Here is a 72,089-nt window from a genome sequence, read left to right on the forward strand (position 1 = left end):
TCACTGTCTTTTAGCTTCGCCATTCGTTCTTCAAGCGAAATTGTCTGAAATTCCGGTAGAATTGACGTTAGAGCACGGAGCCTAACAAACTCACGAGCGAGTGGAAATAAGACTAACATCCATCACAACGGAATAGAGGAAAGTTTGTTCATAGCATTCATGGTCCATGTTTGCGTGGTACAAGCCACCCACTATTCCCAAAAAATAAAAACACACAATAACCAATTAAATATACAATACACTATGTAGGTTAGAATTTCACCTTCAAGCTCTGCAAATAGTCTAAACAAAAAAGATTTGGGTCAAGAAAGTCTCTTGTGTTACCCTGATAAGCACTCAGGGGGCAGTGTTCCACTATATGACGAACTGTTTGCTTCAGGGCACCACAGCTACATTCCGAGGAGGGAAGTTTGCCCCATTTATAGAGGAAGTCAGCGCACTTTCCATGGCCTGTCCTGACACGATTAATATGTGTCACAATGTTAAAAATAGACTGGTTGAAAAGCAAACAAATGGTTATAAGCATGTTTGCTAGATTGGGTTTTCACATAAGCTCTAACGGTGAGCTTTAACATTTGTAAAACTGTTTCAATAACCATTGTGAAACACCTGGCTTAATGCCTTCGTACACATTATGAAGTAAACTATCGGTGTCCTTCATGTGGATACTGTAACTTCACATAATCATAGTGGAAAGAGGGTAATTTAAGTTCTGCTAACAGCCATACCTACAGATATAGGTTTAACGCATTGAAACTTGAGCCTTCCTACTTCAGTTGCAGCGCAATGTTCATTGAAAATAACCCTTTCTTCGAAATTGGGTTGTGCAATAAGGTGTGCTGATCGATACCTACCAGTCGACCGTGAACCGAATGTTACAACACGAAACTTTAGTACATTCACTAAAGTGCGTCCAGAAACAGAGTTGTTCAGTAACATGTAAACATCTGTTTCAAACCTAGATGTACTTTGCTTTCGTTTTTTAGTGTTGAGTTCAATATAAGGACGCATCGAAGCAGTTTGCCTAATTTGTAGTATTCTGTAGATATGAGTACATTGCAATCCATTTTGAAGACATCGCTTTAACGTTCGGTCATGAAGCACATACCGCTCCTTATTGCACAGCGTACTTGAAAACGTTGGAGAAGACCGTGTAATTAACGTCATTTGAGAGGACATCGAGAATGTTTTCGTGGTTCACCTCCAGCATGATCATCAACTTTCAGTACATCAAAAGTGTTTACCCATGTAAAGTTGCTCATGATGCCCAGCCATACAAGTTATTGACATCAAGATACAGAAGTTGCGAATCTGGTTGTCCCTTACCGTAAGTGGTCATGTATTTGTTGTTTGCTTGAGCAGAAAACATCATCACCCATACTTTGTTCAATAAAGTGAACCATATCTACAGTATATTAGCAAATACAGTAGAGACAATAGGACACTACGCGACACTTCCGGATTTAGCCTTGTTAAAATGGGAGATAAGTCGCAAGTGGCGCTCCTTGTGGCTTGTCCTGAAAATTCACGCTAAACTCAAATATCAATGAAAATGTATATACGGAAATGAATAAATAAATGACGTCTAGAAGGGAAGTGTTACAAAGATATTAACTTCAAAGTTGCTAAAGCAATTCTGGATAAATGAATGAAGAATTATTTAACAGGTTATTATATAACGACTGAAATTAGACATATAATCTAGATGTAAAGTGGAATGCTGTGAAAGGGCTTGATCTTTCATTTATGCATTACCTTTTTGGCTTTAGAATTCTTGCCTGAACGTTCATGGATAGATTTTTCTTTTTTCTCATTTAAAAGCATTGAAAAACTTGTCAACCAAAGTATCGGCACATTCCTTACACACATGATTCAATGAATTTACATTTAAGAGCTGGCCAATTATCCTTTTAACTTGAAGCCTACTGTCAGAAAGAAAATCTATAAATAGCCTCAAAAATATTCAAACTTTCCCTATAAGCAATACTTGCCGTATTGCCATTACATTAGGTTAAAGGAAATTTGCATCATCATATTGTTTCAACAAAATATGTAATTTCTTAAATCACCCATATTTTCTTCAGTGCTTGACAACCGATTACGGCATTCCAAATGGGGTAACTTGGGACACAACCAGCCACACTCATATGCATATGTATTTTCTTGAATTAAATCAAACCCACAGATCACACCTACAACAACACATCGGTATTGAAGGTTAACTGCTGCACTATACAATACAATATGCGTATTATATTTTATGCCAGTTAAAATATGGATCGAGCAGGTCTGAAGATTATGAAGTACTATAAAAATCTCTATGTCACTGGAAGAATATATATGCAAACACAGTATTACTTACATGTTCTTGTCACGAGGGAAATGGAAGAAAGACCGCGCATTCTTCACTACTTCATAGTTACTGCAGCCAAACACAGCTCATACCTTTCCCCTCATGTTGAGAGGAGATATCAACTAATGGCACACGCTACTTTTTAATTATGTCAACTCACTGAAAACGTATAAATAACACCAAAAACTTCACACTCAAATACACGTGCTCTTATGACAGAATCAGTAGTTCTCAGGTCAATCCGCTAGAGAGAGAGCTATAATAGCTGTCCCTCGATATCTCGCTGAGTGTCGCGTATTGTCTCTACTGTATATGATATTGGCAAGAGGCTCCTACTGCACATTGGGTTTTGAAGCAATGCATCCCAAGAAAAACTGGGCCCTGAAATGTAATGAGCTAAATCTAAACCACAAGTTTGTTTGCATAAAATACGAGAACTTTCAAACACTTCTGTAAGAAGTAATACATCTGTTTTAAGTAGAGATGTGAATAATCACCAAGAGAGCGACAGTGGGATGCTTCCCACACATATTTTGCTCTGTCATATTGCTCAACATCAATGGCTTTGTTTTTTAGCGAGCTGTAAAAAGCTTCCTGTGGTGGTAGTTGTGTTTCGTTGAGAACTCTTATGCTAGTTACATACTGATATGGAAACACACCCTTCTGATGTACGAGACTAAATTCAGATGGGTTAGGGAAGAAGGAATGCGTAATACGCATGTCTTTTCGTTTAAATACGAAACATACTCTTCAAGAGAGCAATGTAAAAATTGAGTGAATCAACAAATTGCTGTTGTAAAGAGCATGTTAAGGGTTTTACGAATAACTTGTAGCGCTCTGTGTTAGAAGGTATAAGGGTTACATTACCAGAGTTTTGTCTGGTTCTGAGTCATTTAACAGACACTTGTTTTTTTTTGCAAAAGATCCCATATTGGAAAATGACTATCATAACCAGAAAGGTTGTGAAAGGTGGCTGGTACATGGGTTGGACGCTTGTACAGAAGGTTGTATGAAATATGTGCTGGCTCCCTAAACATTCTAGTTAGATGGCAACGATCCCGTACTTTATACTAATTATTCTGAATGAAAGGGTGTTCACAAATTGTAGTAGCGCTGCTGCTCAGCCTAGGAGAATGTCAAGAGTAGCTGTCACCAATAGTTTTGATATCACAGAGTTGATCGACACACCATTCACAACAATCAGCACCGCGGTAAAGACTCTTGTTCAAAAGAATGGTGAAGATAGTATGCAATGCTGTGTGCAATATGTCGATTTTCGTATGTTGTTCTGCAACATCTATACGTTTAAGGTAAATCAGCATAGGTAAGGAATGGTACTGATCCTTTCCTTTTAAATGCTTTGAACGGTGTGATATTATCTGCTTTTGTTGGCAAAATCATACTAGCAGGAAGCAACTGAGTGTTGCTCTGATTTAGATTGAGAATGAAATAATACAAACACCGTTCACACACATGTATGCGCCCATGACTCTTAGACAATTCTGTACGAGACATGTGGTAGCTAGAACTAGTTTCACTTGTTTGAAGCAAGAGAAGTTAATGTTTCGTGTAGAGTGATGATGTTGTGTAATATAGATAGGTATTAGTGTAAAAGGGTTCTTCTCTCTGCAGACTCGCATGTTACCAATCACCAGTGTCGTACTGTGCTCCATGAACATTCAGACACAGATTATTCTGTTGCTAAAACCGAGCTAAATGTTCAAGTTCTACAGGCATTGGAATTTTATGTAAATTGAATACCGTGCTCTAGTGTGGGTAAGAACTTACTCTGTTTGCATGTGTTTCTGCCGGATATACAACACTCGTTACAGCCCAGGCAAAGTAACATTTATTATTGCTTAGAATGTTTACTACAGCATTTCGGTTGCAAATCAGCTTTGGCAATGTTACAGCACTGTCTGCATGAAGTCCTGAATACATAATTTTAACAACTCACACAAAGCCCATCCCGAGTCCCATTCTTGAAATTCACTTAGCTTTGCATAAAGTTGTTTCACTGCATAATTAGTATACCACTCACAGAGATTAGTACTCATTGTATTGGTTTGATTCTTAGTATTGACCTTAAACTGTCTAACTTTTTCGTCCTCACTTGTATGTGTGTTAAATTCAACTTGGAGTGATGTGTTTACTGAAGAACACATGGTTTTAAAGGTTGTAGCACATACTTTTCAAAACGTGTAAAACAAGCTGCAAGGTCAAATGTAGGATCTTTAAACACACAATTTGTGCTACGGTATAAAGAACAAATATATACATGCGTAGTTTAACGCTTTTACTCCGGTAGACTGCTGTAGCAGTCGGGAAGGAGCTGTGCCATGTACCCTTGGGACTGCTGTATTTCGCCTGTAGTCCGTTTCGCTACGATAGACTGCTGGAGGTCTCTTTTGGCCGTCTTGGGAGTCTATAGTTACGGCTATGATCACCATATGACAGGAGTAACCAGCAATGTGTCCGGTGTGCTACTCACTTCGCGCCTAGTTGCTCGCCTGTGCTGACGTACTTATGCTCTCGTTTTAGCTTTCAATCGCTTTGAAATTGTGAAAGGCCTTTTGAGGGTGGAAATATGTACTGCGAAGGAAGCTCTTGGCCGCATACTGGTTAGTGGTTTTGAAGAAGATGGTAGTGATTTGTCGTCTAATTCTGGTGATGGAACGATTTTAATCGCACCTTCCACTTCAGGCATGTTCATTACTCCAGTTACCGCTTCGTCGTCTAAATGGTAAGCCTACTTGTGTGCTTCAACTGAAGATAGTGAGGATTAAGATCAGGTGCCTGAACCATCGAGCAGCAAACTAAATTGGAAAAAAGTAGAACCTGAATCCGAAGAAACATAAGTTCGACGCAGCTAATTCCCGATTGAAAAGTTTACTGCACAATGCATGCATGTAAAGTTCCTTTCAGCTGTTTTTAATACGAGTATCGTAACTCTTTCTGTGCTAGGAGGATGAAAAGTGCTAAAAATATAATCATAAGCATTTCACCGAATATGTATTGCTAATAAAATAAAATACTTTTACACTTTGCCTGTCACGAGCCGACTGCGGAGTGGAGAGTGGAGCGAGGCAAGTATCCCATACAGTGGGCTCGGTGAACCACCCGTTGCAGAGGGTCATGCCACCATACTCGCTACGCCGGAGTGAAAGGGTTAAAACATGAATTACATAACTCACCTATTAAGTTGCATGGCTCAGTATGCATGTCGATGTTAAATGCTGAAGTACTGTTCAATGCTTCGACTAACATAATGCAGTAAGCAATTATGTCCTGCATATTTTCAATAAGCGTTGGCATTAATAAAGTTGTTAAACCATCTACCCACACGTTTATTCTGAATCCATTGCTACATTGGTTGAGTAGGCTAATTAGATGTTGTTTAGAATTAGTTAGGAACATTTGCTTCAAACTTTCGTTTAAGGTACTATCATCTTAACAATTAGACTATTTGTGGAATACTTACTGGTAATTCGGTTGGCTTTCGAACTGCAGTAGCACTGTCGAACGAGGGCAGCCAACTTAGTTGTAATGTACATTTCCAAGAAATCTAGAAAGGAGGAATGCATTTGTTAACAAATTGCTTTGTTGTATTAAACATAATTTATATAAAATATTCAAACCTACTCTCTCTCTAGTTACAATTATATGTACTCTTTGTGCAGTATAGTGCTACTAATGCTGAAGAATAATGTATATAATTACTAGCTAATTTTCTAGCCACAAATGGATATATTGGTATTGGAAACTCTATAAAGAACATGGTAGCTGTAAAGTTGATTTAGGATTTCATTCATAGTCAACTGTTCATTTTCAACTAGCAGTGTTAGTTGTCCGGCTCTAAAGGATGCAACATCATGTATGCGATCAAAACCATTTTACAGTGGAGTTGTAGAGTTACAGGTTTAGAAAAATACTCAACAATTAAGTTTAAAGTTGTTTACTAAATTCTTTTGGATATGAGATTATGTAGTTCGACTACTAATACATGTAATATATTCACCATAATTAGTATCTTAAGTAACAATAAAGTCTTTCACATTACCTACTTGAAAAATACATTACTGTCAACAGTAGTACTAACGAGTCTCAACAAATTACGAGCGTGTGAAGCATTGTATTCTGAGCTTTCTTTATATATTTACTTCAATACTTAAAATACAAAGATTAATTGTTGTAGATGTTTGCTATGTATATCCACACATGTGAACTATAACATCAGCATATTTTATAGTGAAATTCACGAAACATGCTGACTTATAGAAATATTGTAACATACTGTGTGTGTGTGTGTGTGTGTGCGCGTGTGTGCGCAAGTAGAATATTTCCTAACTTAAGCATTTATACATATATACATACTTACATGTATGTATGTATTAAGCATTTATTGTATAGCTTTATAATGTCGGGAGAGTTTTAGAACATATTTGACATGCATTGTTAAAGGCTTTCTACTTATCATCCATAGTCAACGTATGCGTCTGGATGTAGGATAGTAATAAGGTGAAACTCGGTGTTAGCATGTAGCCTACTCCTGTCAATAACACTAAAGTGTCTGCTTAATGCTTTATGTCCCTATCCGAGAGATGAATAATAATGAATTTAATCCAGGCTTTTAGTATACACAATTCAGTAATAAGACATTTTAAATATGCAGCTACCCTACCCAGCAAGACCCGAATCTACCCCCCCAGATGAGCCCATATTCTAATAGTATTTTTTCCAAACAACTCGACTCAAATCAGCTACTTGTAGTGTCAGACCATAGCTACCAGGCTAGCTATAACATAAGCTATTTGGGTTAGCACAGAAATATGATAGCTGAAGAGTTTTACCGCGATAACTATGGGCTATTTTGTATGTAAGTAGCACCCTATTGGTAGGCCAAGTCTTGAAGTCGAAACTTGTGTGTGTGTTTTGCTGCAATGTAAAGCAAATTGTAACAAAAATATTACTATATGTCTTTGCTAGTGAGACCTAGTTTTTACAATGCACTGCATCTTTTAGTACGCACAGAAACAATTTTGTTACTTTCATTAGTCTGTCTGTCCAGTCATATACATAATTTTAATAATATGAAAGTGAGAGAAGCACGAGTAATAATATTCCTTATGCAACCAGTCCTTGCTATGAATAGTATGAAAATGCTGTTCATACGGTCGTTTGGTTCATGCAGTAGCAAACTTACATGTAACAGCAAAAACTAATTTTGTGAGGAAAGCAACAGGAAACTACCTTACTATTCATATTCCTAGTATGCTTCTTCACTGATGCCTAGGCTATCCATAGCAGCTGACAATAGAACATTTGATGATCCAACCAACCTTCAGCCTAAGTATTGACCATACATGAATTTTTCATAATTTTTTCCCAACTTATGTCCAAAAATACCATGTGTGTCCAAACCCTTTCTCTGTTTCTACATTTTGGTTGGACACGTTAAGTAAGATAAATACATTTGATGTGTTTTAAAATGGGATACTATTCCCAACATCACCTTTGTCAAAACAGTTAATGAATTATATGATAGCTAAGAATATTATTTTTAAATTTGCTTTACATTGCGCTGACACAGGTAGGTCTTATAGTGACAATAGGAAAGGGCTAGGAGAGGGAAGGAAGCAGCTGTAGTATTAGTTAGCTTACAGCCTCAGCGATTGCCTGGTGTGAAAACAGGAAACTATAGAAAACCATCTTCAGCATTGCTGGCAGTAGTGTCTGAACCTACAATACCTGGAAGCAAGCTCACAGCTGCATGCTCCCCTAACTACACGGATAACTCATTCATCCCCTAACTACACGGATAAATCATTCATAACAATTCAAAGCAAACCAAATCATTCACTTCCATTCGGAGTGAGCGGTGCATGTCGTAACTACATAAGCTCTTTTAGTAGTCATTCTTACAAACATGTGGTAACCTACACCTAATTTCCATTACTGTATACTATTCTTAACAAGTTAACAGGATAAATATCTTTGTGCAGCATGTGAATAACTTATAACACTGCTTCACAAGATTTATAAACACTGTGCATTTTAATTTTACATGTTGTATCTAATTTGTTTTAGCATGTATTGCAGATTTTGTGTTGGCAAATTGCCTGCTGCATTTCATTTGCCACTTCCATTATTATTGGTCAGACTGAACATGGCGACTGGCAGCAGTACACGCATCTTGGTGTATCTCTGTATGGTTTCGAGAAATTTATGAATATGTGGCATTTATTCATGTGTAATGTGTTATGTCTGCTGGTTTAGGGCAGTCTGGTACTCCATCTGACAGAAGCAGCAACAATAAGAGGTAGCACATCACGCACTACTACAGCCATCACTCTTGTGTTTAAAATGTGTTTGTTGAAGACAAAAAGCTGAAAGCAAGTACACAGTGCAGTAACATCAACAAGCAGCACTTACATATATTTGGTTATGCACACTTTCATATAATTTTTTTACAACATTTTCTCTCATTCAAGGTTGTTGCTAGTGTAGAAAGCAACTGTCACATCTAATAGTATGTGCACATGTGTTCAACATAACAATCTTCATGTATCCAACAATTTCAAGCAATATATGATATTTTATGCTTGTAAACTTAACTACTTTTTAAGACAGTAACAATTTGTGTACAATTTAAGAGTTGTTGCATGATATTTTGCTTATTAAAACGACTTTTAAAGATTTTGCTAACATTATATAAAAGAAAGAGCATTATGTAACACGTCATCACACGCCCCCTTATTTTTACATGACAGCACGCCCCACGGCAATTTGCTCACGCACGTTATATATTGTTGCTCTGATTTTAAAATGAAGAGAACAATTCTAAAACGTCAACAACATTGTAAGAAAGAGAATTTACTTAGCAAAACATCATATTTAGAATTGTAAATCATTATTAGTAATTTAAAATATTGTACAACACGAGAACACGCTATGTTAGCAAACTGCCGCAATTCCAAGGCTGTGACCTGACATCATAGCACGCCCCGTTAGCAAATTGCCGCATACTATATTTTAGGCATTTTCAAGTAAGTTGTATTAACAGTGGCCAACAGTGCTTGTAGGTACCAATTTCGGGTGTACAAAGAATGACTTTGGAGTGGCTCTTCACGGGATTTCGTTTGGCGTCATCGGCCATGATACTACGGTGTAGAAGGCAATGAAAAACCACCACATTACCTTACTAAGAGAATCCTCGATGGATATGGCTGCTACAGAAAGCAACTTTACTGAACTTGATAACTGCAGTCGCTTAAGTGGCCAATATCCAATATTCGGGAGATATTGGGTTCGAACCCCACTGTCGGCAGCCCTGAAAATGGTTTCCCTGAGCGCCTACTGAAAGGTTCAGTCCGCTTCGTTGGACGGTGGGGTGTGTTGTTCGTTACCAACCTCACACGGTTGCATTGTTTCTTCTGCAACACTTTCTTCTAAATCACTATTAACATGCTCTAAAATACCTGTTTCATCAACGTCACTATAATCAGAAGTATCTTCACCTAATTCACTTGAATGACATTCTGGAATACTGTCCACTGAATCTCTCACTGTAGCTTGTTGTACGTTGTACGGATCCGTTTCCAGATAATGGCGCAAACAATAAAACAGAAATATTACAACTGTATCATATTAAATATACGCGAGAACTCGCCCGTTAGCAATATGCTCACTTACGTTTGTACGCGATAGCACGCACGTTAGCAATCTGCTCACATAACGTGACACCACCAACACAAATGTGAACTGACGTAGAGGAGAGACAGCGACGAACTGGATTAGGCTACGGTCGTTATACATAGATGTGGGGAGAGGAATACCTGACAGCCCGCTCATTCTTGGAGACAACAAAGGAAGATATTAGCATTATTGTCCAAATGCGGCAAATTGCCGCGGGAGCGTGTGATGACGTGGTAATTTCACACAATAATAAAAGTTTAATGTTGTATTTAGATGTCTAGTAAATATTATGCATAAAACTTAGACAATATTTTACATAAGCTGACGCTCATAGTTTATCATGAATACTTAGCAACTTATAAAATTTTAAAATTATAACGTAACAGTGTGTACTGCTCATTGCCACAAAATTGTAATAGCATTCTTCTACACAAATCTGTTTTCAGGAAGGGCATCCAGCAGTAGAACATTCTTGCATCCTTCATGTGAAAGCATATAACCTTAAACACTAAAACTTTTAAATGCATTCTTCCACATAAAGTTATTATTTTAGTAATAAATTATAGTTGCTGCTTAATGGCAAAGTATATGGCTCTGTGTATGCAAACTAAGCCATGTGTTCTAAGTGTAATGACCGGTTTTCCCCACTCCGAATGCACACAAAATATTAGACATCATAACGGAATTTATTTCTCCATGTCCAAAGAATTACATTTTTTCCACTGAGATAATATATTTTTTTGCCAAATCTATGTCAATAATTATAATAATACAAAGATTTTGATCATCTATGTTTAATTTTCTGAAAAATCAGTTTTGTTCTCTGATACAAAATGGTAGTAATTCTTAAAACTCCGCCTTACTAAAAACACGATGCTGTAGTCATAACATGCATCACCCTAGCTTTGCCACATTGACAGGCAATGTTTTCAATAATGGATGCTTACACACCCCATTCTCTTTTTAAGCCTATCATAATGCTGCATGATATTAATCAGGTGGGGCTAAGACTGTCTTAATCTACACCTTACTGTTAACAAGTTGCTATGATAATAGCACATAGCATTCACTCCCCATTCACTGCTGCATACCTCAGAAAGACAGTTCCCTGTATTAGGTAAGTAATTTTATTTAAACAAACTAAAACGTTTATGTTGTCTTACATTAAATACATAAAGAGGTTTACAAAACCTGTGATCATAATTATGCAACAGAAAAAGTTTTTTAACAAAGTAATCTTATACACATCAAATTTTATTAATACTACATGCCAGTTAAGCACTTCTGCTATCACAGTACACAAATCCCTATGTAGAAATCATTTACCCATTTTTTCCACCTGAATGCACTTCAAACATCTTCCCAGATTTGACACAGAGAATGATTCAAACCTATGCTGTATATATTGTTTTTCAAATTCAAAAACAGCCTCATCACTGCCACAATCATACTGGTCATACCATTCTTCAAATCGATTCAGCATTTCTGAAGTATCTATTAAAATATGTCTTCGGAGATTTCGTCGTTCGGTAAAGGTACCATTGCATTACATCATTTTACACGGGCTTTTTTCCAGTATGGATAGACATGTGTCTACGCAGGTGGCTTCTCTGTTTAAAAGTACTTCGGCACACTTCACAAGGGTACGGCCTGTCTCTGGTATGGGATACCATGTGCTTTCGGAGAATACCTTTCCTGTTGAACGTCTTACCACATTCATTACAACAGTATGGCCTCTCTCCGGTATGGGTTATTATGTGCGTGCGGAGCCCATTTTTTCCTCTATAAGTTTTGCCGCATTCCTTACAATGATACGACCTGTCTCCCGTATGAGTTACCATGTGATTTCGAAGATCATCCTTCCTACTGTACGTTTTGCTACATTCTTTACAACGGAATGGCCTGTCTCCGGTGTGGATTACCATATGCGTTCGAATACTACTTCTACGGGTAAACGTCCTGCCGCATTCCTCACAACCGTATAGCCTGCTTTCAGTGTGAGTTAAAGTATGAGTTTGCAGATTATGTTCATTACTAAAGGTCTTTTTACAATGTATACATTGGTACGGTCTCTCTCCAGTATGAGTAGAATTGTGCTTACGGAGAGCACTCACTCCAGTGAACGTCATGCTGCAATGCTTGCAGTGGTATGCCCTGTCTCTAGTATGAGTTATCATGTCAGTTCGGTGGTGATGTTTTCTCTTAAACACTTTACCACATTCTTCACACCGGTACGGCCTCTCTCCAGAGGGCAATGGTTTTTCTGCAACACTCTCCACGCTGAAATATACATAAGAATAATTACAAAGTCAGATAAACAGAACGCAATTACATTATTAGTACATAAATCAATATTTATCAAATCTTCAAGGAATCCCTCTTTAATGCTAAGGAATTTAAATCAAGTATTGTTGTTTCAATCATGAGTCCATAGACTGGTTTGAAGCAGTCACCCTATCCTGAGCAAACCTTTCCATTTCATCTATTATATCATACATCTGCTCTAATCTGTTTGTCATATTCATACCATGGTCTACCCCTACTGTGCTTACGCCTACACTTCCTTCAAAAACCAACTAAACAGTCCTTGGTGTCAAAAGATGTGTCCTATCATTCTATCCTTTCTTCTCGTAAATTCAGCCAAATCTATCTCCTATCACCAATTCGATTCAGTAACTCCTCATTCGTGGTTCAATCTATCCATCTCACCTGCAGCATTCTTCTGTAACACCACATTTTAAAAGCTTCTATTCTCTTTCTTACCGAGCCAGTTATTGGCCATGTTTCACTTCCATACAATGCCTATCTCCACACGAATGTCTTCAGAAATATCTTTCTAATTCCTATATAAGCGAACAGAACCTATAATATTTTGAGCCCAATAATTTCCCTCCACTGTTGGATGATAAGGAAATGTTGCTCGTTAAGGAAATAGTTGCATTAGGGAAACAAAACGAATTCAATCACTACTGATCTGCACTTAGGGCAGTCGCCCAGGTGGCAGATTCCCTATCTCTTGTCTTCCTAGCCTTTTCTTAAATGATTGCAAAGAAATTGGACATTTATTGAACATCTCCCTTGGTAAGTTATACCAATCCCTAACTCCCCTTCCTATAAACGAATATTTGCCTTAATTTGTCCTCTTGAATTCCAACTTTATCTTCATATTGTGATCTTTCCTACTTTTAAAGGCACCATCCAAACTTATCCGTCTACTGATGTCCTCCCATGCCATCTCTCCACTGACAGCTGAGAACATACCACTTAAATGGAATAATATCAATAAGTTAATTTATTGAATTTACCACCTAATCAATACAAAATGTCATACTTTAGTTTGTTTACGTTGGCATATTAACTAAAATGGTACATGTTTCGCCTTGAATTTAGGCATCATCAGCCATTATCTTAACTTAAAAATAGAAACAGGCATCTGATTTATATATACATGAAATAAAATTAAAAAACCTTGGAGTGACTAAAATTACAATTAACATATAGTAAAAGAATTAAAGTTAAGTTGGTTATAAAGATATTACAATGAGTCAGTAAAATTAAAATTGGTGGAAGTAATGGTGATATGACATTAGAAGGTTTCTATTATAATTAAAAAGAAAGAACAAAGCAACAGTTTGTCATAAACGAGTGATAGGATTGCTAAAAATTATGTTGGCCGACCAGCGGTTACAGCGAAAATGACTGATGGTCGTATTTAATAAAAATGTAGCTTAAAATAATAGTGAAATATGGTCATGTGTCCGTCAATACTTGTTGACTAGAGATAAATCAAAAGTCAATGGCATATGGTGATATGGTTCAGTTGAATAAAAATAAAAATACGAAGTTGAATAACGATGTTTAAATAGGGCCTTTATAGACCATCTCAATTTGTTGCAAATACTGCAATGTTCTTAGGAATGTGTGGATGATGGACATTCGAGTCGATACAGAAGTGTTACAGTTGAATCATTACACTATGAAGGGCAGTTTGTTACGTTATTACGTTATTAACTGAACGTTATTGTTGACAGTCTGCTTCTTACTGTGAGTGTTGTAACAGTATGTTTGAGTTGGACGTGGAACTGTTTGCGAAACAGTTATTTTAAGCTACATTTTTATTAAATACGACCATCATTGTCATTTTCGTTGTAACCGCTGGTCGGCCAACATAATTTTTAGCAATCCTATCACTCGTTTATGACAAACTGTTGCTTTGTTCTTTCTTTTTAATTATAACAGAAACCTTCTAATGTCATATCACCATTACTTCCACAAATTTTAATTTTACTGACTCATTGTAATATCTTTATAACCAACTTAACTTTAATTCTTTTACTATATGTTAACTGTAATTTTAGTCTCTCCAAGGTTTTTAAATTTTATTTCATGTATATATAAATCAGATGCCTGTTTCTATTTTTAAGTTAAGATACTGGCTGATGATGCCTGAATTCAAGGCGAAACATGTACCATTTTAGTTAATATGCCAACGTAAACCAACTAAAGTATGACATTCTGTATTGATTAGGTGGTAAATTCAATAAATTAACTTATTGATATTATTCCATTCAAGTATCATCAATACGGATCAAGACTGATATTTATCACATGTAACATACCACTTAGACGAGCAGCTCGTCTCATTTCTCCCAAGTCTTCCCAGCCCAAACTTTGCAACATTTTTGTAACACTACTCTTTTGTCGGAAATTGCCCAGAACAAATCGAGCTGCTTATCTTTGAATTTTTTCCAGTTCCTGAATCACGTAATCCTGGTATGGGTCCCATACACTGGAAGCATACTCAAGTTGAGGTCTCACCAGAGACAAATATGCTCTCTCCTTTACATCCTCACTACAACCCCTAAATATTCTCATAACCATGTGCAGAGATCTGTGCCCTTTATTTACAATCATATTTATGTGATTTCTCCAATGAAGATCTTTCCTTATATTTATACCTAGGTATTTTCAAAGATCCCCAAAGGGAACTTTCACCCTATCACCGTAACAATTAAAACTGAGAGGACTTTTCCTATTTGTGAAACTCACAACCTGACTTTTCCCCATTTATCATCATACCTTTGCATACTGTCCATCTCACAACATTATCAAGGTCATTTTGCAGTTGCTCACAATCTTGTAACTTATTTATTACTCTGTACAGAATATCATCATCTGCGAAAAGCCTTATCTCTGATTCCACTTCTTTACACATATCATTGATATATATAAGAAAACATAAATGTCCAATAATACTGCCTTGAAGAATTCCCCTCTTAATTTTTACAGGGACAGATAAAGCTTCACCTACTCGAATTTTCTGAGTCCTATTTTCTAGAAACAGAGCCACCCATTCAGTCACTCTTTTGTCAAGTCCTACTGCACTCATTTTTGCCAGTAGTCTCCCATGATGTACCCTATCAAATGCCTTAGATAAGTCAATCGCAATACAGTCCAAGTGACCTCCTGATTCCAGGATATCTGGTACATCTTGCTGGAATCCTACAAGTTGGGCTTCAGTGGAATAACCTTTCCTAAACCCAAACTGCCTTCTGTCAAACCATTTATTAATTTTGCAAACATGTCTTATATGATCAGAAAGAATGCTTTCCCAAAGCTTACATACAATGCATGTCAAACTGATTGGCCTGTAATTTTCAGCTTTATGACTATCACCCTTTCCTTTATACAGAGGGGCTACTATAGGAACTCTCCGTTAATTTGGCAAAGTTCCTTCATGCAAACAAAAATCAAACAAGTACTCCAGATATGGTACTATATCCCAACCCATTGTCTTTAGTATATCCCCCAAAACCTTATCAATTCCAGCTGCTTTTCTAGTTTTCAACTTTTGTATCATACTGTAAATGTCATTGCTGTCATAGGTAAATTTTAATACTTCTTTAGTATTAGTCACCTCCTCTATCTGGACATTATCCTTGTAACCAACAATCTTATATTCTGCTGACTGAATACTTCTGCCTTTTGAAGATCCTCTCATACACATTATTCCTGGAATGTCCTTCTTGGAACCTGTTTCTGCCTTAATGTACCTATACATGCACTTCCGTTTTTCACTAAAATTATTGTGGCCACCAATTATGCTTGCCATCATGTTATCCTTAGCTGACTTCTTTGCTAGATTCAATTTCCTAGTAATTTCCTTAAATTTCTCTTTACTTCCACAGCCATTTCTAACTCTAATAGTTTCCAACCTGCACCTCCTTCTTAGTCTCTTTACTTCCCTGTTATAATATAGTGGATCTTTACCATTTCCTACTACCTTTCACGGTACAAACCTATTTTCACATTCCTCAACAATTGCTTTAAACCCATCCCAGAGTCTGTTTACATTTTTATTTACCGTTTTCCACCGATCATAGTTGCTTCTTAAAAACTCCCTCATGCCTGTTTTATCAGCCATATGGTACTGCCTAACAGTCCTAAATTTAATCTCTTCCTTTCTTTCACATTTATTTTTAATTACCACAAAAACAGCTTTGTGATCACTAATACCATCTATTACTTCAGTTTCTCTATAGATCTCATCTGGTTTTACCAGCACCACATCCAGAATATTCTTCCCTCTAGATGGTTCCATCACTTTCTGAATCAGGTGCCCTTCCCTTATTAACTTATTTGCCATTTTTTGGTCATGCTTCCTGTCGTTCGCATTACCTTCCCAATTGACATTTGGTAAATTGAGATCACCCGCTACGATCACATTCCTTTCCTTATCGTTTCCCACATAGCTGATTATTTTATCAAATAATACTGAATCAGCATCTGCGGTACCCTTTCCTGGTCTGTACACTCCAAAGACATTCAGCTGTCTATTATCTTTAGAAATGAGCCTTACCCCTTGAATTTCGTGCTTGCTTTTTCGTATCCTACAAACTCTTCTTTCACGAGAATGAAAACTCCCCCTCCTACCTTTCCTATCCTATCTCTACGATACACCCTCCAGTCCCGTGAGAAAATTTCTGCATCCATTATATCATTTCTCAGCCATGATTCAACTCCTATTATAATATCTGGTAAGTATGTATCTATTAAATTACTTAATTCTATTCCTTTCTTCACAATACTTCTACAGTTGAGCACTAACAGTTTCATGTCATCCCTCCTTGATTTCTAGTTCCCTGTTCCCTTAACACCGCTGCCTAGCGCACCCTGTTTCCCTGAATGTAGTTCCCTATAAACCTTCTAAACAAATTTCCTAACTTATATGTACCACAGCACTTTAAGTGAAGGCCATCTGAGCGCAGATCCCTATCTCCTACCTGCCCATTAGGATCTAGAAATTTCACTCCCAGTTTCCCACATACCCACTCCATAGTCTCATTTAAGTCCCCAATCACCTTCCAGTCAGTATCCTTCCTACACAGTATTCCACTGATAACAATCTCCGCTTCCTTAAACTTCAACCGTGCTGCATTTACCAGATCCCACACATCCCCAACTATGTTGGTACTTATACCTGCTTGTCTTACGTTGTTAGTACCAACGTGAAACACTACCACCTTCTTCTCTTCTACTTTCTTCAACATCTGCCTTAACCTAATTCCTTGATAACACTCTACCCTGGTACCCTTTCCTCCACGCACTTTCCCAAAATGTCTAACAATTAGAATCCCCCATGACCAGAGCCTCAATCCTTCCCACCTCATTTGTTCTCCCCCCCTCCTCCTGGTCAGTCCTATCCTTCCTGAGAGCTGCAGAAGCTACTTCCTCCTCCCTTATTCTCCATCCCATGACCCTGTTCCACCTGTCTTTTTCTATCCACTACACCACATTTCCCTTTCCTACCTCTTCCCTTTCTCCTACTTCCAATCTTCTCGGCAACAGTTCCCTGTTCCTCATCTTCCCTCGGTTGTTCTACCTTCAGTGACTCGTACCGATTTCTCACCGACACCTGTCCTGAATTTTGATCCTGAATGGAGCCCTTAGCCTGCAATCTCCTTCCCCTTAAAACATTAGACCACCTGTCTTCCACAATTCCCCCATTTTCCTTCCAATCCCTCTATTTCTCCTACTGTATCCTGTACATTGTTTTGAGGCCTACTTTCCTTCGTGTCCTCTGAGAGTATCCTAATTATCTCCCTCAAGCTCTCCATCTCCTCCCTCATACTGCTTAATGCCTTAATGCCTGGACAAACCCACAGTTCCTACACTCGCACTGCTTAGGCATTTTTTACTAAATAATGAAGAGAAAAGGAAAAACGAGATAACTTTTTATGTGCAAAATAAAAATGAAAGGAAAGAAATATTGTCTAGGTTAGTTCACAAAGAACACACGACAGTAAGTTATTTAATATAGGCTTCTACTACACTACAATACTACTTAATTGTACTATTCTTATTCCTAAAACACGCTAACAGGATGAAAATTGCTGTTAATTACTGGAAACAGAGAATAATACACAAGAATTACACAATTCTTAACTGCAGTTAAGTCTACCCTAATTACAACAACAGAATTTTAGTAAGAGATTTACTACAGATACCACAGAAATGGTACTATACTATACAAATATTTCACAGTAATAGAATAAACACACTACTTTCTAATAAGATGCTATAATACACTACAATAATTTTCAACTACGTTCAGCCTAAATACAGATACTACAATACACTACAATAATTTTAAAATACGTTGAGGCGTATTCTAATTACAACAGGTTATTACCAAGCAAAAACAGAAAAGAAAATTACCATTAAAGTTCAAAATTTTCAAAACTACTCAAAATTATAGAATAGGCACTCTTATTTCTAATAAGTTACTATACTACACTCCAATAATGTTAAAACTACGTTCGGACGTATCCTAGCTTCTTACTAAGCACAATAGATATGAAAATTCCAATTAGGCCTAAATTTAGATACACACAAGAACTACCAGTAGGTACGGCACTCAAAGATTACCAACAAAGTTAAACACGTATACAAAATTGAAGGTTCGTGTTGAAATGTGTAATGATGATAATAATCGCATGGCCTCAGCTACAGTGAGCAGACATTTGACGCCATCTGGCTATATGCTCATCAGGTTTGACGTTCCATTGTAATACATGACAGAGTAAATCGAATCTCCCTTCTGCGTCTCTGGCTGGGTTTTAAATAATTCTGTCGGGTAAACACTAAATGTGACACCAGAGATCTTTCACATGCCAACAAGGTACGACATGGAATGTCGAATGGACTTTCTCCCTTACTTTATTATCAGGAGGACCTCTGCCGGGTTTGAACCAACTCACTCGGGATCCGGAGGCGACACTCATCCGCTGATCCTTGAAAGTAGTTTTGTCATTGAGTTCTAGAATATGAATGAAGTCAAGAGGTGAATAACTTCTGTTCGTTCACCTGCTAAGCTAATACTAGATACAACATGCCATCACTTCAACTGGTATATCCCAATTCCTAAACCATAGACATATGTTTGTGTGTTGGATTAATTCACGGATTGTAAATAGTCGAACAAATAATGTTGTTATAACCTTCGGGTAAGAAGACAGCTTACTGAACCAGACGTAATTTACCTAATATTTCAGTCTGGTCGGGAAGTTCTACAGTATATTCTGTTTATTTAAAAACCAGGGAATAAAATGACAGTGTTATGGATATAGTGAACCTTACTGTATCATGGTAATAGACCATTATTTAAAGCTTGATGAACACTGAAAACCAAGATCAGGTCACGAACAAGAGGATGGCGCAAAGCACAAGTTAAATTCGTGAAAGAGGCCACCCAAGATGAAATCACGAGAGAGCAGATCAAGTGATGCGAGATGGTAGATTCGTTCTGTTAGGGGATTTACTTGTTGCCAACCATAGCTACGAAATGTGGGAGAAGACAGGACTGCAATATTGTGAAAATAAGTTGTCAATTACAACAAGGAGCCACATTATGCAGTTGTAAAATGAAAAGAAAATATTACTTAGTTTACTGAGTGTCTCGGGTTGTTCATATCTCAGAACTATGCTCTAGTTTATTATTATTCATGTTCTGAATGACCATGGGAATGTAGATGGAGCCCTCCATGAAGAAACACCGTGTTGTTGCCTGTGACTTCCCTACCGTGGCTTCCTTTTTGGTAGCTTATAAAACAGAGGGGAACCAAGAGTCGGACTCACTGTTCTATGCCAGCTGCTCGGTGCTGAAGTCCAAATTTGACGCATTATCAGCACAAAGACAATACAGGGCAGACAATAGGCTATATTTACTAGGCTCACCTTGAGTTAGTTCTGATCGTACTCAGTTCCTCAATGTAAGGCAATGCATTTTAATCAAGTGGTAAGTGAGAAGGGAGTGCGTGATGTTTAATAAGGAAATGGCACGGTAAACATGTTCGTGATTAGTAGCTTGAAGGGTTGGACTAACAGCTCGGACAGCAGAAATAGTAAGGAGTTTTGGAAATTCCTACATTATGCTATATTCAATTCCAGTGTAGAGAGTGCCAGACAAATTAGATTAATAGTCTGCTCTAAATTCTGTAACCACCAGTAGGTAAGCTCCGAGCAAGACGAGACCATCCAAATGTACATGAATTTCACCAGAAGACACCAACCAGGGACCAAAGCACAGAGATGAACCTAGGGTCTGCAACCATGGACATGGATGGTGCAGTGATGCACGAAGCTACGTCGCCAACCCGGATGGAGGAGCCGATGATGCAAAGGAACAAATAAGTTGAAAAGAATTTCAGCATGAGATAGGAATAGTTAGGATTCGCATTTCCTGCGTATTATCATGATTAGAGCCAAGTTTAGCGTTCATGTGTATAGGTTTGGGACCATTGCATGCATTATTCACTGATTCTAGCTTTGCTTGAGTTAAATTGGTTGCGAGGCTAATAAGATCCATTTCTATGTAATATAAGGTTATTATTGTCTCATCGTGATTTATGATAGTTTGATATGTTATGCTAACGAGGGAAGCAATCGAACTGGGAGAGTACCACTCTGAGCGTTAGGTAATGTAGGAATGGGAATTGCATGTTATGTTAGAGTAATGCATGCGCAGAGAGAGCTGAGAGCATTGCAGCCCCAGCAATGATTTGGAAGGGTTTTTGAGGAAATTCTGGCAGATTAATTCAGAGCAGCGCGTGAGGCTCAAACGTGTCCAATGTAAAATGCAGGGATGCGGGATATATTCCGAATAGCCTGATGTTTGATTATATTACACATGCAGGACTATCTGATGTGTTTTGCGAGTCTAGGGGGAAAAGTATCAGAGTAATGTGATATTTTGTTTCGAGTTATTTGAGAGGCTTTTATTGCCTGAACTGTGAAGTCTTCCCAAGCGAGGGTTGTTTACCCAGTTGAGAGGACAGCCTTTGACTTACGAGCAAAAGAGGGGTTTGTGGCCATTATGGCACAGGAACACTTGAGAGGACAGCCCTTGACTTACAAGCGAAAGAGGGGTTTGTGGCCATGATGGCACAGGAATAGTTGAGAGGACAGCCTTTGACTTACGAGCGAAAGAGTGGTTTGTAGCCATGATGGCATAGGAGATACAGTTTGAAAGACTCACCGTGTAAATGATTCTGGAATTCTTTGTATTTGCAGTCAGAAAAAAGCTACGTTTGCAATAATAACTGAAGTCAATGACCTTGCCTATATGTTGGCCCATACTGGAGCTAATGACAACTTACAGAGTGTGGATCACATGGTCAAGAAGTCTCCAACTCATCAAGACAAGTGTTTGTTTATGTATTTACTTCAGGTCTAGTGGAATATTTTTCTGACTGTTTGCTGCAGTCGTTCATGTGTCTTATTTATTTTGTTGTCATTGTGTAGTCAATTGCATAATGGTGATAATCTCAAGTGCTTTTTAATGGATGAGAGTTTCTGTACTCATGTCTCGATTACGGGATCGTGCTCATATTAACAGTTGTAATTTTGGGGGAACTAGCACAGTCCTGAATCACGTGTTATTTTGTGCCCTTGTGTCCTATTTTAAATAGGAATAATTTTAGTGTTTAATGACGCAAAAGTTTTTATTCCTCATCCCGTGCACCAGAACGTTCAATTATGACAACAGTAATTGATGCTGTTCAAACTTAGCTAGTTTCCACCTTAGTGCAAGGGTAATTAACTCACGTTTCCAAGTTCATTAATAATACGGGGAAGAAACCTGTCGTCACTTTGCGACTTGTACTGCAAAATTTGTATTCTATATTTGTGTCTTTCCATTGAGAATTTCATCCAACTTTTATGTTTTAATGCTCAATAAACTTATTCTACTCTTCATCTCCCGATTCTCATTCACAACTATGTATTTGAATCCCTGTCCTACTTATATTTAAGATAACTTTTAGACCAATTCTACAGCTGACCTAGACAGGACAGGTGATAGGGAACAACACCAATACAATTGTGCTTTATGGGTACATTTCAACACGTGAATGTTCAATGTAATTCTTCTAATAAAAATGAAGTCCGACAGGGATTGGACTAAGTGATGTCTCTCTCGGCATTTAACTTCCCGTCATTGAGTTGATCTTGTACGAAAACAACATTCTTGTATTTTTTATCTCTTAGGCATAATACTGATAGGTGATTAGGATCGGACTGCTTCTTTAAGCGTTTGGTTGTTACAATGTTTAAAATATAAAAAGTAACAAGAATGGATCCTTGCCCTAATAGCAACTACGCAGTACACCAATTATTTCTGCTTGGAGTTTAATGGTCTACTGGAGCTCATGGTTCAGGATTTCCATTTCAATATTAGACCAGTATCTCACAGATTTAAGTCGTGTGCTAATGAGAGAGATATAATTTACTGACCGTAATGAACAAAAACAAGCAATTGATATTTCCAACCTACTGCTTGATATTTCATGAATATGATTGCTACTTCTACAAGCGAGCAACAGCTGGTCAATCTGGAAAAAGTTCTATAACCCTGCAGAAATTGTTCACAATTATGTGAATAAGTTTAGCAGTCACCTTTAGAAATCAGCAAGTGCTTGAAAATTCTTAAAGCAAGGCAGCAGCTGCTTAGGAAAGCAAGACGAGTGCATATGCTTCAAAAAAGAGTTCTTCAAGAGATGAATACAGGAAAATCTGTAGATTTAAATAGAACTACATTGGCTGGCTTGAAGAACACTTGATAGGCATAAGAGAAGGAAGGTGGTGTGGTACATTTACTTCAAAGTATGAGAGTACTTTTTAGCTATGTATCTGATAAATCAGCAAGTTTTGTAGCAGAATTTCAGGATGTTCAAGCCAACTGGTCTCAAGAAAACGAGTAATAATTATCCACTTATGTAATCAGTTGTACCCATGCAAGCATCCCAGCAGATCTTTCAGGAGGCTGTCTGGCACTCTGAATGCAGGAGGATCCAGAGTGGTTAAAAAGGACCAGTCAGAGTGGCCCTGTGAGAGTCCATCTGCGCAGGTAGAGCTCATTTTACAAGAAATGAGCAAATAATCTCTAACGAGTTGCTTAGTAGATTTGTCATGTGAGTTGTGCAGTACCCCAAGACATGTAAATAATCACCAATGCAGGTATAGCAATTTGAATTGGTATCACTAATATTTTTCAAGTTATGACAAAGTAATTCGGTTGGTTGCCTGGATAAAGAGATTCATCCAAAAGTAGCAAATGTACCCGTGCTACGCTAGCCTATATTTTATATTGATTTCTACGTAAATTGATGTACACGCAGTGAGATAATAAACTGCACATCACTTAGCGCTATCCGAGAAACAATACAGAGAGGACCATATACGTTGGTTCTGACGTGAGGTGAACATTGGGGAAGTTTTGGTGATAATGGAGGACTGCATTTCCTTCTGTCATTCAAAATCCATTTCAGCAGCTTCTACTGTAACGGCAGGCTCACTTGCAATTTGGCCATTCACAAAAGAGATGGAGAGTTATAATTACACTATAATGAAAAGTTCCTTTTCCTGATGCCGGTCACAATCGTGTTGGAGAGATTTCATTATAACCAAGAAATGCAGCGCTTTCTAATGTATACAGAATTGAGATATGACAATGAGTCACAGAACCAAAGTTGAAGATTTTTCTAAATCAAGCAGCGATTGTGTAGTCTGCTTTTTGAAATGACTTACCGTTTCACCAGCAGTTACCAGCAACGACAGTCAGCACCGTGTGGAGATAACACCTTCGATTTCCAAATCATTAGAAAGCCAATACAATTCCCTACAACTATAAACAACTCTTAATTACACCCTAATTCACAAAAACAGGCAACATTCCATAGTCTAATATACAGAGCGCTTAGAATTCATATATCTCTCAAGAACTCAAAGACAGAATTAAATTATATTAAGAACCTTGCTAGATTTAATGGCTTGAAATTAGAAACGTTCAATTGACTGATCAATAGCATTATGAACAGGATATCCACGAATCTGATAACAGACAAAACCAAAAGGAGAGAGTATGCTACATTCACATATAACAACCTAGCTATTGACCAGATCGCTAACGTATTCAAGAAACATAATTTTAATATAGCATTTAGAGCCACTAACACAAACCAGTTCATATTCATTGACCATTATAAAGTTAATTATAACAAAAATAGTTTTTTGGCATCGGGAGTATATAGACTAAAACGTTCACAGTGTAATTATTCATATGTTTGACAGACTGGAAGGAGCTTCATGACAAGATATATGGTAACGCGGAAAACCATAGGAAGTACTCAGCGATGAGGTTGCATATGAGGGAGACGAAAAGGTTCCAACAATAATTAGGAATATAGAGAAAGTAAGAATGTTAAGGGAGCTAGGAAGTCTATATATCTATTTAGATCAGACTTTTAACCCCTTCAGTGGCACGCCCGAGAAATTCTCGGGTGGCGCACGCCTGCCCATAACGTCACCGCCCGAGAAATTCTCGTTTAGCTGCAGTGTTCATTTCGCGATCGCCCAATAATTTCTCGGGTGCTCTAATTGCTTTGGAAAATGTTTTCAAGCATTCTCAACAAATGGCGGGAGGATTTCCAGCTGTATTCACGAAGCGTCTGGCCTAAAATATGCCTTATCTTTTCTACTTTACATATACAACCTCTGGCCAGCTGACGAGGTAAACAGAAATGGCGAGCGCGAAACGGAAGAGAAGTTTGTCTGAAGACAAAATAAGGAACTACATCAAAGATGAATCTCTAAGTGACATTAGTATTTCTGATAGTAGCTATAATGGTACTATTGATTCTTCAGATGATGACCTCAGTAATTGTAGTGAAAGTGAAGAAGGTATTACGTCAGAAGCTAAGGTGATGGTAGATGTTGAATATACATTCGTTTGGAAAATGTGTAAGCCTGGGGATAGTGCGCGACCTAATATTATTCCATTTACGGCAAATCCTGGTGTGAGGATTATCAGAGGTGAGTGCGATTGACTGTTTTGTACTGATTGTAACAGATGAAATTGTAAATTTGACAGTGCCCGAAAAAATTCGTTGGCCCTATTCTAAAATTGCATTGAAAAACTTGTAAATAAATCTCCGCATGGAAGGGCACAGTTTTGGAAAAAATAAACTCTTACAAAATTTGGCAATTGATTGCGTTAGTGTTGCTGATGGGAATAATACAAAAGCATGAAATAAGAATGTATTGCTCACAGGACAGTATAGGTCTTACTCAAAACACCAGTGTTTTATGATTTTTATGAAACTATATCACAGGCCTACTGTAAAAAAGTGTTAATAGATTGTAAAGTAAGATTTTATTAACCTTGAATAATATATGAATGTGTTCCCTTAATAATTGTTACTCATTCCTTGCTTCCTAAAAATAAATAATTTCCTCCGAAAAACCTCACTTTTCTGGCACAGGAGGTCTCCCAAAACCCGCCACCGAAGGGGTTAATAAAGAACAGAACCTTAATGATGTCATGCACATTAAATGTATATTACATGAATTAACACCTAGATTAATAAATACGGTTAGTTCAGATAAAGTTAGGATCCCTAATATATATAATTCTTTACGCTCTAAGGCTCCATCCATAACTTTGAGTAGTAGGTCCGCTTACATCAAACTTGATAACTCGACCCGTTCATCAGCCTTGACACAGTTAGCTCCACCCATTCCCTCCTCCCTTCCACACTCGTCAACTCCTTCCCCACCGAGTTCACTACCACCTCTGCAGCACAGATGCAATACGAGAAACAGAGCCAACAGAAGAGTGGTTACTGACAAAACGCAAGGTAGTGTGTAGCTGTTTACAACAAACACGTAAGTCCTCATCTAAGATAATCAAATCGAAGAACTCTCTCCCTCTCTCCTTTTGTTTAACACATCCTTAAGTTTCTCTCCAGCTCCTTACAGAGAACGATTAGTCTAGTGTACTATTGGCAGCTCTTGGCAAGGGTCCCCTACAATACTGCCTGCATGACGTGCCACATTTCCCACCATAGTATACCAAAGCTTCAGTTTCCACATTATTTACAACTACCCTTTGAGTGTTTTATTACCTTCACATTAATGACAAAAGTAGCGTCCTTGACCACGTCTTTTGCAAGACATATTTTTCTATGTTTGTGATAATGCCTTTATTTTGTTAGAAAGAAATGAATAAATATCGCATTAGGAGAAATAACAGACAAATTTAATTGAACCAATTTATTAAACTACAAAATTTATATCAGTAAAAGTTTTATCTCGGACCGAATGATTTTAGAATGACCATAGACAGTGCTCCGTTGACGTTTTTCATTATTTTATCAATGTATACCATTTTCACATTAAGTATACCAATATATTTAGTAATAAGGTTACAAGGCTAAATTTCTAGCTTCTTTTTTAATATTATGTGTAATATTTTAAGATTGTATTTACGCTGAAGATGCCCTAAAATAAGGATGAAACATGTCCCAAAAATGTTAGGTGTTATTATGTATAGGTAACCACATATAAATGGACAAAAAGTATTGAATAGGTTGTTTAATAAATACCTTGATTGGCTTTTAAATTAGAACAACTTTCAATACGGATTAATCATGACGTTTATAACATATAATAATTGGTATAATCCGACCTGTCAGTGGAGAGATGGCATGGAATGACTTCAGTAGATGAATACGTTTGAGAGTAGTCTTTAAAAGTAGGAAAGATAACAATATGAAGATAAAGCTGGAATTCAAGAGGACAAATTAGGGCAAATAATTGTTTATAGGAAGGCGAGTTAGGGATTGGAATAACTTACCAAGGGAGATGTTCAATAAATTTCCAATTTCCTTGCAATTATTTTAGAAAATGCTAGGAAAACATCAGATAGGCAATCTGCCACCTGGACGACTGCCCAAAATGCAGATCAGTAGTGACTGACTGATTGAATCTATGGAGTCAAATCAACTGTATTAATACATTGGCATTACTATGACTGAAACTCTAAATTGGACGGATGAAAGCTAAAGATAAGAAGTTATTACATTAATAAAAACCACATTTCCAATACATGACAATCCTTTGTATTTAGGATAAAACCATTAATCAAATATTATAATTAGGACATGTTTCGCTCATTGTTCGTGGGCATCATCAGCTAGAGACAACTTCATCCAAGGTAGGTCAGGTCACTGATCCCGGTATACATAATGTAAAAACGTCTAATAATAACTATTTCATATTCAACAATAAAATACATCATCAAAAGGGACTAGCAATGGGCGAACCATTTTCTGGCATTCTTGCTAACATCTTTATGGACGGTATGGAAACCAATTTAATAATAAATAAAATTAACGGCGTAAAACACTGGCTAACATATGTGGATCACACATTTGCGATCATAGATAAACAACTGAACAATTGCGGCAACGTACTCAGGCTCTTCATCAACATTAACAATATTAAGTTTACTGAAGTGGACGAGGTCAACAACTCCTTGAACATTTTAGATTTAACTTTGACTAAAGATAAAGACAAGTTCCTTTACCAAATCTACAGGAAACCATCTGCCGATCCTATAACAATAAAAAGCGAATCCTTGCACCCCCACTCCCATAAGCAGGCTACATTTTACAGCTTGGTTCACAGGGCCATGAGCATTCCTCTCTCTAATGCTAATCGAGAAAAAGAACTGCGTTTCATCAAAGAATTCGCCATGTTGAATGGCTTTAAACCTGATATGATCACCAAAATCATAGGTAAAATAAAGTAAAGAATACAACCAAATTAGTTCCCGAAAAAAACAAAAAACAAATTTCGCTATTTTTTCTTTCACCAACCCAGCTATCTACAGTATCACCAAACCATTAAAAAAGCACAACATTAACATTGCATACCGGACTCGTAACACGAACCGTAATATCTTTTTAAACTCTAACTCCATTAATACAATTTAGGACAAATTTTCAAACTTGGGAATATATAGACTCCAATGTACACAGTGCAATTTTTCTCATGTAGGGCAGACTGGCCATAGACATTACAACACCTTGAAACGCAAAATCATTCCGCCATGTGTGTCCATATGAGGCACACCGGAAATAATTTCAGTACTATCGATCAAGACATGCAAATACTTAAATATGCAAACAAAACTAATCTAATGACCTGGTATGAAAATGCCTACATTTCCTTGGACCAGTACTTCAATAAAAACAGTCATTTAAATGACGTCTCAGACATTAACAGTCCCATAACTGAGCAAATCCACAATCTAATTTCTAATTTTGGTATCAATGCTAAACATTTCATGAAAATCTACCATTATAAACATGCTTTCAATCCACCGGTAGCAACAGTAGCTACACATACAATGCCTCCTCGCACTGCATCCCCTCCACTAGCTGACAACAGCTGTCGTAGGGTCCCACCCTCCTTCCCCCTCCCGCTACCTTTCCCGCCTCTATGATCGCATTCGTACAACACATGTAGCAGCAAGTCAGTGACCATCAAACCTCCGTAAACAACTAAGGGACTAATCACCCCTCAACCAACACAAGGGTAAGTGCCTTCTATTAACATTTCTCTACAGTAGTACGGCCTTTAAATTCCAGCAACTGACACACATAATTTCCTTCTTTCTCTCTTTTGACATGCCACACCTGATTCAAGTTTTTCATCTACGAGATCAGTAGTTCCCCATCTGAAGCCCATTCGGGAGATAGTAGGTTCGAACCCCACTGTCGGCAGCCCTGAAAATGGTTTTCCGTGGTTTCCCATTTTCACACCAGGCAAATGCTGGGGCTGTTCCTTAATTAAGGCCACGGCCGCTTCCTTCCCACTCCTAGCACTTTCCTGTCCCATCGTCGCCATAAGACCTATCTGTGTCGGTGCGACGTAAAGCAACTAGCATCTGAAGCCCAATAATAATACACCATCTATACAAAATAATAACAATGTTTGAAACACGAGGGAGTCTCATAAGGTTTTTATGCCGAACCAGGCAACGTTTTTTCCATCAGTAGAGTTTGTTTTTCAACCAATACATGTGATTTCAACACACCTCATCACGTTTAATCTATGAAACAATATAATAGTTCATTACAACAGCTCACTCCTAATGTAAAAGCTGTTTTTAATTACAAGCAGTCTAATGCCATTGAGCGAAGATTATTATGATCATCAATTTATACAATCACTCACAGCAAATTATTGTAACATCTTCATGTCATCCATTCCACTTACATTTTAAGCAATTTTACTGGTCACTATTTGTTCTGTTAGACATAACATTACTGATTATTCTTAAATTGTTAAAAAAAAATTGTTCAATGTATTATTAGACGATTTTAGATTATATATACCGTGATCAGGGTCCAGTCCTACCTTGGATTAAGTTATCTCTAGTTGATGATGCTCACGAAGCATGAGCAAAAATGTCCTAATTATAATGTCTAATTAATAGTTTTATCCTAAATACAAAGGATTGTCATGTATTGGAATGGTGGTTTTTTACTAACATAATAACTACTACTTCTGAAATCCAATACGGTTTTATAATGAAATTCATAACTTGCAATGAAAGTAAAATTGCATGGCTGGGGGTCTTTTCCTTTGCTTTGTCTGTTGAAAGGGAACAAAGATTTCTCAGAACCAGATATGCGACAAAGATTTCTACAGACGTTAATCTTTCCTATCTTTGTCTTCTGTGATATAATGTATTATATAACTACAGAAGGAACAATGAAACTGCAGTGAGTTCTCAACTGTTGACTCAGATTTGTCTCTTAACTTGAGCAATGATATGCATACTATCAACATGAAGAACCTCAATGGCTAAAATGGTTAGGACCCGACAACTCGCTTTTGTACATTTACTCCTAATTTCAATTTCTCTCCCCTTTCCATTATTGTAGCACAAGTACTGGCCTCATCCTTGCTATTCCTCTGCACCACTCATCTACGTATAACAATTCTTTTACTCCCACGGGTTGCAGACTTATGGAATTCCTTACCATTCAGTGTCAGTAAGAGTCATTCAATACCTAAATTCAAAAGTCTTGTCGAGGTTCTTGTTGGAAGCTACCAGCTGTACAGCAGAGCGTGTGAATGTTGAAGGACTGTCAGTGGTTTAGTTTTGTATATTTAGACATAATTGATAGCTGTGTAACATGTATAATTATTGTGAGCGTGTGAGTGAGCAAGATTACTTGATATTCATATTGGTTAATGCACGGTATAGTATTGAAATTCTCTTATGCATGTGAAAGTGTCTGTGTTAGTTCGATAAAACTCAGGTAGATTATAAAATAATATACCAATAGCTAACATTTTACCCATTGAAATTAGCCAAAATAAAGAAATAAGTAAATACAACAAACATAGTGTTCAGGAATGTTTTGTTTCTCACTTCCTGCGCTTTATTACAATATCTTAATCTATGAGTTTCATACCTGTATCGATAATTTACACAAATACAAAGAGGAGAAGAATTCCACCTAATCAGTACTTGTTTATTGTTATAATTAAAAATACAGGACCGGTTTCGACCATAGGGGGTCATCCTCAGCTGAACATACATATACATATAACGTATCGTGCAAGTGCAAATATTACCATATCTAAAAAAGGGTCATGTGACAATAACATGTCAGTTTTAATCATGAGTATGGCATTCGTCAAATTGGAAATGTTATCATTTATCTATGTGACATGCGTGAATGCACGTCTATGAAAAATGAATATTTCTGAACTTAAAACTAACTTGTAAGTATTCTTAAAATAGAAAAAAAACATATATGTAAAATACTTTCATGCTGGTAAATGTTTGAGTTTATGGCTTGCACTGTTTCTTGATTCTTTAGTTCGACTACTATAATTAAGTCTTATTGTCCATAACTGTACATTATATTAAAAACTCAATGGCCTGAAGTGTGATAAAAGTTACATCTTAAAAATACCAAATTCATGTTTTAAAAAGATTTTGTCACCCTATATACATGAAGGATAAGAAACAGTTTACATTTCTAGAAGGAAAAATATGAAGTAGTATAGATTCAGTTGAGTTGAACTGTTGAGTTAAGGAGTTTGAAATATTTATACTTTTTACAATACATTCTCAAATCTAACAACGTTGAACTGGTAGATTTAGTTCACAACCTATGAACATGGCTTCCTTTTTATGTCACTGATGGTACAAAATACATAACACACTCATGTTCACAAAAAAAAAACACCTTGAAAGACTAGAGATGGGAAGTTAATATTCATATGACATGTTCATTAGTATGTTCTGCAGAAATAATTAGCATTTCAGTTACCTAGGTTCAGCATGTGTCCTGTTGCCTAGTAGGCACTGCGTCCTCCATGGACACTGATAACTTGCTCCAGGCGCGATGGCATCGACGTGTATAAGGCGCGAATGGAGTCCTGGAGTAGAGCCATCCGTGCTGCATTCACCTGGTTCCACAGGTCATGTTTGGTGGTTGGGCCATTGTTTCACCACATCCCACGCATGTTCGATTGGCGACAAGTCCGTTAATCGACCGGGCCAGGGCAACAGTCGGGCATGCTGTGATAACAAGAAGGCACATGTTGATGCAGCAACATGTGGTCACGCACTGTCCTGGTGAAATATGGCGTCTGGGGTGTCGTGCAGAAAGGTTACGGCTACGGGTCAGAGGATGTCATTCACGTAGGTCAAAGTGGCCACAGTGCCCTGGACACATACCAACTGAGATTTGTGGTTGTACCCAACAGCATCCTAGACCATAATGCCTTGAGTTGGCATTGTATGTCTTGTGCGATAGCAGTCAATGTGATGCCTCTCGACCCTGTCTGCGGTGAACAAAAATGCGGCCATCATTTTCAAACAAACACAACTTTGATTCGTCCCAAAACACTATCTGCTGCCATTCCTGTCCCCAGTGACGTCTTTCCATACACTATTGCAGTCTAGCACGTTTATGCACATTAGTAAAAGGTAGGCGGAGAATTGGACGACACGCCAGTAACCCAGACCGTAATAAACAGCAACGAACTCTCACTCCTGATAGTGTAACCTGTGTTACAATTTTCCACTGTTGCGCCAGAGCCGAGGAGGACACAGATCTGTCCTGCAATGCCATTCGAATGTGGTGTTGATCTTCTCAAGGACTGATATGTGTGGTTCGACCAGACCCATCTCGTCGTGTTCTACGGCCTTCTGTGAACCATTCTGTACACACCCGTTGCAGTGACGACAAACTTTGTCCCACACGAGCAGCATGGATGTACGCATCATGTTATCTCATGCCAATAATTTGCCCTCTTTCAAACTGACTCCATTGACGGTACAGTTCTCGGATATGTCGGTCTGCTCAAGTCAAACTTATCCATTACCTTCGGTATACAGTGACAACGAGAGCCGCAGGCACTTTTTACCAGGTGGTGGTTGTAGTGGTGCGCGGCGATATTGACGTGGACGTTGAACCTGACGGGCTAACATGGTTCAAAAGCTAGTCACATCTTGAGAACATACTAATGCATGTCCTGTGAATATGAACTTCCTATCTCTAGTCTTTCCAGGTGTTCTGGTTTCTATGAACATCAGTATATTTCTGAGAAAACTGCAAATACTTCAATGGAAACAGTTTCAAAAGACATTTCAAATGGTCAAAACATCATGACAAATTATCCATTGACTGCGAAGGATTGAACAAGTAATTCACACTCATGGACAATGCGTACATCATGGCTAAAAACAGGAATCGTTAGAAAATAACTTCAGAAAAATCTTTATCTACTTCAGGAATGAATTGAGTAAAACTATATTCAGAAACAGATGAACTATGTTCTCAAAATTCCTCAATATTTCACGTAATTCTATCCATTATTTTATTAATTAGAGTGTAAATGTAATGTTGTAAAGACCACAAATGCCCAGTTCACAGACACACCACTGAGCATGACACTGAATAAGTAAACAATATATTCCATATTGTGTAGGGTTAGTGGTATACTTACTTGTTTTCTTCCTTGATGTATGGAACCAGTAGATCAACTGTCTGTTGCTCTAGCACTATTTCCTCTTTAATGTCAACAGAAGACTATAAGTGAGAAATAAGAAAAGCAGAGTAAAGAGATGAAGAACAAAAATATATAAAAAAAACAGCTGACAAAATAAATTTCATAATGGCACAATAAAATTATCGATAAATTATTCGCAATACAGAAAATATAAAGGAAGAAATGAAGTGTTAAATTAAACCATAAATATACAGAGAGATAGGAACATGACGGGATAACACTAGAAGAGGTAGCAACAAAAAGGAGAAACTTGAAAGACCAGGACAATCTCCTCATCTTTATACCTTGCTTTCTCCTTCCATTGCTTCCTCTTTCCATACTAACTAGCTACATCGGCGCCATGAGTGATCTCACCATAACATCTTGTGCCGATAGACAGGTGCGCTGAATGCAAGAGGGTTAAGGACATTTATCATAAAAAATTATCAGGGAATGTTACATTTTAAACACGGACATAAAATAAATGCACTGTAAAATGGAACCTCAGCAAGTCAGTTTTAGTCTTAATTAAATATATTCATTTCCACTTCCCAAAAATATTCACTTCCCTAGACATAATAGTTGACTGTCTTCTTTCCACCACTGGCTAATCAATTTATCTCAGATGGTGGACCACAATGTGTTTCTGCTACAGTATTACCATGTTGTTCTCTAGCACTTCTCATTCAAATGCTATAATATCAGTAAATTTTCAAAACGAATTACAGCACTGTTTGACTCTGCAACCCAAAACATAGTTGAGACAGCAAAGCTCTCCCACCCTTTTTCCTGGTCACCACCTGTACTGCTGTTTAACGTTAGGTAGCTTATCAAAGACAATTGTATTATAACAAGTGCATTTCTGTATAGTCAGTGAAAAATATCTACAGATCTCCAGACCATAAGGGGCAGGGAAGCTTATTCCGTATTTTCAGGATAAAAAGATGCATTTCATTGTCCAGAAAATATGGCACATAAGGAAGGAAGTAAGATTGATTATTATTTAAGAATATTAGAGCATAATTATGAACTGTAATTTACTGGCATTAATATAAAAAAATGTCTCATAAAAGTTGTACCTCATGAAATATATAGGTCTAATGATTTGATATTAATTACACTATTACGAATTTAGTGGGGAAAATATATTACAATGAAAAATATACTGGAAAAAATTAATGTGAAAAATATTTTTGGGATTGGGCAAAACCTGAATTAGGGATAAACTGTTTTGGGGGAAAAAGAATTGCAAAAAATCTCAGTGAATCGCTTACCATATCAAAGTTCTGAGAATCCTAATAGACAATGACTTGACTTTATACATGAAGTTTAGATTGGTGATTTATATCCTTGGTTTATTAAAGAATCTATCTACAGTGAAACATCCTCCGAAGTAAATCAAACAGTGTTCATGACTTCATTAATCTACACTTAACTAAGGAAAGTCAAAAATCATAGCAAAGCAAAGCAAAGTCACTTCCCTACAGGCCATGAAGGCCCTTGGAGGAGTGGAAGGTAAAGGCTTCCACCATTGTTAACCTCGGCACGTGATGGGGTAGAGTGGTTAGCTCTATGCCCAGCCGCCTTGCTCCCAGGAATTAACCTGGTACTCATTTTTGGTGTAGGCTGAATGAATCTCAGGGCCATATGCACCTCCGGAACTGGAAATCTCATTTCTTAAATTATACGATTTCCTGATGGGGATTCGAACCCACATCCTTCCGTGCGAACCGAGTGCGCCTATACCGCCTCGGCCAGGCAGCCCTGTTAAAAATCATATGCTACCATAAAATGAGGTTATGTTGGCAATTTTTGCAGTTATTCTTTCAGCAGAAGAAACAATTGCTCGGGATACTCTTATTTCAATCATTATTTGCTGCATCTATAACGAATGTCTTAATATGTAATTTCACACAATACACCAGAAAGTAAACATTTATTCAAAACTGAGTAACCCCCACATTTCAGACAACTGCTGACAAACATGCTTTCATGTACATTTCTGGAGTGTTACAATATATGGTATTTATATTGGACACCTGAATAGAGAAAAGGAAACCACAAATGTGCGGTCTTCAAAATTCCATTTACAAGCATGCTTTGATCTCTATGGTTGAGGTGTCCCGTCTTCTCCTCGGCTTCCCTGTACAGAAGACATTCATCCAGTACCTTTGTAAGGGCTTTATCAAACATATATACAATGAAATTTTGATAGAAGATGATGTAAGTTTATGCTCAAATTTTCACCCCAGGTGATTGGTGTAATGCCATCCAAATTGCAAGGAGAAAACAACACATTACCATTAGTAGAATGGCCCTAAATATTTTCTCTTAACAAAGGCTCTAGAGAACAGTGTAACATTTACAAAGAAAAAGATTAAATTGATTTCATGTTTGATGGCTTCATTTCCAGAAAGATGCTTTTTTTTTTTTTTATACCAGAAATTTCTTGATGATAGAATCCCTTTCAAAACTTTGGATATTACAACTTCACATCGTGCTCATGGCTGTCCTACCCTGTCTACTGTTGAATTCATCCCTCTCAACAATGATGTGCGACCTGTCGCCGAGGTAAAAAAATGAGGGACATGGTGACCCTTCTCCCATACAAACCTTCCGTCCACCACACTTACTTGAACCAAGTGACAACTGCAAGTTCGGTGGTATAATCTTAACCTGGATCCGGCGACCCTTTAGCAGAGGAAGATCATGTAAACTGTGAAATCGAGTAAACTGACATGTTCATTATAAAGCCAGTTGAAATTCCAGCATGACAAGAAGTCCATTTTAAAAAATGTTGACACTTGGAAAAACAATTCATTTATAATACGTGAAAAGTATTGTACACACTCCATAACTACTAGAATGGACTGAGTAAGTAGAGTTCTAGCGTTCAATTAAATGCAATGATTTTAACTCAGTATGTGAGGAAAAATACTTAATAGGAGTCAGAAGTACAATTTTGCGTTTACTGTAACATATTATGTTTCATTAAGAATTATTTCACAAATATTTCACAATATTAGAGGTTGAAACACGGATTAATCCTTCCGCTGGATTCAACTTCACTAGAACATTTATAATGAAGAATGGCATAACTCTTCATTTATAGCACTGTGAGTAAACAGCTGAGAGGAAAAGGAGGGACTATATAAAGCAATTTAAATACAAATAGCTGAAGTGTCATTAGGAAATGTAATTTTAATATTTCATTTGTACACTTTACCAAATGAATTATGAAATATTGTAAAGCAAGAATTTGCACTTAAAGAAACACAAAAAATGTAATTTCTCAGAACTGGTAAATATTCAGTACCACCTCTTTGGCTATCAGCTGCTCATAAATAGAGCAATATATGAAAGTATATGCAGACCTTCGTTTCTACATTAACTGCTGCTGTCTTACTGACAAGAGATTGCACCATCAGATGCATTTTAGTGGGCTACAGGATTAGTCCTACGACATTTTCTCGTATATCCACCATTTATTGTAGAAAAATGAGGTAATCCACCTAATCAATAGAGTAAAAAATTAGTACTTCAATTCATTTTAATCTTGATGGTAGTTTTGGCCTAATGATATTAGAAATCATCAACCATAAGATGTTAAAACCATTAAAAAGGAATTGGCCATACATATAACAATCAACTCTAATAAGAAAATATTAATAGGAATTGTTTATAAGCGACATAACAATAGACAAACAGATGACTTCAAAGCAGCTTTAACAGATATCATCTCCGTCTAAGAAGATGTCATAGCCACAGGTGACTTTAATACTGACCTGTTCAAACAAACTATGGAATTGACAAATCGTGTTGTTTATTCCCTGCTCACCGAGCTCGATAGCTGCAGTCGCTTAATTGCGGCCAGTATCCAGCATTCGGGAGATAGTAGGTTCGAACCCCACTATCGGCAGCCCTGAAAATGGTTTTCCGTGGTTTCCCATTTTCACACCAGGCAAATGCTGGGGCTGTACCTTAATTAAGGCCACGGCCGATTCCTTCCCACTCCTAGCCCTATCCTGTCCCATCCTCGCCATAAAACCTATCTGAGTCAGTGCGACGTAAAGCAACTAGCAAAAAAAAAAAAAATACCTGCTCTGAGCATGGAAATCCCACCACCTAACTCTACAAACCACATCAAATATCCTGACCACACAACTCACACATTAATTGACCATATAATTACAAATCAATCCCAAAAGTTCATTAAGCATGGACAGATTTCAACTCACGACTCACTGTACTTATGTTATTCGATCTGAGGACCAAAGCAAAGAGCACACTACATTATTCTAAGATACATAAAAGATACTGACATAGATTTTCTACGCAATGATGCATAATGTACCGTGGATGACATACGTAATGTTCATGACATTCACTAAAAAGTTTACAGATTCAACTCACTACTGCTGAACTTTTACAGCAAACATCCCCCGAAGTGGCAGGTAAGATTTACCTGCCCCACTTCCACCTGGCTGACGACCGAGATAAAGTCAGCTATGGCCAGCCATGACAGTTGGTATAGACAATACAGGTGAACATGTGACAAAGAGGACTTTGAGCAATACAGGAATCTTAGGAACAAAGTTAAACAGCTTGCAACTTTGAACAGTTAGTGGTAAATAATAATAATAATAATAATAATAATTTAAACCAAACCTGGAAGAAGATATGATCGTTGGGCAACGGCGAAGCCATAGAGGAGCATTTTCCTACCATATCTCTAGATACGTTGAATAATTACTCTTCACAACCTGAAGTCAAACCAGTTCCATTACCAGCTTACCCCACAAAATCTGCATGCTGTTCCTATCATAAGAAATAAATTGACAAGAGGGTATACGTTTTCAATACATCAAGTAAATAATATTGCTTTAGTCTTGGGAATAGTTTCAGCCACTCAGTGGCCATCTTCAGCCAAAATAATAATTAAACAAATCAGGTAAAGACAATGTTGCAGGGATAATTGCAACATTATAATACATACAATAACAAAAATTATCGGTGTGATCTTCTTGTAACAATATGACGTCTTTGAGTTGAGTTAGGACCTCAAGCAATGTAGGAAATCTGTAAATGATAGCCGGAATTAGGAATGAGTAAACAAACAGAAAGTAAATTAAAAAGGAGAAAAATTCCTTAAGAGACTCACCTCTATAGTAAAATGTCTGATGTAGAACAAACATTGACATGCTAAAAACATTTAAGGTCTGTACGCCTTTTCAATAAAAAAAATCCAGCATTTCTTTCCAGTGTAGACTCATCAGCTGGATCAGGACGCTGGAGGCTAGTGCGCCGTTGAGGCTCTGCTACAAGCCTCTTACAATACAGTGACAGTGCACTAGGGGAAGCATGTGCCTCCACTAGGCCTGCCTTTGGCCTTTATGGTTTCCTTCTGGGAACTTACTTTATGATACTGACATGCTAGTTTGTTCTGACAACATTAAGTATACTGTACATTTTTCTCATCTTAAATTTATTTTGTTTGTTTGTTCATTCCTAATCCTGGCAATCATTTCCAGATTTATTTCATTGCCCGAGTTCCTTACTCAACTTAAAGACATCATATGACAAAAAGATCAGAACCACAATTTTTGTTATTATATGAGTTTTAATGTTATAATTATTCCTGCAACACTGTCTATATCTGATATAAGTTTTAGTTATCACATGCTCTGTTTAATTATTATTTTGGATGAAGAAGGCCACTAAATGGCTGAAAGTAATCCCAAGACTGATGTAATATTATTTACTTGTCAATTTAGTTCTTATAATTGCACTTCAATACAGAATAAAAATTATATTTATAGCTTATAATAATGTCGTTCCTATCATCGGGGCTGTACTGCCAATACTTACTCATATATTATACTACTGCCTGACCAATGAAATATACTCTAGTGTTTGAAAAGACACACGTATCAGGCAAATCCCCAAAAACACTACCTTAGGTTCTCCCTCAGATTACCGCCCTGTGTCCATTCTACCACCCCTCACAAAAGCCCTTGAACATCTGATCATACACAAATCACTGATTACCTAATGCAGAATTCCCTCCTTGACCCTTTTCAGTCTGGTTTTAAAAAAGGACATAGTACCGCAACACCTTTACTGTGAGTTATGGACAATATCTCATGTGCAACAGACCAACGACATAATTATATGACAGCAACATTACTAGACCTAAGCAGTGCCTTTGACACATTTAACCTTGCGTTACTACTGCTCAAACTCCGTAGCTTCAACTTTAATAGGACATCTCTTAAATTTTTGGCTCCTGCCTCAGTGACCACCGGTAATGAGTATCAGTGGAAACAATGCCCTCAGGATGACTTAATAAGTCAATAGGTGTCCTGCAGGTGTTGGATTCTGGCCCACTTTTATTTGTTGTTAATTTGAATGACATAGGGTACATATTGGAATATAGCAAGTTCCACATCTACGCAGATGATCTCCAGATTTATTACCACTCATATCCAGAAGACATACATGAAGCCATTGACAGAATAAATTTTGACTTACGACAACTCAATGACTATGCCAAAAATAAAAGCTTGTTGATAAATCCTAACAAAACTCAGGCTGTACTATCTGGTACCTAAAGAAACCTCAACTTCTTATAAAGTTCTCGGCCTCCTCTGGCCCTGAGCCTTATGCCCTTCATCCAACCTAACCTATTGAGTAGGTAATTGGAAGTTTTGCTGGCTCTTTGATTTATTTTGCAGCCCCAGGAAGATCTTAATCTGTGCCCGGAGCTCCGTGAGAGGGGCCCCACACTGGAGCTAGTATCTGGCTCTTTTCGTTTCCTGGAGCCGTGTCTTTCCGGCTGGTAGCTACACATAATCGGCGGGCGGTGAGGTAGTATGGATAGCCACTGTTTAATTGGCCCTCGGCCACGTAGGTCATACTCTGCCAAATTTTATTAGATAGCCATGTTGTGGCGGTATCCGGGCTTTTATCAATGGTTGGGTTAGATAACCACGTTTTATTCTAGGACAATTGGAGTTGGCAAGGGAAACTTGTAAAAAGAAATCAAAATATATTAACTCTGGCAATGACCAGCCTTATTGACGTAAAGACCCAGTGCATTCTGGATCCCCTTCTGCTCATTGTCTTTTGTGGTTTTGCGCATTTGGGAGTCTTGTGCTTTAAAATACTGTAAGTGTAAATTCCTATTACCTAGGTTATTTGAAATACATGTCATGAGTTTTCCAGAATTAACTGATTCTAAACAAATTATGTATATGTCAGAAATGCGTCTCACTATATAAATAGCAAGTTTTATCTGTTAAGAGATTTAAACAGGAGCCGTTAGCTTCATTAATTTATTTGGGTTATTCCCAGTCCTATGTTACATACATATATCTGAAAGATACACTTTAATGAATGTGTTTAATATTTTTCCTCAATGTTGCACATTCATACTATTTGAAAGAAAGGGGAAGGCCCCAAAGGGGAAATAGCTTGAAATAAAGTTAATGTACTACACTTATGTCATGCACTCTCTGTCCAGAACCCGGTTTGCATAATTCTGTCCTCCTCTATCCTGATAGCACCATACAATAATAATATAAATACCACCACAATGTTCAAACTCAGCCCCTCAGCTCTGAGTATGGGCATCAAGATGACTTCACGCTGCAACTTATTCAAGTGGATGGTGAATCCACAACCATGTGTTGAGTGAATTGAGAAGGCTGCTAATTTCCCATAATACCCATCAAAGTGAAAGCCATTTCTATTCATTTCATAAGAGTTTTATTAAGTGTGAGTTATGTCAAAAATAATTATGCTTAGTGGCACAAATTCTTGCAGATCAGAAGAGAAGAGGAGAAAGGGAAGCAAATTGTTCTCTGAAAATCCAAAATTAGACTTGTTTTTCCATGGGGTTGAAACTATAATTCAAAACAAGTTCCTCTCATGATATGACTAAAATAAAAATGATGGTATCAGCACCAGGAAACTTGAGTGCACACCCAATTGTAGTTGCATTTCCATTGGTCTGCCGTTGCACTGTAAGTGAAAACCATTAAGACGATCTAGTACCAAGAGAGGATATTCGTAAACCAAATGATTACCCTTATTTTAGGCTTATGAATAATGTTACTTTTTTTTTTTCTTTGCTAGGGGCTTTACGTCGCACCGACACAGATAGGTCTTATGGCGACGAAATATAATGTTACTAGAGATTACTACGCTAAAAGTGGAGTGAGACAGAATCAGGACAATTTCTGTAATTCTATACGGATGTATTAAGACAGTTGGCGATTTGTGAACTGTGATGTTTGCAAGAAAGCTTTTAGATGGAGAAACTATGCAATGTGAATACCTGGTTTATTCCTACAGCTGACAATCTGCTGTTGTGATCCTTGTAAATTTTTCAAGAGCCATCCAATGATTTGAAGCATGGCAATCAGCGAGTAACGGAACATGAGAATTTCCACTCTCATCATGATTACGTGTTAATGCTTAAAAGACGGGGTAGTTACAGCCGTCTTCTCGTTCAGTTGGACTTATTATTTAATGGTATTAGTGTTTGGTTTTTTATCTTGAAGGAATTCTACTGTATTTTTGTATTCATGATATGATAATAGTAGTAATTGGAAGTTTGTCTCATCAATTTTAAGGAAAGGGGGGACAAAATTATTCGGTCCCAGAGGTCTTGCAGTAGTTAAGTTTGGCCCTGAATAAGCCCAATAACTTTATTTTAGCACACATGATACCTAGTGGAAGATCTTGGAACCACTTGAAGCTATTATGAAAATTAGGCACAAAAACTGTCAATTTTATAAAAATGTATATTTTCCCCACAAGTTTCAAATCATATGCACTGAAATGAAGGGTCGCATGCTGACATCTGTTCCACAATTTTTTTGCTACTTCCATAATCAGACAATGGCTCAACAAACTATATACACTACCTCGAATGTGTTTTCCTGTGTTGGCCCAGGCTCAGTTAACTCTGACTTGGTTTCTGGTTTCAGAGATATCATATCCCATTCACGTTCAAAATTTTCCTGTGGAAAAGAAGATGTATTAGGCATGCTCTTGGCACACATCTACCAATATATTCACCAATTGAGCAGAATATTTCATTACCTGTGGGAATTTGAGTTAATTTTAACATTTCACTAATGCTTTGGGAAAACTTTTACACATAAAGGAACCTTAAAATAAAAATATGGAGTTCAGGACAAGAAAAACTTGATCAGATATATGTTTTATTGCACAGCATTCATATCACACATAAAATACTTTAAAGTATAACTGTGATGTCGGGAAAATATAGACCCTAAAGAAATACTTATAATTATTCAACTCATCCGAAACAAAATGATTGTTAAATATTCTGACCATCAAACTTAACTTACAAGTAAACAGCTTCAACATGGTCCGTATCAATATTCGTGAGCAAAATAATTCTTTAATGCATTAGATTTTCCACTTTTACGATAACTGAGGTTTATTTATTATAGATACTAATTATATTTAATGTGCTCAAGATATCTTCTGGTCTGATGTATACAATGTCTACAATAATAGAGAATATCTACCAGGTGAGTTAGCCATGCAGTTAGAAGCGCGCGGCTGTAGCTTGCATCCGGAAGATAGTGGGTATGAAACCGCACTTTCGGCAGCCCTGAAGATGATTTACCCTGGTTTCCCCATTTTTTTTTTTTTTTTTTTTTTTGCTAGTTGCTTTACATTGCACCGACACAAATAGGTCTTATGGCGATGATGAGACAGGGAAAGGCTAGGAGTCAGAAGGATCCTTTTGCCTGGTGTGAAAATGGGAAACCACGGAAAACCATTTTCAGGGCTGCCGACAGTGGGGTTCGAACCTACTATCTACCGAATACTGGATACAGGCCGCACTTAAGCGACTGCAGCTATCGATCTCGCTGGTTTCCCATTTTCACACCAGGCAAATGCTGGGGATGTACCTTCATTAAGGCCATGGCCACTTCCTTCCAACTCCTAGGCCTTTCCTCTCCCATCGTTGCCATAAGACCTATCTGTGTCGGTGTGACGTAAATTCACTTGCAAAAATATAGAGTATATAACTGAAAGAACCTGCTCAAACCTCTTTCTGCCCATGTATCAATTTCCTCTATGCTACCCTCTACAGCCCATGAAATCGTGACCGCAAGTGATACGCCTCTTCCCCACTCTCCACTCTTACCTACACTATCTGAGGAATAAACTCCAGAATGGACACAATGGACTGAAAGCCACACTCACTGCAATAAGACCTCCAAGGACAACAGTAGGATGATGACATTCATAACAGAGTGAGACAACGTTTCTTAAAATACATGGTTCCCTTGAGCAAGTTTTAATAAATCAGGGCCTCTCGAATGCCCAAAATCTCACAGATGCAAAAGTTTTAAAGTAAGTTTGAAGATAAGTATAACTAATCACCCTTCTGTCCCCTTTGCCTTCTCCCCTCCACTCTTTACAAACCCCTTTCCTTATTAGTTTTATTTTACATATAATTAACTTACAACTAAAGATGGTTTTAAACAAGATTATAACTCTTTGTAAAAAAAAAAATTTCACCTAAGGAATGAAACAAGTGACTGAGGATGTTCCTAAGGAATGAAACATGTACTACTAGATAGCTTATATTAACACTGCATTAGGCATTACCTAAAAGTAGCATCAGTGCTCGCATCATATCTCAGAGATACATAAATTCAGTCCATCTACACAATCCCTATATAATTTATAGAAGATAGAAACCAAGATAAATTACACTTTAAGGTTTAATTACAACATAACCATTGAAGAACTGAGAAAGGACTATGGCATATTTGAAACAAACTATCTGATTGCTCTTTTCATAGTCTTCAGTATCCTACGATCATAACATTATTGATAAGTCAAATAACTCACTAAACAAGATAAAGTTTTACAAATCATCTTCATCGAAACAGACTTTCAACGCTTTAGGTTGTGTTACGTATATTTAGTACGTGTTGAAGAGATGTTAAGTAGAGAACAAAAATGGCCAGCCGGACATCAGTGGGATCCGAACCCACAACCTCCTGATTTCGCGTCGGTTGCTCTACCAATTGAGCTATGGTGGCCTAGGCCATCTTTGTTCTGTTGGAAAGGATCTGAGCTACAGGCCTGGCACTGCTGCTAGCATACTGCAGAGTGTGTTTAAGTCGCCCATTGTGGGACATGTCAATGAATATTGAATTTTCACGACCACATTGTAATCGAAACAGACTTTCAACGTATTAGGTCGTGTTACGTACATTTAGTACGTGTTGAAGAGATGTTAAGTACAGAACAAAAATGGCCAGCCGGACACCAGTGGGATCTGAACCCACAACATCTCTTCAACACGTACTAAATGTACGTAACACGACCTAATACGTTGAAAGTCTGTTTCGATTACAATGCGGTCATGAAAAATCAACAAATCATCTTCATTTACAATTTCAAAAGATCTCGAACTGCAAGCACTAGCACTAGCACAAAAATAATGAGTTAATTCTCAGCAAATCAACATACTTACAAATTTATTTGCGTCATATCTGTGAGATAAAGCCGGCAGCAGATCATGTCATTTCTACTGCATAAAGAACACAACACTGCTCGATGTCACCACTTCCGAGACGGGAAGCTCGGAAGGGAGATGGGCTTCTAGCCTAGAGTAAGCTGTAGTTATAGCGAATATACTCCACCGTGTATCCCTCTGACAACACACAACTAATGCAGTGTTATGAATGTATGGTAACAACATGGAATGTCTTATTTATTACAGAATTCTGTTGATGAAAATTGATACCGGGAAGTTCACCTCAGCAGGAAATGTGTCCATTCCATCTCACTTGTTGTATATTAAGTCCGCAGCTAAAAGACTGGCTGGATCCTCAACAGATTTAAAATCACCTGTCATAGAGTATCCATACGTTACCGAGTAGGCATGCTAAAGAAATGATGAGCGAGTTAGTGTCCCAGGCTGGACACGTTAGTCTGCAAAAACTGCCAAAATGTATTTTTACATAGCAGATTACAAGATGGTGCATGTTTGCTCCCTGGCCAAGATAACAAGCTCTTTGTTTTTAGACCACAGCCCCAATCTTCCCATCAGATAACTCCTGACTTGTTCTCAGTTAGGCCGAGTGGAAGTCAAACAAGACCTCTGACTCAGGTCACAATATACCTCAGAGGCCTGTAATCAAATCCATAGTCTCTAGGTAACAGGAAGGCTCTTTATCCCTGAACAAAAACAGAGGCTGCGTAATATTGATACTCACCTGCAAAATCTAACCTAAATTCTCTGTCACTAACAGTAAACATCAGGGGTCATTGTGGGGCCACTTATCCCCTCCGCATGAAGGTGTCAAGAGTACTAATAATGTCTGGACACACTACCGTTAGAGCACAGTGCATTTATTATCATGTCAAAACAGCAAAGATGAGAGAAAATATAGCATGATATCAATGTTCCAAAGTCAGCATCTACACAAAGTTTTCAGTAAGAATGAAAGACCTCCAGGACAGCATCACTGCTGCTCTGATATTTAACAAGAGAGAAATCCTACATCTTGTATTACCGCAACAAGACTACCACCTATATGTGTGCTGTGTGATGAAAGGACAATGCATTGAACATTTATACATTTCTTATTATGTACCAAACATTATTTTATGTGACAGACTTCATGATAGATTTTTAAAATGTAATGAATCATTCAAAATAACTCGGCATGTTCATAAAGAAAAAAAGCAGTTGTAAAAATTCATCTCCCACATTGCCACTGATTTCTTCTACATAACTTTAAAATTCACGCAGGTTTGATATCATAAATATTAAACCTACAGTTGTTAAACAGTTTTTTTACAATTGGCTTTACATCGCACCGATACAGATAGGTCTTATTGGGACAATGGGATAGGAAAGGCCTACGAGTGGGAAGCGGCCGTGGCCTTAATTAAGGTGCAGCCCCAGCACTTGCCTAGTGTGAAAATGGGAAACCATGGAAAACCATCTTCAGGGCTGCCGACAGCAGGGTTCGAACCCACTATCTCCCAGATGCAAGCACACAGCTGCGAGCTAATAACCACATGGCCAACTCGACTGTTCATTGTTCAACAGGACTGTGCTTGTACTTCAGGTTCAAGTTTGACACAGCAACATTACATGATATCAAACCTAGAGTTATTGAACAGGACTGTGCTTGTATGTCAGGTTCAAGAATTTTCAAAGCTGCAGATGTTGAATTTGAGTACACATATTTGAAGAATATGTAACGACATCACTCTCTTCTGTAGGGCTTGTACCTTCGAACACTTTCAGTGCATATTTATTCTGAGAACACTGTGCATTAATTAGCATTTAGCAACTCCTAGCCAAATTACATCTATGAAGAAGTTCACAGTATTTGTATAGTTACATCCGTTTCAAAGACATAGAGGTGTCAGAATATTTTCTTGTAGCAATACACTTACATGCCAGCGCTGGGATATTTAAGTATCTCCAAACACCACTGAACTGAACCAGCGTCAAATGCTGACATTAGCATGCCATTGCCTTACCTCTGAGCTACTCAGGCAGATATTTTTCCAGTCAGGATGAATGATTAATGAACTGCAAGTCACAAACCCAAAAGTTTACAATGGACCTATGTTGAGTGTAGCAATAGTGCAAAGATGGATAATTAGAAACTCTCACTACTTCTCCTAGACATTTCATTGAATATCAGCCTTCATCAAGTTTTTTGGCATTAATCTGTCAAAACCTATTTCACTACTAAAGGTTTGATTCATGTCACTATAAAGTTACCTGGAATGATACTTACAAGTGACGTATTTGTTGTTCCCTCAAGCCAGACAGGTTCCTCTTTGACGTTAACTTTCTGGTCCATTTCACACTGCAAATGAAGTAGTTTGTAGGTGCTGAGGTTAGAAATTGCTTCCAATGGCAATGTACTGAAAGATGAGCCAGAAATATATATATTACATTATTATTATTATTATTATTATTATTATTATTATTATTATTATTATTATTATTATTATTGCCTAGGTCATAGTCCATAGAATCAGCCAAAAGCTGGTAGTATTTGATGGCCATTGATATCATGATCATAGTCATATGACCTCCAGTTTGACAACAGTGCCAACATTGAATTGATGGTCATAGAATTAACAGTTTTACATGACTGTTAATATCATGATCATAGCCATAGAATTTACAGTTTTACATGACTGTCAATATCATGACCATAGCCACAGAATTTACAGTTTTACATGACTGTCAATATCATGATCATAGCCACAGAATTTACAGTTTTACATGACTGTCAATATCATGATCATAGCCACAGAATTTACAGTTTTACATGACTGTCAATATCATGATCATAGCCACAGAATTTACAGTTTTATACAGAAATAAAGAGACAGGGATGCAACTTTTCACTTCAAAATCCCATGTGAATTAATCAGGAACAAATAGCAGCAAACTGCATGAAATTCCTTGATGCAGCTCTACGCAACACTATAACTGCTCTGTGCTAACTTCCTACATACACTTTAAATTATTTTTTACATTCTGCCCAATATCTTGCTATCATTCATATCTCTCCATCAAACCAAATGAACAAGTTCCCAGTGTCTTGAGATGTGATCTATCAATCCTTACCTTCTTAGGATCAAATACTCACAAGTCGTTCTTCTCCCAAACAGACTCACTATCTCTTTATTTGTGGCCCGTTCTACTCAACTGACCTTCAACAAATATCAATGACAGCACATATCAAAGGCTTCAACCCTTCCATATTATAAAGCCACATCTCACGAATTTAAAAAATATTTCTAATATGAATATCTACAATGGAAGTGGGAAAATTAATTTTCTTAAGAATGGCATCAGTATCATTAACTCATGTTATGAAATTATTGCAAATATAATTAACAAAATGTTTCACAGATGTTATCAAGATGAAATGGGGAATGGATGACTGGGTTTCCAACAAGGGCGCTCATGCAATGATGCATATTCCACTACGAAGATATTAAAGGATAACATTGTGAAATCAATTTGGAAACACATAACATCTGTAGACTTTAAGAAGGCCTTGGACAAAATAAGCAGAAATAAACTGCTTGAAATTCCAAATGAAGATAACATTCATCAAAAGATCATAGTCATAGCTACAACAACTACAAATACAATCTTATTTTGGTAAAACTGGAAGAGAACCAGGCAAGGAAGAAACCAAATTGAGTTATAAGACAAGGCTGTGGATATTCCCCTCTTATATTAATCATTTATATAAATGCTATAATGAAAACTTGGAGGCACAGGTGTCACGGTTCATTACTGAATCAATCAATCAATCAATCAATCAATACAATCAATCAATACTGATCTGCATTTAAGGCAGTCGCCCAGCTGGCAGATTCCCTATCTGTTGTTTTCCTAGCCTTTTCCTAAATGATTTCAAAGAAATTGGAAATGTATTGAACATCTCCCTTGGTAAGTTATTCCAATCCCTAACTCCCCTTCCTATAAATGAATATTTGCCCCAGTTTGTCCTCTTGAATTCCAACTTTCTCTTCATATTGTGATCTTTCCTACTTTTATAAACGCCATTCAAACTTATTTGTCTACTAATGTCATTCCACGCCATCTCTCCGTTGACAGCTCGGAACATACCACTTAGTCGAGCATGTCTTCTTCTTTCTCTCAATTCTTCCCAACCCAAACATTGCAACATTTTTGTAACGCTACTCTTTTGTCGGAAATCACTCAGAACAAATCGAGCTGCTTTTCTTTGGATTTTTTCCAGTTCTTGAATCAGGAAATCCTGGTGAGGGTCCCATACACTGGAACCATACTCTAGTTAGGGTCTTACCAGAGACTTATGTGCACTCCCTCCTTTACATCCTTACTACAACCCCTAAACACCCTCATAACCATGTGCAGAGATCGGTACCCTTTATTTACAATCCCATTTATGTGATTACCCCAATGAAGACCTTTCCTTATATAAACACCTAGATACTTACAATGATCCCCAAAAGGAACTTTCACCCCATCAACGCAGTAATTAAAACTGAGAGGACTTTTCCTATTGGTGAAACTCACAACCTGACTTTTAACCCCGTTTATCAACATACCAGTCCCTGCTGTCCATCTCACAACATTATCGAGGTCACGTTGCAGTTGCTCACAATCTTCTAACTTATTTATCACTCTATAGAGAATAACATCATCCGCAAAAACCTTACCTCCAATTCCACTCCTTTACTCATATCATTTATATATATAAGAAAACATAAAGGTCCGATAACACTGCCCTGAGGAACTCCCCTCTCAACTATTACAGGGTCAGACAAAGCTTCACCTACTCTAACTCTCTGAGATCTATTTTCTAGAAATATAGCAACCCATTCAGTCACTCTTATGTCTAGTCCAATTGCACTCATTTTTGCCAGTAGTCTCCCATGATCCACCCTATCAAATGCTTTAGACAGGTCAATCGCGATACAGTCCATGATAGACATCTTAAACATTGAGATGCCTTTCTCACTGCTGATGATATTACATCATTTGCTTTGATGGAAGATGACCTACAAAATCAGCATTTAAACTTAGTAATGTTTCCTCATAACTGAATGTGATTATCTCAACTGAAAGTACTAAAATAATGGCCTTAAAGGAAAGAGATCCCATTCCTAGCAAAGTAAATTTAAATAATACACTATTAGAGAGAGTAATTGTGTTCAATTACCTAGGGTGCAACTTATGATACCAAACAGAAATAGATCTGAGCAAAAATTAATAAGTTCACAAAAAAGTAGGTATAATTAACCATATTGCAAAGCCATCACATGTACAGAACACCACTCATTTGTGACTTCTCAATACCCTTACTAGGCCAACACTTTGTTATAGCTGTGTGGCATGGTCATTATGAACTCAATATGTTTCAAGAATCACAGCATGAGAAATGACGTTCATGAGCTGTACTCCAGGATTCGCCAAGTGGGACCATATAAGGAATGAAGAGGCACTAACAGAACTGAAAGTACAACCAATAACTGACTACATCTACAGTTATCAAGAAAACTGGAAATGTCATATGCAAAGATCATACCTAGAAGATTGCCAAAAGGGAGTCTCCAGTATCAAATCAGGGGGAAAGATATGCAGGAGATCTGATGAAGCGGTGCACGACCGTAATGGAACACATAGCCCAATACATGGATGAAGATGATGACGATGATGGAGAAAGGTCTACATAGAAATTTATTATGCTCCATCAGCTAGCAGCACAAGAGTACACCACACAGGGCACAAAGGATAATACTTTCTTGTTGTTAGCACCTTGATCACTTGCTGCAACAAGGCTACCAACTCTCACTATCAGACCATTGGTCTAAATGATCAGGAGATTTTACTGTTCCACGGATAGTAATTAAACCTTTCTGTGTTGAATTCTGAGAGTGGTTTGATCCGAAAGAAGTGTTTGTTCAGCTGACAACAAGGAAAATATAACTTATTTTGAGATACTGTACTATTAATGGTCTTACAAGTAAATAACTACCTTATAGAGTTTCCAGAGCCAGAAGAAATTATTTCATGAACTAATATGTCTAAGGAATTATCTTACAAACGAGAGGTGGCCACTTTTATGATATCACACAGAAAGAAAATGTCGGGAGTGAATACTGCCTATCAACTGTTGTGGAGTATTGATATTATACAGAAGATTCTCAAAACTAACACTGATATACACAGAAATTGTACAAAAATACAGACAATATTACAGATAACCTAAATAGAACAACTCCCATGATTTCAAATTTGGAACATTACTAATATCATGTTTTCTAGCCTACAAAATAAGAAACAAATCAACATTACGTGTACTGGTATCCCTCTTAAATCGCACACACAGATAAGTTAAGTAAAACTTCAATATATAAAAATTATAAGTATACATTAAATTTTGTTGGGTACTTATTTCTAAAATTATCATCCTTCAATCAAGTACCGGTAACTAATAATAATTATTATTATTCAGAAAAATTATCCACGGTTCAATTTCAGGACATAAAGAGGCGAGCGGCTATGAGAAGAAAGGAGAACATAGCCTTTATTTCCCTATTACTCCTTTTTAGTGATGGTTTCCTGTTGCATAAGAGTGTAGCGTACTGCGATGAAACAGAGAGAGGTTTTATTGTTTCAACACAAGAGGCAATTGATGGCAATAATATTAACTTTTCAATTTTCAAACAAAGCTACTTGTATGCGTATAAATTTTTAACGGTTAACCATAATAAATAGCAGTACCGTAGCACAAAATATGTTTTGCCTGATTGCTTTTCAAGAAATATTTCTTACGATTTCTCCTGATGAAGTTCACTATTGAGATCTAGAAGGTCGGCAGAAATAAATGACTGAGCCTTGGACTTCACCAACAATATATTAGAAGTAGTGGACACAGTGTACAATGACAGGATTCACAGTGTTTAATGAAGAACTACTGGAGAAGTAACACAAATAACGGAATAAAGGTTTTCAACGTATCGCGAAGTGCCGAATACGCTTCATACAAAACTCTATCGGATAACGACATACCAGTCATTTGAAACCAAACATGATGTTGTGAAGTAAGATAATCGTAAATTATTATTATTATTATTATTATTATTATTATTATTATTATTATTATTATTATTATTATTATTATTATTATTATTATTATTATTATTATTATTATTATTATTATTATTTATCGATACGGCCACCTGTGGGCCACGTTTATTATCTGCGCACTTTTTAGTGATAGTGCTGAAGCGGTCGACTTCGGTTATCTTCGAGATTCGTATTGGCAACCTTTGAAACCAAAACTAAGAATCGCTTATCATCGCTGTGCGCCATCTGGCGTACACTTTAAGTACTCGTACTGTTGTTGTTTACACAGCAAAGCTAAACTATAGAATTCATGCTAGGAACACTTTTCGCAACGGGAAATGTTATATAGTATTAATTATTGTGTGTGTGTGACACAGTTGTTTGCTTAAAATAATAAAGGTTTATAAAATTCATATCGATCGATCATATTATCGATTCAATTCAGATTTCATTTCCATTCAGTTGGCAGTATTAACGGAACCCTTCTTACTTCTCCAACGAGTACAAAAATCTATCACTAAAAAGTGCGCGGATAATACACAATCTTCCCCCTGTCACGCAGACTGATACCCTTCTCTTTACACTCTCGCCATAGATTCTAGTTGTGGTTGTAGTTGTTCTTGAAGTTGATGTGGGCTCGTTATTATACCCAGACACAATACTTTATTATATTTGCACTAGTTCGACACTCGCACACAATTCCGATAAAGTAGGACACCAATGCAGTTCGCAATGTTCTCTGATTGAGAAGTACTTGAAGACTGAGTAAAGTAGATCGTGCAGTGGACGCACAAAATGGTTTCAAAGTACTTGAAATAGTTCATTAGAAAACGTAGCACCTAGACAAATGAGAATGATTAAATTATGTACACAATACTAGGAGAATCACAGGGACACAAGGTTTACTTACTAATCTTCACCCTAGAGTGGCCGATCTCAGCGACTTCTACAAAACATACAACACCGGGCCAACATATAATGGATAAGTAGGAGAGGGCAGTGGTACTACGGAGGGTGGGACTTTGGACAGAGGGAAATTTTATCTGATCAACGTATTTGGGGGATTTAGAGAGCGGAAAGTGTTATTGAGATCGTAAACAAAAAATTAAGAGGGGTGACAGTGTTATGATATGTCGTCAACGAAAATGTACACACGATCGGTGGAGGGGGACCGATGACAATATACGGTAGCCATGTGGCTTGGTTTAAAAGCAGGCGGTAGGGAGGCCGTGACTCAAACTTGGACTTATAGGTGTCATGACATAGTCTGAATGCCATCTCCATCCTTCTCACCCTCTCCTTTAATCCCTCCTTTTCATCTTCATTGGGGGTGAGTATTTCTCCCAGGTATTTAAATTTTTGCACACGCTGGATATCCCGATACAATGTAACAAGTCTGTCCGTGTCGTCTTTTTTTATAGAATCCATGAATGCTGTTTTTTCGAAGGAGATTCTTAACCCTGTTTTGACTGCAACATTTTGTAGTTCTTCGACTTGTTTCGTGGCTGTTTGACGGTTGTCTGTAATAAGAACGACATCGTCTGCGAAGGCAAGGCAATCCAACATCATCGCATTTTTTCCACAACCAATCTTTGCCCCATTCTTCATTTCATTTTCAGTCATTCTCAGCCTCCATTCCCTATCCAGAAAGGAGTGAGGCAAGGCTGCAGTTTGTCCCCTCTCCTTTTCAATGTCTACATAGAACAGGCAGTAAAGGAAATAGAAGAGAAATTTGGAAAGGGGATCACAGTCCAAGGAGAGGAAATCAAAACCTTTAGATTTGCCGATGATATTGTTATTTTATCTGAGACTGCAGAAGATCTCGACAAGTTGCTGAATATATTGGATGAAGTCTTGGGTAAGAAGTAAAAGATGAAAATAAATAAGTCCAAAACAAAAGTAATGGAGTGCAGTCGAACGAATGCAGGTGATGTAGGAAATATTAGATTAGGCAATGAAGTCCTAAAGGAAGTATATGAATATTGTTACTTGGGTAGTAAAATAACTAACGATGGCGGAAGTAAGGAGGACATACAATGCAGACTAGCACAAGCAAGGAAGAGCTTTCTTAAGAAAAGAAATGTGCTCACTTCAAACATTGATATTGGAATTAGAAGGATGTTTTTGAAGACTTTCGTGTGGAGCGTGGCATTGTATGGAAGTGAAACATGGACGATAACTAACTCAGAAAGAAAGAGAATAGAAGCTTTTGAAATGTGGTGTTACATAAGAATGCTGAAGGTGAGATGGACAGATCGAATCACGAATGAAGAGATACTGAATCGAATTGGTGAGAGGAGATCGATTTAGCTAAATTTGACGAGAAGAAGAGATAGAATGATAGGACACATCTTAAGACACCCAGGACTTGTTCCGTTGGTTTTTGAAGGAAGTGTAGGTGGTAAGAAACGTAGGAGTAGACCAAGGTATGAATATGAGAAGCAGATTAGAGCAGATGTAGGATGCATTAGTTACGTAGAAATTAAAGGGTTAGCACAGGATAGGGTAGATGTAGGATGCAATAGTTACGTAGAAATGAAAAGGTTAGCACAGGATAGGGTAGAATGGAGAGCTGCATCAAACCAGTCTATGGACTGATGACTCAAACAACAGTAAGGATGTAAAGGAGAGGGTGATTTCGGACAGTATGGTAGATTTGTCGCATAGCAACGAGCCGCCGGTGCTTCGCACTTCCGCGCGCGTTTTAGTTTGACCTTGAGGTTATGTTTCCCGCGTTCTGTGCTTTTCATTACGAATCGACTTCATAATTTGGTCATTTTCCCGCGTGCACTGGCATTGTTGAAAGTTCATGCATTAACATTAAGTGGATACTTTCGATTGTCGCGGCCGGACGGGATGCATTACAATTATGGTTCTTAGTGAGATCAACTGACCGAAGTGTTTATAAACGATTTCTGTGGAATTTTGGTGTGATTTAGAGATAAATGGTGTTTTACGCACATTTTGCTGAAAACTGAACGCAGTCCGGGTGATTTCGGACAATGGCTAGAAATTATCAGAGGCAGAAAGAAGCTGCTTCGAGGTGTAATTAAGAACCAAAATTATTAGAAAAAGCCGTACGTGATATTAAAAATGGCAAGTGATGGTGCTAGCAGCAGCAGTGAAAATGAATGCAATGAAGCACACTACGAATGTAATGACGTTCTGGTGTTGCAGGAAGAGGCTTTCCTTGTTGCAGATTATAAATACAAGTTGAGGAACAAAGGGCATACAGGCAGTATTTTGGCCTGGCCTGAAATATTCCTACAAGGGACGTGGATGTCAAATACTTGTGCCCATATAAAAACAGCACAAAAGTGTTTGTGTTCCCTAACATCCCTGCTGAGGACACAATAGCTAAAGAACAAAGTTCGAAAATACTTCCAGTCCAAGTTGAGAAGAGAGGAATGATTATTTTCAAAGAAAACGTATTTTAGATTTATAGGCCGTGGCAACTACATGTTCATTGTATCGACTTTTTTTTGCTCTGAGATTTGTATCGTTCGTAAGAAAAATTATTAAGATTTCTCAGTAGGATCTCTGTGCAGTTTATAACAGTTATTATTTCAATTTAGACCGGAAAACTTTACATTTACCTTGTCAGAAAATAAAGATCGATCAGTAACATATTCTATTTATCATTACAATGATATTAACCAGCTAATCATATTTTGGACACCCTCAGAACACTTTAAATATCTCAAAACTAAAGCAAAAAGGACGAATAACTCAAATAAAGGACTATTTATGTCCGAAATCACCTAATACACGTTGAAACTTCGGACAGTGGTTTAAAATGCATGTGCGTCCGAAATCACCCCGAAGTACGGGATGAATTCGGAGACTACTTTTTGTTTTCTCAGGAAAACCTGCGTTAACGTATATTTTTCGTTTGTAGGGTATTGCATTAATTGGATATATTCCTCATTATTAGGATGATAAACAATACAATTTAAGATTACCTTCGTGAGTTAGGACGAAAATAACCTCAAAACCGTCCGAAATCACCCCGTTTGACGGCATATAAGTCTCTGGTAAGATGCCAACTAGAGTATGGTTCTAGCGTATGGGACCCTCATCAGGATTACCTGATTCAAGAACTGGCAAAAAATCCAAAGAAAAGCAGCTCGATCTGTTCTGGGTGATTTCCGACAAAAGAGCAGCGTTACAAAAATGTTGCAATGTTTGGGCTGGGAAGAATTGAGAGAAAGAAGAAGAGCTGCTCGACTAAGTGGTATGTTCCGAGCTGTCAGCGGAGAGATGGCGTGGAATTGTATTAGAAGACGAATAAGTTTGGGTGGCGTTTATGAATGTAGGAAATATCACAATATGAAGATAAAGGTGGAATTCAAGAGGACAAACTGGGGCAAATATTCATTTATAGGAAGGGGAGTTAGGAATTGGAATAACATACCAAGGGAGACGTTCAATAAACTTCCAATTTCTATGAAATCATTTAGGAAAAGGCTAGGAAAACAACAGATAGGGAATCTGCCACCTGGGCGACTGCCCTAAATGCAGATCATGATTGATTGATTGATTGATTGATTGATTGATTGATTGATTGATTGATTGATTGATTGATTGATTGATTGATTGATTGATTGATTGATTGATTGATTGATTGATTGATTGATTGATTGATTGATTGATAATCTCATAACAGCCTTACTGAATTTATATATTATTTGGTTCAGGCTAAAGCTTTTATTATCTATTCCCCATAATTCAACCCCATATAAACCTCTGCTTAGGACCAAAGTTTTTAGCACTAGCCTCAGTATTTTATAGCTTACACCTGGGTATTTGGCGACTATAATTTTTATTGCAGCAAGAGCTGCAACCCCTCTCAATGTTCATTCCTTGATGTGGTCATTTGCTATTTAGTACCACTCCTAGACTTTCGAATCTATCTACTTCCCCTATTCTTGTCCCCTGGTCCCTCCATTCCATTGCTTTTAACCCTCTTCGTCTTAGTTATGATCATCACCTTCGATGTGTTACAGTTATTTTTCAGCGACCAATTATTTGCAAAATCTGCTAATTTATCCAATCTTTTCTGTAATCCACCCCTAGTCAGCGTCATTAACAAAATATCATCAGCGAATATCAGGCCTGGGATCTCTATATTGCCCAACGCTGGTACAGCCCAGCTAGCCCCTCCATGCCCGTCCAGTATATCATTTATATACAGTACAAATAATATAGGCGATAATTTGCAGCCTTGTTCAAGGCCCAGCTTGCATTCTATCGATTTGCTTATTATATTATCCTCTAGTTTGACGCTACTCTATACTCTCTGATACAGTGCCTCTATCGCACGCATCATTTTCCTAGAGACTCCCAGCCTCCCTATTTTTTCTATTAACGCTCTTCTACTCACGGTGTCGAACGCTGCCTCTTCACCGCACCATGATATTATCTATTGTTTGCTTCCCCTTCCTGAATCCTCCTTGATATTTGGAGATTATACCATTATTTTCAGCCCTATCCCTTAGTCTATTAGGTAAGACTCCTGTGCAAATTTTGCTCAATGAATCTAAAAGAGTTGTACCTCGGTAGTTGTTAGGTAAAATGCTATTCCCTTTCTTTTTATATATTGGGCGTATTGTCCCATATTCGCATTCCTTCTGTACCTTCGCCCCATTGAAAAGCCTATTAAATAGCTTTACAGTTCCTTCTCCCATCTGGCTGTATTTACTTATTTGTTTCCAGCATACATTACTAATACCATTCCTCCCCCCCCTGCTGATTTCTTCTTCAGTTTCCCAATCACCCCCTGTACTTCTTCTAGCGTGAAATCCCTATATAGTTCATGTATACTTACTTCCATATTAGACCGCAAGGCCTGCTTTCTTTCCTTATACTCTCAATCGTCTCTTCCTCCTAATAGCTCGCTAAAGTAGGCCACCCACCGTACATAATCAATATTCATTTTCTTCAGTCCGTTCCCGCCTTTATTAATCGCATTTATTCTCTCCCATTGTTTAATTCGATTCATTCTGCATTCCCTGTTTATTAGCTCCGATTGGTCCCCCAACCACTGCGTCTTCCTTTCCGCAAATTTGCTTTTGTACTCTTTCCTCAGCCTGCAAAATTCTTCACGATCTTTGCTCCCTCCTATTGCTCTGTACTCTTTTAATGCTCTTAACGCTGCCTTTCCGCGGATCTCACATTCCCTGTCATACCAACCATCACCTTCTACTTTGTCCTTCTGCAGTGCCCTACTTCTCGTGCCACTCTACTTACATAGTATTCTAATAACTGCAGTGCTCTATGTATATTATTCTCCTCCAGCACCCTTTCCCAGCCAATCCTAATTAATTGTATCTCTTTATCCCTAAGTGCGTCTAGCTCCCCTTTTGAGTTCTCTGTCCATATATATTTAATATAACCACTACCCCACTCTACCTGACTTTTTCTCTCTTCCTCTTTGCCTCCCTCTCTCCTCCTCACCAATCTAACCCATACCGGAGCGTGGTGCGATTCGGTCCAGGCCTACACCCCTATGCTTTTGCTGTTATCTAGCAAGCCCTCAGAATTCATTACTATGTCAATAATGCTCCCCCCCTGTTCAGTAATATAGGTCATTTTGCCTTCCCTGTCCCCCTCCCAATAGCCGTTCAAAATGAAGAAATTGCCGACTTCACAGATTTGTACCGTAGTTATTGATTATCTTATCTTTACTACTTCTTCCTGACCCAACTCTCTTCTTTACTACACCTCAGATTTCGCTCGCCCATTGTGGCATTCCAGTCTCCTCAAACCTCCCTCTAATGATACTAGTTTCTATTAATAATTCCTCAAAGAACTTATGATTTGCATATGGAGATTCCTTGGGGTGACAGTAGGCAAAAGCCAAGCACATGTGTTTCTCTCTCCCTATGTTAAATCTTATCCACATAACCCCTTCAATGTCACTGTCAGTATACTCTATATATTCATTCAACTCTTCTTTAACTATGCCGCTATTCCTACGGGCAAACGACCCATTTTGATTAATCTTTACCTTGACTTGTGCCTCACCGTGACCATCTCCCCCCAAGTTACTGTATCTCCCTGCCTACTTCTAGCCATGTTTCCAAGAGTGCTACGATATCAAAACTTTCTATTAAATTTTTCACTTTGATATTACCTATTTTACTCCATACACATTAACAAAGCCTATTTTCCAGTCTAGTTACAGCCTTCTTTTCCCCACCTTCCAAAATGTCAACTTTATTCGTACTTCTCGTCACCCTCTTGCTCCCAGCTTCTAACTTCGGTCTATCTTTCTTTGACGCTTTATTGCCATCCTTCCACTCTTTATCTTCTAAGCCTTTATTTCTTTTCCCCCACAGGTCCTTCAGGCTCTGCTTCTCCTCTTTGCCATAAGCTCTCTCTCTTTCTTGTCTCCCCCCCGAGGTCGACAACCACTGTATCTACTTTTCCTTTAGGAACACTATCTGTTAACACTTTCTGAACCTGCACACTTGATTTTTCACTCACACTATCTTGCACTGCACTGTTTTCCTGACTCGGCGCTTCAGCCACAGTAACCGCGTTTCCTCCCTCCTCCTAAGCGTTTTCTTGTCTATCTCTTGACCGCATCGATCGTTCCTCTCCTCCTCCGTGCCTTTTAGTTTTGTTACAGACCAAACACGCCACCAGACACCATTCGATGCCACCAATCTTTGATCCTTAATAAAAGTTTTGACACTTTGGCGTCTAGCTCCACGTAAATGTTTTTTTAAGATTTCCATATTCTCAATCCTTTTCCTTCCCAAGTCTTAGTTTATCCAAATCCTTTCGCCTTGTAAGTTCATTGCGTTTTTAACACTATTTCCGCCATTATGGTTGACATGAACTTCACTGAAGTTAAGTTTCAGCTTGTTTTGGACGAAAACTACCATTTATATATAAGCTTCACTTTATCTTCACTCCGCTCTTCCTGTAACCCATAGATATATATATGCATTTCTTCATTCTTTCTTGGTTAACTAGACCGAGCTCATTCTTCAGAGACGCCACTTCATTTTCCAGATTTTTCACCTTCTCTTTTAACACTCCCGTTGCCCTCTCATTATCCTCTATTTTTACGCGACTCCCCACTTGTCTTTAAACCATGCCTTCATATCTTCAAATCCCTTAGCTTGTTCCTTTCTCATTTTCTTTACCAGTACATCTCCAGTATACGTTTTTACAGCGTCTCCTATCAGCCCCCTGATTCTCTCCCAGTCCTCTCAGCTCATGTCAGGGCCTGGATTCATCTCCACGCCTCCAATAATCAGTAGCATCGTTATCACCGTCGCTGCCAAGATAGCCTTGCCAATCTTCCCCGGCTCTCCCTTGTTCGCCGCATACCCTATCGTCTTCTTCTGCCTTCGCTGCCAGCTACCGATCGGGGCTCGATATTGCTCAATGCCGATCATGTTACACCGCACTCACCTTACTACACATCCACTCTGGTTGCTTGCTCAAGTTGTACTGATAAGGTGTGATATGAGTTCATTACCAACGTGTTGGCCTTTTTGACGACGCTATTCTGTCAAAATCCTTCCAAACAGAGTACCCTCCGTCGCTGGACAACTGGACATCTTCATGTTTTCTCTCCCCTGCTGGAGCCACCGCATCGTCCTTATTTATGATATGTCATTAATTCAGTAGCGTATTTCTTTAATGATTCAGCAGTAGATTGGTTAGAAAACGCTGACAGCTTAAATCAAGGATCTAAAAGTGTTGATAAAGACTTTTGCTGCCGGCCGCGTGGTGTAGGGGTAGCGTTCCTACCTCTGGCCCGGAGGCCCCAGATTCGATTCCCGGTCAGGTCAGGGATTTTTCTCTCGACCTGAGGGCTGGTTCGATGTCCACTCAGCCTCGAAATCCCAGAATAACGGCCGAGAGTATGCGTCGTGTTGACCACACGACCCCTCGGAATCTGTAGGCCTTCGGGCTGAGCAGCGGTCGCTGGGCTGGCCAAGGCCCTTTCAAGGGCGTTAAGTGCCGTAGAGTTTTAAAGACTTTTGCTGTACTGTATACTTTTAAACCTGGTAGTTAGTCCCTTATGTAGCTCTTCGACACAATCAAGCACCATCGTGTGCAGATATTTTTTGGATGTTTCTCACAAACTGATGTGAGACCCTTCGTCAAGATGATCACTTGACTGCCGTTATGTATTGCTCTGCATTCATCTCCACCGTTACATCATCGAATTGTTTCAGAGCTTTGCGAAGTCCTCCACAAATCTTCCACTCTTTTTCAGACAGGACTGGAGTACCCTTGTTTATGAAGGCCTGAGGTAACTCTTTGAAAGTAGTTGCTCCTAAATTTATTTGAGCTGTCGTAAGTTTTTCCGTCGCAGTGGTGTTTCTTTCGGAAAAGGCAACAAATTTCTTCACTTCCTCCTGAAGCCGAACCGTGACCTTCAGGGCATCGCGCACAATTAGATTCAAGGTGTGAGCGAAGCACGGAAAGTGTTTCAGGCCTAAAACGTCTGTCGCGGCATTCTTGATATTGGGTGCGTTGTCTGTGAGAACGGCCAGCATTTTCCCTGCGAGATGAAATTTATCAGTGATCTTCTTAATTCCCTACTAGTGTGTTAAACTGGCATTGACGAACACTCAAATAGTTGTGAAGTCATCATTTATAAAATGAGTTGTCACAGCTAAATAACTTTCAACATTTTTAGAGGTCCAGCAGTCCGTAGTCAGACAGACATTAGACGATTACGAACAACGTTCACATTCTTCAGGGATCATACTGTTGGAAATAGTCTTTCTATTAGGCAGTTGGTAGCCGGGTCAAGTCCGCCAACAAACCTTTGTCGTCTACTATTAAAAATGGTTGAAGGTCTGTTGTAAACTGTTTAAGAAGTAGTTTTTCAATTTTCTTCCTCTCTTCCATATTCATTGCCTTCGGTGGAAGAGTTAAAATGATTTTATAGATGTCTGTCCGATTGTGGGAAGTTGTGTTATTTGTGACGGATGGGTTTCGACAATGGATGGGCCGGGTAAATTGTCAATCTGTGATCCTACATTTTCATTCTGAATTGACGGCGTAGTAATGGATACGAGGTTGTCTTCATTGTGATCATGAGAAAGGGTAGAAATTGAGGAAGCGGAGGTTGAATGGGCTGACAGACTTACAGTAGGATGTTTTTTTACGTTAGTGGCAGTAGATTTAAAACATAGCTTTTGGCCACAAATATCATACGAAGCTAATTTATTTACAGCGTCAGTTACTGAAACATATGTCCATACATAATTTATTTTCTGTCTTTTATTCATTTTAAATCTGAGAAATCACTAGAAACATTACAACTTGACGATATGCTGCTGGAGTTAGCACGCTGTGGCTGTTGCCTGGACGCAACCCAGGATTGGTGTGGAATGGGTTTCCACAAAATAACACGAAACATAGGCCTATTAACAGAAACAGGCTGGTAATTGTATAACAGATACAGTACGTTGGAACAGTGTTCCAAGTCCACGAGAAACCGTCATGAAACTTTATAGTATATACAGCACGTACTCACAGTGCAAGCTAATAGCTCGGTCGTGAGCGAGAATACCAGCCATGCTATTGACCACATGTTCATGTGATCGGTTATTCGTTGATGCTACCACAGGACCCCAGCGTGGAGACATCAAAATAGTTTATTAGCAAGGTCATGGCATAATGCGATCCTATACGCACAATATCAACAATATAATTTATCAAACAATTTCAGTTAGAATAACATGAAAGGACCGATTCATTGTCATATATAAGCATGCAGTTCAATCTGAATAATGTCGGGTAACCACGCCCTTATGCTTAACCCACCATGTTGAATCTCTAGCTTCTATGACATCGTTTGCGAAGGCTCGAAGGAAACTTTACCTTCATTCACGCCATAGAGTGGAGTCGTCCTTTATCATATTCTAATTAGTTACAGTAATTTGGTTCAATTTTATTTAATATTGCTTTTTCGAAACTATATTTCCAGTCTACAATTTAATTTTCTTGAAGTATTAAATATTACATGTGTGAATTTTTCCTTATATGCGCTCTTGTGAATGATTTATTACGTATATACATTTTGGGCATAACCTCAAATCCATCAACCATTCTTAATTTATTTCTTTTCTGAGATATTAAATATCCAGGTGTCGTATGTCATTCTCTTGTTGTTTATTCCTCGCGGACAGTGAATATAATTTGCTTCGGAATCCATATCATCATTGCATTTCATCTACAAATTACAACAGTAGTATCCGGCAACAGTCTGACAGTGACGTAATCGCCTCGATCAGGCGAGGTAATGACAGTTACTAGACAACCACACGTGGCTCTTGCCATGTGCTCGGAAGTAGCCTGACCATTCTCGAGTCAACGCGAAGACCGCGGATGGATACATGAAGTTCTTTATTTATATGAGTTTCAGTTCTCTCAATGACGGCAGAATGACACTATCAACACACTTTAGTTTCCGCTTGTACTTGCATTGTGCATGCAGAGAACGAGTTTCCAAGGAATGCCGGAAGAGAACAATGACGCTACGTAGCTAAAAATGCTACCTGGGCGGATCGAACAGAAAGACGAAGCATCAATCATGTAAATGCTTTCTCCAGTGGGAAAACCACGTTCAGCATGAAATAAACTGAGTCAACCAGAAGCATGCTAAGTCGTGATCAACGGAAATAGAACAAATACATTCAAAAAGTCATAAAATATAAGTGTAAAAAACCATGTTCCATATACATTCAACTCGTCGCATTTAGCAACCGTTTTGAGTGATCGACAGTTCCATAATCCAATAATATTCAACCTTTTATATATGGAATGAAAATTATTAACGGAGCATTCAAAAAACACGAATGCAAAATATCTTAACATATAATGGAAAAATATAACCATAAACTGATAATACTAAAAATGTTATGAATAGGCTAGTGGCCACGCATTTATTACACCCTCTCTATCTACGTTTTGCAGTGCAGAAATAAATATTGTGTTATCACAAACAAATGATCACACATTATAAAAACAGTTAACATGAAATAAATAACCGAGCAAGCTGGTCATGCGTCTGTGAGCTTGCATTCGGCAGATAGTTGTTTCGAATCCCACTGTTGGCAGCCCTAAAGATGGCTCTCCATGGTTTCCCATTTTCACACCAGGAAAATGCTTGGGCTGTACCTTAATTAAGGCCACGGGCAGTTCCTTCCTACTCCTAGCCCTTTCCTATCCGATCTTCGCCAAAACTTATCTGCGTCAATGCAACGTAAAGCCAGTTTAAATAAACAAATATCAAATATAAAATCAGTGAACATAAAATGCATGTGGTATAGATTACAAATGGTTGTAAATACGTTTTATCGTGAAAATCAGGTCTCGAAACAGTACACAAAACAAATAAGTTGAAAGAATCAACAAACTTACCACACGATATGCTTAATCAATTTCTTCACTTGACAATCGTACTTTGAGATCACATTCGGTGATCAGTACAAAACATCAGTATCAATATCAATACAAAATATCACACAAGGGAACAAGACCACAGGTTTTGGGAACCAGTTTACCAGGATGAATGTTTTAAAAACAACGGATGTCTGTTACCCTGTGACAGGTTGTGGTGGTAATTGAGATGGCGGGGGTTTTCGCCTCTGGATGCGTTGGGTATAATGCCATGACTATTCCAATATTTTCATTAAAAACTGGCGGCAGAGCAGGCCCTAATTGATGCAGAGTCATCTTCGTTACATTGTGAGTACCGGTAGAAATTGAAGAGGATCTGTTTGAATGGACTCCCAGATTTAGATTTGGAAATTTGAAATTAGTGACTGTAGACTTAAAACGAATACAATAATGTTATTAACTATACATCCCACTAACTACTTTCGCGATTTTCGGAGACGTCAAGGTGCTGGAATGTAGTCCCGCAGGAGTTCATTTATTGCCAGTAAATCTGTTGAGACGAGGCCGACGTATTTCAGCACCTTCAAATACCACCGGCCTGCCAGGGTCAGAAGGCCAGCGCCTCGACTGTCTGAGCCACACAGATGGGCAGACTTAAAACTGTCTTGAACACAAATATATGAAGTGAATTTATTGACATTGTAATTCACCGAGAAATATGCCTTTATACAGGCTAACCTGTGTTCGATCTTGTATTCAATATAAACCTCAGCAGAGTTTTTTCCAAACGTTACGACTTTACAGAAATAACGATACGATTCAGAAATTATAATACTGTGGCTGTTACCTGGACGTAATACTCGGTTTTGGTAGAACAGTGTTCCACAGAGCTTAAGCTGTTGCCACAACAGAGCTTTCATTGTTACGATGGAACAGTGTTCCACAGAGCTTAAGCTGTTGCCACAACAGAACTTTCATTGTTACGATGGAACAGTGTTCCACAGAGCTTAAGCTGTTGCCACAACAGAGCTTTCATTGTTACGATGGAACAGTGTTCCACAGAGCATAGGCTGTTGCCTCGACAGAACATTTATTGTTACGATGGAACAGTGTTCCACAGAGCTTAAACTGTTGCCACAACAGAGCTTTCATTGTTACGATGGAACAGTGTTCCACAGAGCTTAAGCTGTTACCTCGACAGAACATTTATTGTTACGATGGAACAGTGTTCCACAGAGCTTAAGCTGTTGCCACAACAGAGCTTTCATTGTTACGATGGAACAGTGTTCCACAGAGCATAGGCTGTTGTCACAACAGAGCTTTTATTGTTACGATGGAACAGTGTTCCATATACCGCGTACTTTCTAAGAGGTTTACCATGATAGCAGTAGCACGGCCACGTATGGTGAGAATAAAGATATATTAATAAAACATACCACACTTACCAAGATGTATAGGTTCAGGACGTACTAGGTGTAGAAGGAATCTGAGCCCACAGAGGTTGGGCGGATTAAAGAATAAATATGTTACTACTGACTAAAATAAAAGTTAATGAGGATTTTCTAGAAAATTAAGAATTTAATTAAAAATTAAATTTAAAATAAACTTCGCCAGTATTACCCTTTTTAATGAATTAAAAGACAAGCATTAAAGGAACTTAAAATGTGCGAGATTTCATTAAAAGAAAAGAAAATTAATCTTTCAGACCTTCGGATCCGAGAACTTAAATAAGATGATTCTCAATTACAGTAACTTAGTGGGTCAGAAAATAAAACCTGACTGTAGAACAAGAGTAGAACACGGTTTCTTAAGGACTATCTCCGGTTACTTGAAAAGATAACCCCAAACCATATTTCACTAGAACAAGTTCCATGAGGGATAATAACAAGAAATTAAATACATACGGAAATTAAAAACCAGCAAGAGGGAAACTCTCAAAGAAATAATCTTTAAATCTTTATCTCGAAGGTCTCGGATGACAATATGCTCATCCAACCCGCATAGCAAATCAACATCATTTCCAAGACTGCCACATTCAACTCTCACAACAGAGAGAACGCACGTCAGCTGTGAAAATATATCAGAGAACCCACGGACCAAAAATGTTTACAAGTTGCAGTCATGGCAACGAGATCACGTGACCCGAGAAAGAAAATGGCTGCGCATAAACAACCGAATTAGCCAAGAAACAGTTTTCAACTCACTAGCTAACATTTCCCCTAGATGAACCTTTGACACTTCAAAAAATAATTGATACATTAAGAATTAAACCCACCCAAATATAATAATTGAAAATACCATATAGATGCCAAAGTCAATGAATTATATAGCTTTCTACAATTATACCCAATCTGAATTTTAACATGTAAATCACAACATTACGTGTTAGGAATTAGTTAGTAGACTTAAACATTTGCACAAGACTTACATGAAAAAACTCCAGTTCCTTTAATCATGACATAATGATAATCTGTAACACAATCTCAAAACGAAGAAAGACCAAATATCATGCAAAATTTAATTTAAAACAATGTAGCTCTTCAAACGATCCAAGAACAATCCATATCCCGCTTACATGTCTCTTTTCAAGTTGACCCAGGACCCCGATCAAAAGGAGTAGTTACAACTTCGCTGAAAACAAATTAAGTGAAAAAAGACTCCAAAGTATTTTGGGCTCACGCCGGTTGGTGAGCATATCATCCAGTATCGGAGACAATGGCTCCTTCTTCTTCCTCACTCAGTATTTGATTAAATTTCCAACAGCACCGATAAGGATGGATCTTTTCACGCTCACAACCGTAGACAATCCGAATAATAACAAACGACAGTCGGCGTATTGTCGTATGCGCCGAGATCAGAAGAACAAGTTGATTACCGCGAATGCTGCTAGATGGCAGTACAATGCAGAAGCGAAGTTCACAAAAGACTAGGGCTCGCGTGAATCATGCAAACTATTAGGAGCTTGCGGGTAAATGCAATAACTTAAGTAACTTTCCGATACTGTCAACGGAGCATGACATTGCTTGATAGTTGACCTTGATACAACGTTGCAATCGCTAGGAGCTCAACTACTTTTAAACTCTTCAAATTCCGTCATACATTGAATAACAACGAAACGTATTAGGACGCGCGCTTCGGTTTTTACCTCAGCAGAAAACTCGTTTCGGTTGAACATTATTCCAAGTTCACGGCAAACAGGAAATTTATAACAGATGCTCACAGTATTAACACGATCAGTGCACTGCAGAAGGTCAAGGTGAGCTCCCAGGAAATTTCAAAAGTGAACGATGGTGTGTAACAGCTCAAAATACGGAATGCTATGCCTAACACTTGGGCTGATCGAATAGGAGGAAGGAAAATGATTTCTCCAGTGTGAAACCGTACTACGACATTCATTCAATCAAGACCCATACTAAGTTGTAATGAACTAAAATAACTTCCGTAATTATCAAGTTATGTAGAATGACTAATGATTTAATGAAGAGTTGAGGAAGAGCAGCTATCTGTTACAAGTATAACAGGGTTAGTTGAGTAACATGTTACCATGCTGGAACACTGTTATCTTAACTGTTACGTTAAATACCGCCCATCTCTACTACAACGTGGTACAACGTTTATAACCTTGTGATATGTTGAACGCTTTGAACGTGTCTTTACTTCAATTTGATAACAGAAACACCCGGTGAAATTTAAAAATCATATATTGATCTGTTTTGTACTGAAATGCAGAAATTGAGAAATTATTTCATTGTTTCCATAAGCTTGGCTTGTTTCCGGTAGGCTATGTTGCACATTTTATGATTTTCGTATGATTGTCTCTTTCGTAAATCTTCATTATTCATAATACATTTCATTTTTCGAAAATCATTTCTTTATGTAGGTAGTACTATGAAATGAGATTTGGGGTTTTGACAACACGCCGCGTGACTACTAACGTTGCAAATGAGGGCGCGACTCGGTGAGGGTTCACAATTCCACTGGAGATTTTGCAGGTGTTAGTTGAGCCCATTGAAGGTATATGTTAGTAGTATAAGTGGGGGGTTCGGCGGCCGCCACCCCCGCAGGCCCTGGGCAGAGGTCTCCGCCGCATTGACCTCTGGCAAGGTCATACCACGTGCTCTTGTTTGTCAACAAATCCACGTGCATATTACGGCCGGATGCCCTTCCCGACGCCTATTGCACAAGATGGCGCCTATACACAGCTCCTTATTAGACGCCTTAAGGGTGCTTGCGCAAGATGGTGGCCTTTTCTGTAACTTGATCTGGTCTTGCTATGTACAGATTATAACGTGCGTGCTAGAAACAACGGTTCGATTAATTAAATTTGGGGCTTAAATGCAAAATTCTAATTATCTCGCAAACGGTGCGTCGTAGAGCAAGACGGACAAACATTTTCTGCCCAGTTCCCAGGTACGCTCTGTCGGGAACATGATAGAATAAGAAAAAAGTAGTCTAATGATGAGATCAACGGTTCGGTTCCTACTTAGGCCCTTTGGTATTTGGTCTCTTTTAGCCTGTTATGTTGTGTCTTGGAGCAATTTTTAGTAACTTGACCTGTTCTTGCTATGGCATAGATTATAACGTGCCGTACTAGCAACAACGGTTCGATTAATTAAATTGGGGGCTTAAATGAAAAATGTTAAATATCTCAAAAACGGTGTGTCGTAGAGGAAAACGGACAAAATTTTTCTGCCAAACACCGACGTACGCTCTGTCAGGAGCATGATCGCCTAAGGGAAAAGTAGTCTAATGATGAAATCAACGGTTTGATTCCTACTTAGGCCCTCTGGCATATGGTCTGTTTTAGCCTGTAATGTTGTGTCTGGAGCAACTTTTTATAACTTGATCTGTTCTTGCAAAGGCAAGGGAGAAATGAGGCAAGGGCTACTATGCAAGATAACTACTAGACTCTATCTGTACAGACCTTAACTACAGGGCTGCCTCAGGGGCTCACAACTGTTATTTATGACCTATTAATTTGATCGGCCTGAAATTCGAGAATGTGGCAAGGGGTACTATGCAAGATGGGTAATATACTGTATTCGTTTAGACTTAACTAGTGGGCTGCCTCAGGGACTTACAACTTGTAACTTATAACCTATTAGATTTATCAGCTTAACATTCGAGAACTGAGGTGAGGGCTGTTATGTAAGATAGCTGCTATACTCTATTTATATAGAACTAACAAAGTAACTGCCTCAGGGGCTCACAGCTTGTAACTTATGACCTCTACGTTTGATCAGCCTGAAATTCGAGAAATGAGATAAGGGCTACTATGCAAGATGACTCCTATACTGTATTCGTATAGGCCTTAACTAGAGGGCTGCCTCATGGGGCTCACAACTTGTAACTTATGACCTATTAGTTTGATCAGCCTAACATTCGAGAAAGGAGGCAAGGGCTACAATGCAAGATGACTGCTATACTCTATTCGTATAGACCTTAAATAGAGGGTCGCCTCATGGGCTCACAACTTGTAATTTATGACCTATTAGTTTGATCAGCCAGAAATTCGAGAAATGAGGCAAGGTTTATTATGTAAGATAACTGTTATACTCTATTCGTATAGACCAGATGGCGACTGCTCTTATGGAGAAAGCCGGCTGAGGAGGCCTACTGCATAAGAAGGTGGCTATACACAGGCTCTTACGAAGAAAGGTAGCTTAGAAGCTACTGCACAATATGGCGGCTATACATAGGCTGTTATGACTTCCTCTTCCTCCTATGTCAAGCCATAGCTGTATGTCTCTATCAAGCAAGTTTAAACATGCATTATACTGCGCAAGATGGCTCTTATGATGAAACCTAGCTTACAGGCTACAGCACAAGATGGCGGCTATACATATGCTGTTATGACCTTCTCTTCCTCCTTTATCAAGGCATCGCTTTATATCTCTATCGAACAAGTTTAAAAATGCATCGCGAAGGCTAGAGTAAGTACGTGCTATTAACCTGCAGCGATGACGTCATCATAGTTATACACGTTTAGCCTCGTTCGTTTTATCAAGCCTTAATAGATAGAATGAGTAGGTGTAAGGAGGCAAAACGTGCAATATGTACAACATTTTGAATGCAATAAAATATTTATTTACAATGTACTACAACAGTTTTCGTTTTGCTGCTGACAAGGTTGCTATGCTTCTTAACACCTTTCTTCGAAGAAACCTCCTGAAAAATTGATTTATCAAGACAAGTTACAATTAGCACACACTAGAATTGATTGTAGAAAAAGACGAAACATGTTGGCTATCAGTGTTCAGAACAGAAAGAGTTAAAACGAAAACCATTATAAGATTGATCTCTCTGTTGATACAATCGCACTCTTATGCAATCAGCGCGCACACATAGACTTGCATATGTTGTATATCTCTATCCGACATACCGGTACTTCTTCCTATTCACTGCAGATAAAATGATTTTACTACTTTGCAGGGGGGATACATTTGTCTTAAGGAGATAAATTTTGAGTGATTCGAACACATGCAACAGAAAAAATCTGTATAGGTTTCGAACTCTGATTTAGTTAAAATAGAAAAAACATAGGTTCAAACCCTGTTCTTTTATCGCAAACACGGAAAGTGAAATTAAACAGAACGCTAGTGCTATAAGAAATGCACTGCTTACAGTTAAGCCCCCTAGCAGTTGAACAAGTTATCGCATAAGCATGTAACATAAAATATCGGTTCGGAAACATATTGTTTCAATCTGTTGGTATGGGTTATAAGCACGTAACTTATGCGGAACGATTTAGTTACAATAGAAAAAACATAGATTCAAACCCTGTTCTCTTGTCGCAAACACGGAAAGTGAAATTAAACAAAACGCTAATGCTCTAAGAAATACACTGCTTACATTTAAGCCCCCCTAGTAGTTGAACAAGTTATCGCGTAAACATGTAACATGAAATATCGGTTCGGAAACATATTGTTTCAATCTGCTGGCATTGGTTACAAGCATGTAGCTTATGCGGAAAGTAAAATTAAACAGAACGCCTAGTGTTAAAGGAAATACATTTGTTACATTTAAGCCCCTAGCAGTCGAACCAATTATCAAATAAACATGTAACTTGAAAATTCAGTACGGAAACATATTATTTCAATCTGTTGGCATGGGTTACAAGCATGTAGCTTGTGCAGGAGAGGGCTACTATGCAAGATGATTGTAAAATACTGAACCGAAAAATATCGTGGTACCCACATGATAGGGAATGGAACCCAGGGGTCACGTCTTATAATTAATTAATTAATTAATTAATGTTATTTGTTTTACGTCCCACTAACTACTTTTTAAGGTCTTCGGAGACGCCGAGGTGCCGGAATTTAGTCCCGCAGGAGTTCTTTTACGTGCCAGTAAATCTACCGACACGGGGCTGTCGTATTTGAGCACCTTCAAATACCACCGGACTGAGCCAGGATCGAACCTGCCAAGTTGGGGTTAGAAGGCCAGCGCCTTAACCGTCTGAGCCACTCAGCCTGGCCGGTCACGTCTTATCGGAAGGGCAAAAGGATGAAAGGACTCTTCCTCCTAGGGCTAATGAGCTAAAGGGCTAAAGGGCTAATGGGC

General features: G+C 38.1%; 1 protein-coding gene across 2 annotated transcripts; it reads right to left on the minus strand.

The window, feature by feature from the left end:
* Nucleotides 1–10,400: 10,400 nt before the first annotated feature.
* On the minus strand, nucleotides 10,401–51,988 carry LOC136866609 (zinc finger protein 681-like). Of its 2 annotated transcripts, none has more exons than XM_068226949.1 (5): nucleotides 51,852–51,988; nucleotides 47,296–47,425; nucleotides 42,400–42,495; nucleotides 33,428–33,510; nucleotides 10,401–12,328 (listed from the first exon to the last, which is right to left on the minus strand). In XM_068226949.1, the coding sequence occupies exons 2-5, from the start codon at nucleotides 47,359–47,361 to the stop codon at nucleotides 11,605–11,607; spliced, it is 969 nt and encodes a 322-aa protein (XP_068083050.1). In that variant the 5' UTR covers nucleotides 47,362–47,425; nucleotides 51,852–51,988; the 3' UTR covers nucleotides 10,401–11,604. The 2 variants fall into 2 exon arrangements, with proteins under 2 accessions (XP_068083050.1, XP_068083051.1); XM_068226950.1 differs by lacking the exon at nucleotides 10,401–12,328 and adding an exon at nucleotides 24,134–24,230.
* Between the last annotated feature and the right edge of the window lie 20,101 nt (nucleotides 51,989–72,089).

The sequence above is a fragment of the Anabrus simplex genome, chromosome 3, assembly GCF_040414725.1.
Source record: "Anabrus simplex isolate iqAnaSimp1 chromosome 3, ASM4041472v1, whole genome shotgun sequence".
Taxonomy (NCBI): domain Eukaryota; kingdom Metazoa; phylum Arthropoda; class Insecta; order Orthoptera; family Tettigoniidae; genus Anabrus; species Anabrus simplex.

Bases quoted from the DNA above. Each gene is read 5' to 3' on its own strand.
- LOC136866609 (XM_068226949.1), bottom strand. From the start codon at position 47,361: ATGGACCAGAAAGTTAACGTCAAAGAGGAACCTGTCTGGCTTGAGGGA. The intron at 33,511-42,399 runs GTAGTGTATATA...TCTCACTTATAG, and splicing joins CACAGGAAAACACATTCGAG to TCTTCTGTTGACATTAAAGA. The intron at 12,329-33,427 runs GTAAGTATACCA...TGTATATTTCAG, and splicing joins TACATCAAGGAAGAAAACAA to CGTGGAGAGTGTTGCAGAAA.